The 72,089-nt window shown below is 32.2% G+C and overlaps 1 protein-coding gene across 1 annotated transcript; it reads right to left on the bottom strand.

Annotated features, from left to right (window-relative positions):
* Window positions 1-25,263: 25,263 nt before the first annotated feature.
* MGAT4C (MGAT4 family member C) lies at window positions 25,264-48,934 on the bottom strand. The gene is made up of 4 exons (XM_023504326.2): window positions 48,839-48,934; window positions 43,431-43,582; window positions 34,543-34,690; window positions 25,264-27,359 (listed from the first exon to the last, which is right to left on the bottom strand). Exons 2-4 carry the CDS (start codon window positions 43,527-43,529, stop codon window positions 26,203-26,205), a joined length of 1,404 nt encoding a protein of 467 aa, XP_023360094.1. The 5' UTR covers window positions 43,530-43,582; window positions 48,839-48,934; the 3' UTR covers window positions 25,264-26,202.
* Window positions 48,935-72,089: the final 23,155 nt, after the last annotated feature.

Genomic DNA, 72,089 nt, shown 5'->3' with positions numbered 1-72,089 from the left:
AAAAAAGAAGGTTGGAATCATACTGAGAAGAGTTTTAAGTGTCAGAGGAGTTGGTATTTTTTCCTAGGGACTATAGGGAAGCTTTCTTGAACCAGAGAGCAAAATATTCAGATCTGTTCTTTAGTATCCCTATTGTAGCTTTTCTTTCTTTTTGAGGGTTGGGTTACAACATAATGAAGGCAGAGAATAAATTATAAAACTATTGGGAAAATTCACTGACAGATGATTAAGGACTGAACTAAGTGAAGGATGTTTTGGATGTAAGGGATGAGACTTGGTAACTGATTAGTTATGGAGAATGGGAGAGTAAAAAGTCATGTTTGATTCTGATGTAATGAACCTGAATGAATGGGGAAAAAATGGTGGGAGGTTGAACAGAAATAGTTGCGTTAGGAAAAGGAGTTGGCTCAAGTGAAAATAAAATAAGTTTCATTTTGGACATAAAGCATTTTATGCTGATGAGATACCCAGTGGTGATATCAAAGAGTCCTCTAGGAAAGCTCAGGAGAGAAATAAAGCCATACATCTATGTATATATTTGGCATCTGCAAAGAAATGATGATTAAATTTTTTGGAGCAAGGATATTATCAGGAGAGATAATGGAGAGAAGCAAGGAGAGAAAAACCTTGAGATACATCCATGCAAGGGGCAGTGAAATTTGAATGATGAACTAGCAAAGAAGATTGAAAAGGACCAATTATTTAGGTCAGAGGGATAAATGTGTCACAGAAATAGTAACCAGTTCCTGGTCAAGAAGGTAATGGAGTGCAAAGAAGTCAAGAGGGAAAAGTACTGAGAAAAGGTAATTGTATTTGAAAAAATTGGTTTATATGAATGAAGGGGTCAGATGTCAAAAAGATGTGGAAAAAGAGGTTTTTTTCCCCTCTTTTGGTCTGATTTTTCTTGCACAACATGACAAATATGGAAATATGTTTTAAAGAATTCTCCATATTTAACCTATATCAGGTTTTTTGCTATATCAGAGATGGGGGAGACAAGGAAGGGGGGAACAAAAATTTGGAACACAAAATCTTACAAAAGTGAATGTTGAAAACTATTTTTTCATGTATTTAGAAAATAAAATACTATTGAAATTTTAAAAAGATATAGAGACAAATCTGTTAATAAATAAGAAATATATAGTTCTCAGTATAAAAATAAAATAATATAGAAAACCTTCCCACTTTGGCCACAAAAGAAAGAGATAGGATAGACAGCATCATAAGTTAAATTGATGAAAAGATCAAATTAAGGGTTATTAAGAATGGAGGAAACGTAGATATGCTTTTAAGCAGCAAGGGAAGAAGTCAACCAAAGCAACCTTCTAAAGGAAAACTGGAGATTAGCAATGATCAGAGACAAATTCTCAGAGGAAGTGGAAATACTTATGGAGGACACAAATAGAGGGATTGCCTATGGCAAAGAGAGGGACCAGTATTTTTCCTTTGAGAGTCATAAATTGAAAAGAAATGGGAATGAAGGAGAGGCTGATGGTGTGGGGATCTAAAGAATAGAATTAGGGAAAGAGGAAAACTCAAGTCAGATCACTTCCATTTTCTCATGAAAATGTGAGACCTATGTAATATGCCAGGAGAGTTACCATGGGAGGTAGCAAATCTTAGTTAAGGTCATGGAGCAATGGATGAATGACCACTTGTCAAGGATGGTGTAGAGTATATTATTATTTAAATATCATTTGAATTAGATATCCTCTGAAGTTCCTTCTAATTTTGTAGTATTTCCCACTGTGGGAAACTAAAATTATCCCATCTACAATGAGAGACTCAGAGCCAATGGCACTTATTAAAGGGTCCATAGTAACCTCTAATAAAGTAGGCCTCAGCTTCCTTGTGATCTGAAATGCTTCCTCCTTACAGGGCTCTATTTTTATAGAGCTAGATGTCCAATCATTTTGGAACGACTATACCAAATACAGAATAATTCCATTGATTGATATTGGAATCTTTACAAATTGTTAAGTCATTAGAGTTGATAGAGACAATAATTATCTAATTTAGCATGGTTCAGTATGATTAATCTGATCATATGAGGAGATGTTATGGGCCAGAACTTGAAACAAGGTACTAAGTACAACTGATAGACAATAATGCTTGTGTTCACACCTTTAGAGAGCCCTAATAAGCAAGAAGTATTTAAGTACTCATTGGTGTTCACATGTTTGGGAGATTTCAGGGTTTAGTATAAGATAGCTGAATTCACACCTCCCTTGAAGCTCTTAGGGCCAGAGAGCACGCTGGGAGATATGCTACAATCCCACTCTCAGAGAAGCAGCATAAATAGAGCTTCAGTGAGCCACTTAAGAGTTTTTACTTGGGAACATTCCCAGGGGTTGGAAATTCAGCACTCTGGGAGATTGAGAACCAGAAGCCCTCTCTCGGAGGCAAGAGAGATTCATTGCATCTTCCACCTTGGTGTTGGCTGGAGGCTGAAGAAAGCAGAGGCAGAAGCCAAGGACAAAGCTGCAAGAGCTCTTGGAACCAAGCAGAGAGAGGCCTCTGAGCTAACCGGGCTATATTGAAGGACACAATAAAAGATCTGAACTTTTATCAGCTGGCTGCGATTTTAGGTGATTATTTACTTGTAACTGAAACTAAAGTTGCCTCCAGAAAATCTCCCCAAGAAACCCTCTCTCCCAGAGAGAACTCTTATATTTTAAAGAAAAAAAAAACACAACAGATTGATATGTGATACATAAGCAATACGTCATTAAGGTCCTAAGTTGGGTGAAAAAGGAATAATAAAAACAGGAAAAAGGACATGCTTTTCCTTAATTTGGGCAGAAGGAAATGGTATAATTTAGTGACCTAAGTGGTCATAAAATGGTAATCTGCTCCTATTGAACAAATGCTTGGTCCAGAGATAAAAAAATATTTTGAAGCACTTTCCATTTAGTTTTCACCTCTGCCAAGCAGGGTTTGGTCATCAAAACAAGGCAAAACAAGATTGAAAGATCTTTAACTAACTTCTTATAGTTAAGCAAGTAACTTTGAAATCTGTAGCTCATAAGTCTAGGGCCTTCAGAAACTGGAAACTGAGTAGATGCCTGTCAATTGGAGAATGGCTGAATAAATTGTGGTATATGACTATTATGGAATATTATTGTTCTGTAAGAAACGACCAGCAGGACGATTTCAGAAAAGCCTGGAGAGACTTAGATGAACTGATCTGACTGAAATGAGCAGGACCAGGAGATCATTATATACTTCAATAACAATACTATATGATGATCAATTCTGATGGACGTGGCCCTCTTCAACAATGAGATGAACCAAATCAGTTCCAATAGAGCAGTAATGAACTGAACCAGCTACATCCAGCGAAAGAACTCTGGGAGATAACTATGAACTACTACATAGAATTCCCAATCCCTCTATTTTTGTCCGCCTGCATTTTTCATTTTCTTCACAGACTAATTGTACACTATTTCAAAGTCCGACTCTTTTTATACAGCAAATTAACTGTTTGGACATGTATACATATATTGTATTTAACTTATACTTTAACATATTTAACATGTATTGGTCAACCTGCCATCTTGGGGAATGGGTGGGGAGAAGGAGGGAAAAAGTTGGAACAAAAGGATTTGCAACTGTCAATGCTGGAAAATTACCTATGCATACATATATCTTGTAAATAAAAAGCTATAATAAAAAATAATGAATGAAAAAAATACAAAGTCAAAAAAAAAAGTCTGGGGCCTTATAAATAGAACTTTGATATGATTCTATGAAATTGATTAATAATGACTAGAGTAGAGTAAGGGTCCAAATAAATTATTTCTCTCACCACCTTAACTTAAGCTATTTTTCTTTCTCTTGTAATCTTAACATGCAAGTAACTAGAATTTTGCAGGTTTTTTTCCCTTCATGGACATATCTTGGCTTGGGGTTAAATGATTTTTCAGCTTGAAATGACCTTCAAGATTATCATTTTATCCTCATTTTACAGAGGAAGAAACTCAAGAAGAAGGAGATGGAATGGGGTGTTCAAAGTTCATAGTCAAGTAAAAAAGATGATATCTGAACCCAAATGTTGTCGTTTCATAGCAGTTCTCTTTGTGCTCCTTTTGCTGATCATTTCATGTTTTTAGTTGAAGGATTTTGTTCAAGATCTCATCCTTAGTGTTTCTTAAAGTGAAGGAATTGATAATCATTTATGCCTATGTCTATTAAGTCTTCCACTAAAAAGTAGAATTATTTTCTTAGTTCCTTGTAGATTTTACTTCAGCAAATTTATTTCACTATGTTAATAGGCAGCAAAACACAGTGATTGTAAAGCCAGCTTCAAATCCCTGAAGAGCTGAAATCAAAATCTGTTTCCAATAAATGCTGACTATGTGATCTTATTAGGCAAAACACTTTAACTCGTAGTGCTTCTGGGAACTCTAGTACTGTGCACGTGCACACACACACACACACGTGTGTGTGTGTATATTATATACGTTAGGTTATATACGTTGTGTTAGGAAAAGGAGTTGGCTCAAGTGAAAATAAAATAAGTTTCATTTTGGACATATATAAATACGTATATAACGTTATATAACGTATATAACAACGTATATAACCTCTTTGTGATCTCCTTTGGGGTTTTCCTGGCAAAGATATTGGAGTGGTTTGCCCTTTCCTTCTCCAGCTTATTTTACAAATGAATTTTACATATATATATATATATATGGCCAATATGTATATACATACAGCTATATATAATCCATACACATAATACATTCATATATACACAATCTATACATATATACACATGTTATACATATATACACATATAGGTATATGTACCTGTAGTATACATATACATACACACATAATCCATATATAACCCCCATATCTATACATATATATGTGTAAATAATGGGTATAAAAACATACACCCATTATTTACACATATATACAATCTATATATACATATACATATGTGCATATTATACATTCACTTTACATATACATATATACACATATATTTACATATATACACAAATATATGTATATATGTATAGTTTACAAACACATACAAACTTATATCTATATATAAACTGTATATATATGTAAATATATCTGTACATACATACATACACAGTACATCTCTATATAATCTATATACAAACATATCTATTGTATATGTATATATGTGTATAATTCTATATTCATCTCTATAATATGTAATATGATATAGCATAATATAACATAATTGTATAATGTAATATAAATACTCTCTAATTTGAGCCTTATACCAACTCTGTGAGGAGAGATAGGTGCTACTGTTGTCTCCATTTTCCAGATGAAAAAACTGAGGTAACCTGAGGTTAATTGTCTTGCCCAAGGCCATACAGCTTGTAAGTTTCTGAGGCCAAATATGAATTCAGGTCTTTCTAATTCTAGGTCCAATGTTTTGTCCACTGAAACAATTATGTTCCCCAATAAGAAAATTTCATATCCTCCTAATTGAATTTAAGGTTCTTGAGTGCAGGGCTTACTTCACTTTTGTATTTGTACCCATATAATTTGGAAAAATTTATTTAGTTGGAGATAGAGGTAGTAATGTTATTTCTTTTCATAATGTATTAGTACATCAAGAGTGTGATTGCTTAGATTTGGGAAATCTGTGATGGGACCCCTTCCAATAATGCTAATACCACTTTTTCTATAATTCTAATAGAGACATAGCAATTAAGTCCTTTGCTCAGGAGATAGTTAATAGATTTGAAAATGGTGTTTGACCTCCAAGTTTCATTGGCTTAAAATTCAGCACTTTATTCACTAGGTCAGACTACCTTAAGAAATCAATATATATATATATATATCAATAATAATTAATATTATAATTAATATTTTAAGTAGCATGAAGTTTTATTTTTAGTTATCAGAAATCTCCTTGATTATATCCACAAATATATGAGAAAACAAATTCAAACTGAAATTGTGTAAGTAAAATGTATAAATTCAAAGTTAATCCATTTCCATAACATATCAATTTTCCAAAGAAAACTAATCTTGTTTTGCCTAAAGCTACCATGTTTCAATATATTTTCTTTTGAATGGGCTAACTGTCCAAAGAAGGAACAATATATTTTGAAGGATTTTTTACAAAGATAGTTTAATTATTTTTGACTGGATGATTTGATTTTTTTTTTAATGGAGTTGTTTTTTCTCTTTAGTTTGTAATTATTGAAACTATGATTGACTGCATACTAGGGACTTCTGCTTGGAAACACTTTGCTTTTACTTTTGCAGTTTATTTTATTTATTGTGTTGACTTTTTTCTCCTCAAATCTCAGCATCCTTAAGGAGCCTTTTACTTTAGAGCTACTTCCATTCCTTTTATGGAATATATAAATTCTATTTTAAATAGCCTTCCCTTGGTTCTCCAAGTGTGTGGATGTATTCTTTGCCCCTTAGCTCTTTTGAAACTGGAACACTTGACAAATAAAGAATGCCCAATTCCTGAAGAAAATTGAAGTGATTTGGGGATAGTTTAGGGATTGAGAAGCATTCATAGAAAGAAGGATATCATATGTTGACTCCTATAAGAAAATTGTTTTAGGATAGAAAATGGGAGAGAACATAGGGAAATCCATCTTTGAAAGCTTGATGAAAATTTCAAATCTAAAATAATATTTTTGCCTTGGAAAAAGTCAATTTTGCTTTCACACAAAAGGCTTATTTGACTGGGTGGAAGATAATATATTTATAAACTGCTTAGCAGAACATTAAAGTACTAAATAACTGTGGCTAGCTATTTTAGAAGCAAGTTACCAATATCAGTCTGAAGCATACTATTTCCACTTTAATTTTTTTTTAATTTAGTTGTGTACAAAAAATGTCTAATACAAAAAATTTTGCATATGGATAAACTGTATCTGATTGCTTACCTTCTTAGGAAGGGGGAATTTGTGATTCAAAACTAAAAACTATTTTTAACATGTAATTGGGGAAAAATAAAGTATATATTTAAAAAGAAGCAAGTTGCTAACAGACATCATCAATGGATATGAAATGAAGTGGATTTATTTTTGTTTTTGTTTTTGTTTTTACCTTACAGAAGTTTAATTGAATTTGGTCCCTTTACCGTATTACAGAAACATAAGTTTTACCTATTCAAAAGAAGACTTATGTACATTGATGAGTGTTCATAAATGTGTTCAGATTCATATATAGAAATATGACTTCTTGTAAATGAGCCTCTAAAATTGTTTCTTTTTCTTTTTCTTTTCTTTTGTTTAGGCAGGCGAAGGAAACTCCAAAGGTCCTTTCATGATGAATCCCTTCTTTAAACTTAAAGGAATAATTTGCTACCTCTATTTCTCATGTTCATGAATAATTGATCATGGCATTAATCTGACCCAACCTCTTCATTTTACAGATAGGGAAGTTGAGACCCAGACATTAAGTATTTTTCCAAAGTCATGCAGAAATAGCAGAAATAGGATTTAAATTTATATCCATGATACTAAATTTGATTAAGAGCCATTATTCATAAGACAATTAAGAGAAAGTGTGACCAGGCAAATTCACTGGAATATTCTGATTTCATTCAAAATTACATTTTGTAGCCACAGTTTGGGTTAAAGGGTTGTTTTTTGAGAAAACTCTATTTCCTTCTATTCCTTTGCAAACATATCTTTTCTACTCTCCATTTGTTGTTGTGGTTGCTCAGTTGTGTCTTTCTCTTTGTGATCTCCTTTGGGGTTTTCCTGGCAAAGATATTGGAGTGGTTTGCCCTTTCCTTCTCCAGCTTATTTTACAAATGAAGAAATAGAAGTAAACAGGGGTATGTCCTTGGATAAGATCACAACTGATAAGTGTTTGAGGATGGATTTGAACTGAGGAATTTCTGACTCCAGACCCAGAACTCTTATTCACTCCACTATCTAGCTGCCCCATTTACTTTGCATAAATTTTGTTATGTGGATTAGATAAATATATGATTAATGAAAAATGAAGAAATTAGAAAAATATAGTACTTTGTTTTCTTGTATTGTTATTATGGTTGCTGGTGGGGGTAGTGGTAGTAGGGTATTGTGTGTGTGTGTGTGTGTGTGTGTGTGTGTGTGTGTGTATGAGTGTATGTATTTAAGCAATTCTACTTTCAGGTCTCTTATGTTTCATTGAACCATAATATTGTTTTGGTCTTCTTGATGGCCATGTAGGATATGTTTCAAAAATAATTTTACTAAGGTAGAGAAGCTTGAACTATATATCTGGCATTGGATTATGTTTCTGTCATCGAACAAGCAGATTCAATAAATTGAGGAAGATGGGGATGAGTAGAAAGCAGGCCATCAGCTAATCATTTCTTTGGGCTATACAAATTCTTGGAGACAGAGGTTTTTGTTTTTTCTTTTTTCCAAGTTCTACCCATTGAGACAATTGAGTGCAGTGGAGAGTACTGGATATGGAGACAGAGGATCTCTATTTGAATCTCCATTCTGAAGCTTATTAACTGCGTGATCTTGGGTAAATATTTTTTTTTCTGTATCTCAATTTTCTCATTTATAAAATTAGAGTGTGGAGATAGGTGAGCTTCAATAGGTTTCTGAACCTGGAGTCAAATCCTAGCTCTAATACTTAGTCTCTGAGTGAACCTGGACAAGTCATCCATCTGCCCTGTGTCCCAGATTCTTCATCCACACAATGATGGAGTTTGTTTAAATTATCTGTAATGTCACTTCCATCTCAAAATCTAAGATCATATGAGTTTGTACATTGGGGAAATCATAATTCTTATGAAGGATGAAAGTAAGTATTGAGAGATTTTCATGTGAAGGAGGAATTACACTTATTCTGTTTGACATCAAAGGCAGAACCAGTAGTAATGAGTATAAATTGTAAAGAAGTTAATGAATTTTGATGTCAGGAAAAGTCTTCCTAACAATCTTGAGTTTTCCCAAAATGGAATGTGTTGCTTTGATATTTGTAGATTCTTTCTTTCTAGACATCATTTACAAGAGATTAGACATCATGTTTTTTTGTCATATTTTCTATGGAATTACCTTTGGAAAGGATTATTCATGTCCCTTTCAACTTTTCAAATCCTACATTTCAGTGAAGCATTTTTTTTTTATTATTATATCAAAATACCATTTGAGCAGGAAAAAAAAAATCAAGAAATTACACGATGCTAAATAACTAGTTTGACTGATTTGGGGAATGGAGCAGTTGTTGTAGAGTTACATAGAAGTTGTTTATGATTTTTAACATCTTATAAGCCTATCTTGAAGAGTAGAAAGATGCTCTAAAATCTCCTACCCAAGATATCAGACTTAATCTATGTGAATAACATAAATTACAAAATCTTAAATAATATCTAGATGTTTCAAGGAGAAAAAAATGTTACTAATTGGAATGATCAATTCTTAATTCTTCAATTTCTATAGACATACCTTGAAATATAATATTCCTTAAAATACTCATTATTTAAAAATAATCACACATATCATATGGAGAAGTGGGAATATCTTGATGCTATGATAGGGAAATGACAGGTTATGTGAGAATATTAGTAATATCATCTTAAGTCAAAGACACTGAACATAAAAATAAATATGTATCTCACTCAATATATATTTAACAAAAGGCTAAAGTAAGTACCACAGAATATGTGTAAATGATTGTTCCTTTTGCAAAATATAAACTTTATGACTTTATTTTGAGAAATAAAATTATATTTCTATATTGATAACTATACTATATCTGTACTGAAGTAGCTTACTTTATGTGTAGCAAGAGTTGGATTGGAACACATGTCACTTTTTGCCTGAATAGCCTTAAGTAAGTCACTTCAAATTCATTTGGGTCTCACTTTCCTCATATATAAAATGAAGTATTTGGTTTCACAGTCTATGAGTTTTCTTCTAAATAGATAGTCCCATGATCACTTCCTGATATATCTATTGATAATTTCAGGGTTTTGTTCTTTGGGATTTTCCAAAAGCATGGGGATCCCTCTGATTTGTTGGAGAGTGGAAAGAGAAGCAGAAAAACTATTCCATGAGCCACGTGGAAGAAGAAAACAAACAAATAAAACTAATCATAACTACAGTTTTACTGATTGAGGGTATATTAAAACGAATGAAAATGACTATGCTATAATCTAGAAGTTTATATTAATACAACCTATGGTAGCTACTATTAAGTCCACATGTGCAAAGCAACCTGACAATTGTGTCTTGTCTTTACGGCCAGTTGAATTCTGGAATTCTGGTTTCTCTAGGGTAAATGATGTCTTCTTTTTGAGATCCCTCCTCTCCCAAAAGAAATCTGATTATTTAAAGTCAGAGAGTTGCCTGGAGAAGTGAGCATCCAAATGAGTCACATGTATGAGAAGTAGGACTTTGATCCAGATGATTATGTTATCTTTGCCAAGTCACTTATCCACTCTGAACTTTTTTTTTTTTGTCATCTTAAAAGGAAGGGATTATATTCAATTTCTTTTATTTCTCTTCCATCTTTGAACTTATGAATGTCTTCACTGTCTGAAAAAATTACTATATCAGGTCATTTAAATTTTTTTTTTTTTTTTTGCTACATGGGAGGATTTAGCAGCAATGATTGGTCTCAAGGACATCTGGAAATGTCTGTGATATAAAGGCATAAGGCATCAATAAAAATTATTAAATATATATTTCAGCATGATATAAAACTGTGTATTTAACTCAACCAGTTGAGTCACAGTGCAACCCACCATTATCACATTATGCTATGGTAAATATTTTCATTGGATTCTCCCTATTTAATTTTATATAACATAATAAATTTAAAGTAATATGGGCAGATTAATTAAATTTTAAGTTTAAAAATTTTTATTTTTAAAATCTAACAGAATGAACAATTTGTATATATGTATGCGTGTGTATACACACACACATATATGTATATACACAGAGAGAGCACATTTTTAAATATTGAAAGAAACTTCACATATATTTTATAACATTTTCTCACCAAACTAAATATACACTACACTAGTTTTTAACAGAAGAAGTTGACATATGGTAAAAATCCAAATGATTCACTGTTTTGTTTTGTTTTTTAATGAGATTAGGTAGGTATGTGTAATTACTGTTGTCATCAATAGAACTTTCATGTAGTTTTCACATGGTTGCGTGCCAAATTCTGCAATGTGCCATTTTACATTAATTCTAGCAACAATCCGTGTCACTGTTTTATCTTATTTGTATCTTGTAACTCATTTGATTAAATTTGTTTGTGTGATCCTTGCATGATTCAGGTCTCTTAGAAGCATTCACTGTTTGAAGACTGGTAAAACATTTTTGAATGAAAATCAGCCAGACCTAGGAGTATATTTGTTACAGTGAAATCACTTTCCTAATTGTTCAATAGGAAGTAGCATGAGTAACATGTAATTAGTTTGATTTAAAGATGCTTTAAAACCCTCCATTGGGTTCTAAAGCAAGATGTTTCTGGTTACTGTAGAAGCTTTGTCAGGCCACAATAACATTAAAAAGGAATGCATTTAGTAAACTCCTTACTGAATTTTCTTCATATAATCTTTGTGGTTGAGTTGTTTCAGTCACGTTCAGCTCTTTGTGATCCCATTTGGGGTTTTCTTGGCAAAGATAATGGAGTAGTTTGCCATTTCCTTCTACTCATTTTACAGATGAAAAAACTGAGACAAAGGTCACAAGATTAAGTGACTTGCCTAGGGTCACCCAGTAAGTGTCTGAGGGCGGATTTAAATTCAGAAAAATTTTTCTGATTGAAATCCAGGAAGAGTTTTCCTGACTTTAGGCTTGGTTCTTGCACCACTGCACTACCTAGCTGCATATATTCTACATATAGTATTAGAAAAATAAATGAATATGATATTCAAATCTCTTTACAATTTGATTCTCACCCATTTCTCCAGCCTTATTTCATACATCATAGGCACTCTCAAATCAGAGAAATGACTCATTTCCCTAATCTCTAATCTATCTTCTAATTTTTGATTTCTGTAAATAAACTGTTAATTTGTTCTCCATTTCTAGAATTCCTTCTTCATAGGTTGTTTCTGGTAACACCCTTCAAAAATCAGCTCATGTGCCACTTCCAACAAAAACTCTTTTGGTCTCCAGGATTGAAAGTCATCTTTTCTGTAATGTTAAAGGTCACTTTTAATGGGGTGACCAGTTCCTCCATTTGTCCTATTTCATATTCTGCCTTAAGGTTATGACCATCCCCTCTTAATGGTTGAGATAAAGGTGTTATAGGCATTGCTTAATGTCATTAGAATATCAGTAACCTCCATCTATGAGGCTATCCCCACCTAGGTATCTGCATTATGTCATTGTTAATGTTATTCCATAAAAGGCTTGCTGTCCCGATACTCGGGGCTAGACCCTTTGAGATGATAGTCTTGACTAGCCCTGGGATCCATTGGTCCCAGTATTTCTCTACATTTAATAAACTATTGAATTGGTCTCTAATCTCTGTCTTGCTCAGTTTCTTTTAACATTACATTTCTACTCATGACAAAAAATTCTATCTACTTCCAGAGAAAGATTTATGAAGTCTGAATGCAGAATAAAACATCCAATTTTTGCTTTTTTTTCTTTCTCATGGTTTTTTCCCTTTTGTTCTAATTCTTTCACAACATAACGAATGTGAAAATAGGTTTAATGTGATTATATAACATATATCAGACTGTTTGCTGTCTTGGGGCAAGAGGAGGGAGGAAATAAGGGAGAAAAATGGAAATCAAAATCTTGTCAAAGTAAATGTTGCAAACTGCTTACATGTAATTAGAAAAAAATAAAATATTAAGTGGGGAGGAAAAAAAACACAAGAAAAGATAGTTATCTTTTCTCTCTATTTTATATCTTATTACTTTACACTTCTTTCATGCATTTATCAGAGAATCTAGGTTTAAAGCTAGAAGAGTTCAGAAATTACCTACTCTAATTCTTTTATTTTAGAGATGATGCTAATGTTCAGCTAATGCCCAGGAATGACAAATAAATTTTCTGCTGTAATATATTGGTAGCTGGGGTCATAAGGAGTTTTATAATTTGAATTACTATTATTATTTATGTATGTTTCAAAACTCCTGCTAGACTATGAATACATTGAATGTGAGTTTTTTGAGAGAATGGAACACTTAATTTTTTTTTTTTTAATTTTGCCTTTTTCTGTATCCCTAGTGATTAGCATAGTGCCTGCTATGTCATAGGCACTTAATACAAGTTGAATGACTGACTGACCATGTTTTATTTAACCTTGTAATTCTCTCTGGATGAGCACAGGAAAAATTAAATGCTTGTTTGCTGAATGAAGAAGAAATCAATGACAATATACAGTAGTCAATTACTCCCACCATGACTTATAGAAAACAATAATTATCTGATGGCAGTCTAAGTTGGTTCTCCTCTCCCTAGGCATTCTCTAGTAAAAGTGGTATATTCTTAGGGAGAAAACCTTAAATGTTATCCTTCTATAAATAATTCAGCTGTTTTCACTGCCATAGCCCATCAACTGAGGATGTCTCTACAGCAAAAGCAAAATGTTCATTCATTTTGTTTCTCAATGTAGAACAAAAAAATCAAGCTGATTTTTGATCTAAGTATTTTGAGTGAATTTACCAGAAAGTTCATTTGGTCTAGTACTATAGTGAAACTATCCATATTTTTTAAATCAGTTAAAATTATTATGTATTATTGCAAAAGCCAATAAACTATTTTACTTATTTTTTCACCTTTTAACTATTTTCTAAGTTTTAGGGAATCATAAGCCATTTTTCAAAGACAATAATACTTTTGATAGTTATAGAATTAAAATTATTTGAATGATTGGGTTAATAATGTGTTTTTTTTCCAATTACTTAAGCCAGTATAAAAGAATTTGATTCATTAAATGGTATGCTGCAGCTTTTCATTGAATTGGTTTTGGAGGACTCATATCTCTACAGAAAAAAAAAGTATACATACATATGTTTCTCTGTATATATATATATATATATATATATACATATATATATATATATATATATATGTGCATGCACACAAACAAACATACTTACATAGAAAGAGAGAGAGACAGAGAGTCAGAGACAAACGAGTAGTGATACCTTGGATAGAGGGCTTTGTCTGGAGTCAGGAAAATTTGAGTTCAAATTTTGACCTCTGATATTAGCTGTATGACTCTGGGCAATCCATTTAACTTCAATAGGGATAATAATGACACTTACTTCTCAAGGGTTTTGTGAAGATTAAATGAAAAAAAAAATACTTGTAAAGCATTTATCACTGAGCCTGGCACAAATTAGGTGTTTTGTAAATGCTTGTTCCCTTCTTTCCTCCCATATTAGCATAAAAAAGAATCCTTACAAATTTATATGGGGTAGCTAGGGGGTGCAGTGAATAGAGCACTGTGCTCAAAATTATGAAGACTCCTCTTCCTGAGTTCAAATCTAACCTCAGATGTTTACTATCTGTGTGACTCTGGGCAAGTAATTTAACCCTGTCTACCTCAGTTTCCTCATCTGCAAAATGAAATGAAAAATGAAATAACAAACCACTCCAGTGTCTTTGTCAAGAAAATTTCAAACAGGGTTACAAAGAGTGAAACAAATGAACAAAATAGTAACAGATCTCTACTATGACTCAGCTTAAATTATATTTTTATAAATGAATGTGGATTCAAATCCATATCTTATAATGCTTGATTGAAGGAACCAAGTATGTTTGTCCTAGAATGATTTAATTTTTGCCATTTTGTCTCAGAAGACTGACTCAGAAAAAAGATTTAGAGTCCATTTTGGCTCAGAATTTAGGAGAGATTATAAGTAAAACTTCAAGTTATTATAAATAAAGGGATAGAAGAGGTCATTTTTAAAAACACTCTTAAACTAATGATTGCATTTAGATAGTTTTTTTTAATAGAGTGAACACCAACTTCATTTTATCCTAGTCCACTTGATGAGGACAATACAGCCTCGCCCTGGAGAGCATCTGCATTAAAATGTTCCTTTCAGATGCTCACCTTTTTGGATGCAAACCCAGCCCAAGTATGTCCCTTTCAGATGTAAAACCTATGCACCTTTTGGATGCAAACCCATCCCAAGTACGTTCCTTTTGAATGCAAAAATCCAAATTGTTTTGTTTCTGTATATAAGTAAGCTGGAGAAAATGTCTCCTTGCAATTCTTGTCTTTCTCTCTTTAATAAAGTGCCTTTTCTTATCATAGCCTTTTGTGTAGCGTTTCTCGCTGCGAACCCGCCATAACTTGGTGTTTTGGAGAACTAGGAGACCAACCCATATTCCTGCCACGATCCATACCTCATCACACTCAGTTATGTACAATCTAATTTCATCTGAAACATTGTGCTGTAATGGAAATTGTACTAAAGCTGAAGTGGGTATATAGGGCTTTGGTTTCCTACTTTGCTACTTACTAGATGAGTAAACTTGAACAAGTTCAATCTAAAACTCATTTGGTCAGTAGTTATTATATGCAAATTACTGTGTTAGGTTTTGGAGATAAAAGAATAAAACAAATGCTTCAATCTTAAATTTCTTCACTCATCTAATAGACATAATAACACATATAACACATATTTCATTGTGTTCTATGAGGATCAAATGAGATAAAATCTACTAAGTATTATAAAAAATTCAGCTATTTTCAGGGGGGAGGGGCCTACATTTAGACTGGAAATGACTTCAAAGGTTTTCTAGTCAATCCTTCATTATTTTACAGATGAGGAAACCCAGAGCTTATGACTCATACTAAGAGATTCAGGTTACAGATAGCAAGATTTGAAGCCAGAGCCTCTGACTCCTGAGGCAGAAGCAGAACTCTTTCGAATATTTTCTACTATTAGATAAAAAGAAATGTTCCTTATATTACAGACTTAAAAGTCTCATGAAATTAACAAAAACTAAAGTTTTTTTTTTTTAAATTTTGGGGAGCACATGTAATGATTGACTATATTAAAGAGTAAGGGAGATTTTTGCTCCTCTTTTACAGATGAAGAAACTGAGGCTAAGAGAGATTAAATGTTTTGCCCATGGGTATATAGCTAGTAAGCACCGGAATAAGACTGGGACTCACACCCAGTTCTCCTTGACTCACATCTGCCACAGTATCATAGTAAAACCCAGATGCTGCTGGATGATGAAAGAGAAATAACATTTGTTTGCAAATAGCATTTAGAACTGATTGCCTTCTCTTCCAAGGCTTTATTTCAGTTGGAAAGTTCCTGTGTTAGTCCATTTATTGCAACTGTGTACATCTGCTGAGGTTAGAGTTCTGCAAAAGCCAAAGCAGCATTTCAATTTAGCAAACTTTATGATCCTGCAAAAACTACCAGTTTATTTCTTTTGCAGTTCTGGGAACAGTTTGCCCTTTTGAAACCAACTGTGTCAGATGCCTTGAATACACCATCAGTTGAGATTTAGAGAGTTCAAGGCTTCTTCCCCCTTTCTCCTGTGTGCATTAGGCAATCAATTTCATTATTAGTAAAATATTCACAAGAGGATTTCAATTTTGCTGCAGTCATGCAGGACTAACTTGCTGGGGTAAAATGCTTTCTAAGAGCTAATCCAAGTAAGATGTGAAAAGAGGGAAGAATAAGTTTTCCTGATTTCTAAATTTCATTCAGTGTTAAGTAAAGGACAAAAATTAACCATTCAAATTTTGTTTTGTTTTTTCTCCCTAGTAGTGACATTTTGCTTTAAACCATCATATTATTGTATCTCAACATTACAAAGTTTGTTAGATTAGGGATGCAGATTAGTTATTAGTTTTAATCATAGTGACCTGCCAAAGGCTTATTTATATATCTTATCCAATAGATTCCTGAAAAACATTTCTCTAATTCCTGTGGTTTTTTAAAGAGTTTTCCCCTCAATCTTTTTCGATTTATTTTGGATATAGCCCAAATTTTTTACTTATTAATTAATTATCAAATAATAATGCCCATGATATGCCAGGTCTAATGACATGTGGATTGTAAGGGGAAGGGGGAAGGCAAAAGCAATCTTGGATCACGGGTCTCCTCCAGACCTCATCTGTTGCTCTTCCTCCAATAGAAATACTTCTTCAGGGCACAAGTTATTTTGTTTTTCTCTTTGAATCCCCAGTACTTAGCACATCTCCTGGAACATAGTAGATGCTTAAATAAAGGATTTTGATGGGAAAGTTCAGAACACAGAGAGAGATTCTAGGGAAAAATCATCCTTCACCAAAACAAATAATAAAAGTAAAGAGTTCCCAAATGGAGAAAACTCAAGAATAATATTAATCCTGATGCTTCCAAACTCTTTGGTTCTATAAATCCTAGGATTTCAGCAACTTTATTCAGTGACTTTGCATTTAACTCTTTAGTAGTCAGCCAGAATAAAGTAGGCTCTTCCCATTCTGGGCATCCATACCCCACTAGATCTAGTTTTTCAAAAAGTGAAGGTGAACTTAATACAGCACAGGTTGAAACAGGTAAGCAGTTGAGAGATGAACTACAGGTAGAGAAGAGAATCAAAGCAAAACTTTTGAAGATTCTCCAAGGGAACTATAACCCTCAGGAACAGTCCATTGGGACCAGACTAAAGATAGGTAAAAAAGTTATTTACAAAAAAAGATAGTGAGGGTTAGAAGAATAATACTTACAAAGTTTGATACTTGTTTGAGAGACAAAATCTTTCTTGACTAAAGGTCTCTCACTCCTTTAACTCAAATTTTATGTAATCCTTCTAGTTTAATAGAATAGAGACTGGGCAGCCAGAATTAGGAGTAGGTGCACATTAACATCATGTTTTCATAAAGGAAAGGAATAAGGACAGAAAACAATTATATCACCAAGTCTCACTAGAGACTAGAGAATTTAGATCAAGACATGTTTGAAAACAACAGATTTGGAATTTTGGATATGTCTCAAATTTTTACTTGTCATTTATTTATCAATTAATAATGCCCATGGTATCCCAGAACTGCAAATAGAAATAAAAATGATGGGACTGTTTTTTAGACCATTCTTTAAAAATATTAAAAGAACTCTACAAAATTAGAATACTGACTGAAGAAATAGAACTTTGAAAAATCACCCCCCCAAAAAAAACCAATATAAAAGAAGACAATATTATGAAATGACATGGAAAATATGCTCATAGATAGTTTAGAGCAAGAAAATTCACAAAAATCCATATAAAAGGAAATTTTAAGTTTAAGTGAACAAGTGAGCAAGACACATTGCAGTAAAATTTTAGAATGACATCAAAGAACAAATGTTTCAGGGACCTAAAGAAGGAAACTCTTCAAACAAGAGCAAATTTTTAAAAAGCAGAGGATTCTCACATGGTTACAAGAAATCAAAAGAAAAAATGGAATACTATAGTCCAAAGGACAAGGAATTTTTTAATGGCCCAAAACAATTTATTTGGCTAAAGTAATGCTGAAAATCAAGGAAAGGAATTGGGATAGAAACCAAAGAATTAAAAATCCCTCTTGGAAAAGAAACCAGAGCTAAGTAGGATATTCATATACAAATAAATGAAAAGTTGGAAAGTAAAATACTTTGGGAGAGTTCTGAAAGGCAAGCAAAACAAATAATCATTTTTCTATGGCAAGCTCAGGGTATGAATTTGGATGTTGCATAAGGAGTCTTTCTATTATTTGAATTTCTTAAACTTATGAATTGTCTGAGAGTGAGAAGTCAAATAAAAGACTGTTAAATTGAGTTGAATTAGAATTAAACCCATAAATCCAACAGTATCAGAAAGGAATGACATTAAGAGTAGACAAAAATTACTAATTGCCAATTAAAGAGAAAACACGAAAATCAATTCAATCAGTAGTAATTAATTTTAATTATTATCCTTTCTTCTTTCTGAGAACTATATTAACATAATTCTATTTAACTATATCTTATGATTTTTATTTTTATTTCCTTAAACATTTCCCTTGTTTATTTAATATAATTTTTTTGCTTTGGTCCATTAACCATAGGTAAACTTTTAACAAGTTTGGAAATCTTTGTTTTGAGCTAGAATGATGGAAGTGGGGATTGTTGGATGTCTCTTCCAGTGTTTTGCAATAATAAATGATTCTATGAAATGTTGTTTTACTTTTTTGCTATTAGTTAATAAATATCCATTGTCCAAGGATGATTTGATAGGTGAGAGTGTTTATCAATTAAATAAAGCTGAGAATTTAGCTTTCTTCAATTTGGTTTTTTTTTTTGGAGGAATATTTAACTTTTTCTTAAAACATTATGGACAGATAAATCCGGAGAGGGGACTTATTTGTCTAGGCAATTTCTATCTAAGGAAATTAATTACTCAGGGCCACACCTTGTTAGAGATAAAACTTGAAAGTAGATTTTTGTGTCCAGATCTCTATGAAACATTGTCTCTTAACTACTGAGTATATATGTGTGTGTGTGTGTGTGTGCGTGTGTGTGTGTGTGTGTATATATATATATATATATATATATATATATATATTCATGGGGATGCAATTTGTATGAGTATATAAATTACTTAGCACTTTTTCATTCAATTATTTTCTCAAAAATAGGTATTTGGAATTAATATGTGATTATAAGTCACGAAAAACTTTTTGATTTGCATTGATAGGAACATCCTTTCCAGCAAGCTTCTAATATGATGAATCATACCTGAAACTAATTACCCAAAAAGATCTGAAACAGGTGGAGATTGCACCATTCTGTTATATATTAGAAAGTATTAGGTTCAATCAAAATTTGAAGGAGATGTTGATTTAAGTGGAGTGTGGTCAGTGGAGAGGAATTAGGGTAATAAAGGGTTTGGAAGGTTCTATCATAGAGAAGAGGGAAGAAAGGAAGGCAGTGTGTTGAATAGAGTTTTATATTTATATAAATCTGTACATTTATTTATATGTACTTATACTTGCATAAATATGTAAAATTATATGTCTATAAATTTGAATAGTTATATTTATAATTATACACATTTACATTCATGAACATATAAAGTACATATATATATATTCATATATAAACACTGTATGGCACACTATTTAGTCAAATTGTCTATTTATAAATCCTAGTTAGCTACTTATCAATCATATGACATTAAGCAAGTTTTTTTGCACAACACATGTATACCCCCATTCATTTGAGCTCTCTAGCCCTTAGTTTTCTCACTTATAAAATGAGCTGGTTGTACTAGTTAGTTTCTAAAGTTGCTTCCAATTCTATTATCTCATGAAGTCTTAGAGAGTCATGATAAGTCTCCAAATATCTTATAGTTCTAGAGAACCAAGTACTCTAAAAGTAAGAACCAATGGAAGGAAACCTGATTTTTGCTCAATACAAGAAAGCATTTTCTATCAGTGGATTGTCCTAAAACAGAATGACATGATTCTGACATGATAAGATGGATGTCTGTCCTGAAAGTATTTAAGACAAGAGTAGATAGCTACCAATTTTTTTAGACACATCTTAAAATAACGTTTTCTCCATTTTAATATTTTTGCCCTTGACATTTTTTCTTAAAATTCAACTATGGATTTCCCAAGAAAGTCTGTCACGATCGTATTTCCCTAGCATTGTAGGTGTAGTTACATGGTGAAAATAGCTCTAAATGAAGCATTTTCTTCAATGTTATATTGTTACCACCCCCTCAAATCTATAGCAGAAATTGAATTACTCTCTGTGAAAATTCAGAAGTGCTTGCATTGACATGGGTTAGGGGAGGGAGTTACAATATCTGAAGCTATTATTATGGCTAAAAATGTTTTCCTATTGTATTGTACTTGTAAGAAATGTATTTATTGGGATGTCCAAAAATGATGGGACACTTACATTCTTAAACATATTAAGCATAAATATTTTTAAATTTTAAATTGCTATTAAATGCTAAAAATTATAGTATCCACCATGTTCTGAAATCGCAACCTGCCATCATTATATTTTCCTAGCATTTAAATTAAAAATGCCAATAGCAATTATATTTTTTCTATTATTTTCATTTCCAAAATACTTTCCACATAAATACCTAATGATAGAATAAAATTGTATATAAGAAAATAATTTATTTTAACATATCTAATTGATATCATAAGGAAAGTTGAGTCAAATTTCTTCTGTTTCCTACTTTCCCCTTTTATTGCGGACGAAAGCAGGAAATCATCTGCTTTTATAAACAAACCTGTAGTCTAATTTTCATTTCTAGTTCTTTTGGGCTTTATTGTCCTCATCTGTAAAATTAGAGAGTTCAGTTGAATGATCTCTAGGGTCTCTTCTACTGCTAATATTCTATGGGATCCAAATATAGTTTTATGATCTCATCCCTATAAAGAAGAACATTCCATAACATAAAATTGTGGCATCTCCCTCTTAGCTTCAAATGGAGATGTTTCCATTTTACCACTACTTCAAAAATCTATTTCAATAATGGGGCTATCAAATTTAAGAAGAAATATGATCTTTATGGAAACTGGGGCATTAACTATAGTTTATATCCACTGTCAAACATCCAATTCACATAGTGAATTCATTATTCAAAGTCCTTGAGGCAGTACATGCTACCATGTACTTCTGTTTTCTGCAAATCTACACATAAGAAGACATGCAAAAGATTAATCCTGGAGAATTCCATGGAGTTTTCATAATGCTATATAATGACAAAAAGCCTTTAAAAGATAGATTTTGTACCAAATACCACCAATAAACCTTATTATAAAGGTGATTGCCTTCATCCATCATTCATCAGGACCTGTACCCAAATTCTTCCATATAAGTTATAGCTTATTCTAAAAGTCATCAATAAAAAGGGAGGAAATCAAGGATGGGCACAAAACAATATTACTCTTCAGACCAAACTAAATTATTGGAAGTAGCAGATTTTTAAAAAATATCTGTGAGTCTCAAAAATAACACAAATGCTACATTTAGCTCCTAGAAGAATTGAATCATGTATCTATATTTAACACTGCAAAAAAATAATTATAAATGACATTTTAGAATACAGTAAATCTGCTGTATAATTGATTGCTTATGTTGGTTTTGTTTTGACCAGATTTTTGATTTTGTAGTCATAAACATTTTCTGATGAGGAGCTTCCTCTAGCAGTGTAGGTTGCCATCTTCACTAAAAGGACTGCCTTTGGGCATTGAGAGGTTACTTACCCAGAATCACAAATACAGGATGTTGAACCCCCAAATACCTCACTCCAAGTGAGTATGTGCAAATTATCCAAGCAACTTCTGTGGAATTTATTTTATAATCAAAATCAGGTAAAAAGAATAATCAGGAACCAATATGGTAAAATATTAATGAACAATGATAACATATAGTTAGTTTATAATGTTGGAAAATAGTCACATTCAAGTAAAATAGCCTATATTAAAACTTGTACAAAGAGATTTCTGGGAGAAAGACAACATGTAAATCATTGAGAGGATGGATGGATGGAGAGGGAGACACATGGCTTGTTATGACAACTCTCAGATATAAAGAGAGGAAGAATTTCTAGAGTTCAATTATTTTACTCAGGGACTTCTTTGCTAGCCTTTAAAAAAACAAAATAGAATATGAAAAGGATTTTTGCCTTATAAGTTCAGTGAGGATGAGCACATTCTAGTGGAAAAAAGAAAACAAAACAAAAAATAAAACATTAGAACTGGAGACATGAGATGCAGGATTAAATCCCATCTCTAATACTTATTTCTTATGTGATAATTTAGTTTTGGGATTCTGAGAAAATTTCTTAACTGAGTTTTTTTTATATTCTGTAAAATACAGATAATGATATAATGATGAAAAAAGCCTACTGCAGCATATAGGTGCTATATAAATACCAACCTTTAGTATCAGATTCTTGATGGATTAGTGATCTTGTCATTCAGGCACTCCCTTCAATGGTGCAGATCACAACCCATTTTTGGTCTTTCATTATTGTAAACAAAATGGGTGAATATCTTCAGGGTGAGTCGTACTTAGGTATAAATATGGTATTTTAGCACTTGGTGAATACCCCTTATAATCACATACTTTGTGAGCTGAAGAGCAGGGTTTGGTTAGCTACTCCTTAGAGCCAAATTCTGTCCACTTTTTTTTTTTTTTCATATACAAGTTAATAATTTTTAATTCTTTTTCGAATTTCTAAATACAATAACTTTATTTAAAAGTAAAAACCATTGATAACTTGGGATACATTTTAAAATAAAGTTTTATCATATTTAAAAATAAAAAAAAATATTCTTAGCTCACAGTTCTGCATAAAAACAGACTTTAAGCTAGATTTAGCCTACAGGCCCTAGTATACCAATACCTGCTATAGATCATCATAGTTTCTGTAACTTTTGCAATAGAATCATAAATTAACTCTAGAGCTTGAACAGAATTTAGCAGTCCTACTATTATAGAGGAGAAAACTGATTCCCACTGTGGGTAAGTGACTTGATGAAGTCAAATATTGCTCAGCTATTAATTTTTTAGACATTGATATTGTGGCAAATGTAAAAAAAAACATTGACCTAGCCTAAAGAAAATATGGGTACAAGTCTTTATGTCATGTAGTATATGTTTGAAGTCACTTTTTGTCCCTAAACCTCTGTTTTTTTAAGTAAAATTTTAAAAATTGAGAATAATCCATTTTTTACTTATCTTCTAGAGTTATTATGAAAATTGAAGGAGATAACATTATATGAAAGGTCTTAGAAAATTGTAAATGTTTACCAATTTGATTGTTTAAATTTAGAAATTGATGGAATTGGCCCAATCATTCTAGAAAATAATATGGGATTATGATTTTAAAAAGTGACTACAATATCTATCTGTCTATCTCTCTTTTTTTGTCTTTGTGTCTCAATGTCTCTCTTGCTGGCTCTTTCTCAGAGACCTCATTACTGAATGTATGCTTCAGATAGATAAAAGACACAAAAATCATTATGTACACCAAAATATTAACTTAATCACTTTTTGTAGTAGCCAAGATTTGAGGAAAAAGAGGTCTATCAATTGGGGAGGAATGTTTAAACAAATTGTGGTATCTAAATGTAATGAAATACTACTGTACATAAGAAATAATGAATATAAATTAAAGATTGACAACACTGATATGATTTTGTTTGGTTCAGTTTTGACCAGATTTTTCGTTTAATCACTTAATCATTTAATCAGTTTTCTGATTCTTCTTACAATGTAAGTATGTAGCTTCCCTACAACTTATAGTCTTAGAGAATTGATCAAAGGATTACAGACAAAGAGGCATATCAAAAATTGGCAAAAGCAAATTAAAACAAAACAGGACATCATGACTAACTGACGTCTTGACGGGAGAAGAGAGTGTTCTCATATCTTGTTTTTTAAAAGTATGTGGCAGCTTGGTGGCAGTGGTTAGGGTGTCAGGTCTAAAGTCAGGAAGACTCATCTTCTTGAGTTCAAATCAGACACTTATTAGCTATGTGATCCTGAGTAAGTCACTTAACCCTATTGGTCTCAGTTTGCTCAACTGTAAAATGAATAGAAGAAAGAAATGGCAAACCACTCCAATGGTTTTTGCCAAGAAAATCACAAAGAGTTGGATATGACTAAAACAATTGAACAACAACAATAACAACACCATGAAGATGCTACTGAAATTATTTTCTGTTAGCAATTTTAGGGAGGCTTCTTAAACTATTCATATTGAGCTAGTATTGGTGGTATAATTAGAACAGTAATACTTTAACTGGCCCTTAATAGTCAAGGAAGAATTCATAGGCTTTGCTTGTATAAGCTGGACATTAGGAAAATGAAATCCAGTCAAGAAGTGTTGGGACTGGGTTGGAGGAAGAGAAGAAAGAGCATTGTATTACTATAGAAAAAGTACTAGAATGAAACTCAGGGGATCTGATTTCTAGTTCTGACACTTTCTAGTTTTGACATCACTATAATTGGTTGAGTTGTTCTGGGTGATATGTTCAATATCTTTGGCCCTCAGTTTTCTTCTTTATAAAATAAGAAGATGCATTATAAGAATTTCTAAGTTTCATCCCATCTCTAAAACCTATTCTTGTTGATAATCAACTAGTATATAATAATAATACTATTAATAATAATAATGACAACCAGCACTTACATAGCACTTTATGTATTACAAAACATTTTACAGATATTAAATTATTTGATCCAAACAACAACTCTGTGAGGTAGGTGCTACTATTTTCCTATTTTATGGAGGAGAAAACTGAGGCATAGAGAATTAAATAATTTTCTAGAGATCACACAGTTAATAAGTTTCTGGAGCAGAATATGAATTCAATTCTTCCTGACTCCAAGTCCTGAGCTCTTTTATTGGCACTATTTAGAGGCTTATTATGTGTCAATATCATTTTTTTTTAAAAAGAGTGTCATGAAAATTATTTTTTCCATTAATACAAGTCATTGGGAAGGGTTTTTCCAAACCCCATTGGAACTCGTCTATAAATACTTGCTTCTTAGTGACATTGTTCATTTCAGATATGATTGATGAGGGATAGATATATTTGAGACACTTAGGAACTTAAGTTCCCCAGGGAAATCAAATTATCATTCAAACTACCTCCAACATTCTTCTTGACACAAATGCTTAACATATACCATTTGGTGAACAAACTGGACCCAGGTTCTAATACAGAATCAAACACACTGTCAACCATTATTTTTCAATAATCATTGTCCAACTAAATTAGCATATCAGTCTTCACATTTCAAATATATCATATTAATCCATATCATTTCTTTTGGCATTCAAATACAACTGGCAATACACTAATAAGATTACATTATTAAAACTGTATTTAAAATGAAAGCAACATTAACCATGGCATAAAAGTATCAACTTTCATCAACTTTAATACACAGATATAATGAAGTCAAATTATTTTGACAATGTTTAATCAAAGCTACCAATTTGGATGAGGATTTTTCTTATCAAGCATTGTCTTCTCTTGAAAATCCAAGGATAACAATAAAGAGGGATTTGAGAGATTCAAAGACATGGATGAAAACTTTTTTTTTTACTATAAAATTCAAAACATACCAACAAACTAATGTTTATATATTGCCTGGCTGAACTAGTAAAAAATAAATTGCTTTTGTTTGTTTTTCAATGTCCCAGATTTTCATTTTTAATAAAATTAAGTCATCTGTTGGGGAATAGTACCTGGTGCTACCCAATTGACAGTAGCACTCCCCTATTAAAAAAGAAGACCTGGTTCAGGAACATAGAGTCATTGATTTACTGGCTGAAAAGTCCAAATACTAACACTCCTGATGATCAGCCATTCTTTTTGTGTTCTGGTGGCAAGTATTCTTATACAGTGAATATCAAATGGAATTTTGTGCTTCACATCTGCCATTTCAAAGTTTCCATTTTGGAATTCCCCTAGTCTCAAGTAAGTGGCACATTGTTTTCCCTTTTTGCTCCATCCTATGTTTTCCCCAACTTCCAGAGCTCCATGATGCAAAATGTCATTCTGTCGGTCTTCTGTTCCAGTACTCACTTTAATTTTGCTAATATTAATGGGTTTCTCAAATACAATTACAAAATAATCTCCTACTGCAGGTGCTTTGGACCAAAAGTACTCATCAACACTGCTATATGCTTTGCTTGCATCATAATTTTCAAATACATTCATATTTGTATATAGTTCTGCAGGTGGATTGTCAGGGATGTCAAATGAATCCTCTTCAAAGTCATCATCTTTTAATTTGTTCTCTGCTCCTTTGTATGAGGAATAATAGCCTATATGTTGGAACAGAGAAGGTTTAAAGCGCATAACATCCTTTTGAGCCAAGAGACTCCGAAAATGAATTAGTAGCCAATCACAAGGCATTTCCTGGTAAAACATTAACAAAAAATGTGCCAATCGTGGGAGATCATGAGAGTGGTAGAGTTTTCCTATGTAGCCCAGCTTGGAAAATTCCAGAGTCACCCAGTAAGAGCCTTCTCGCGATGTAATCACTTTCTTAATGGCAGACAAGAAATTTTTTGAACATCGAACATCATCTTCTAACATTACATAATAATCTGAAATATTGGCACAAAAATTAAGAAGGAAAGCATAATCCACATTCTGTTTGGATCGAAACTTAACTCGGTCATTTGGATCATTATAATTTCTTTTAAGGCCATCCAGGATTGGGTAATATTCCTCAGGAGCATGTATGACCATTAAACGTCCAGCAATAATGTGGTGAGCAAATTTCTGTGTAATATCTCGTACCATACTGTCACACCAAGGTAAGTCAAAATCTGCTAGGTGAACCACTACTGCAATTTCTTTCAGTTCTTCATAACTGGATTGTTCAAATATAGACTTGATTGTTTCAAGCAAATAGTTTCCTTTTTTTCTTTTGACTGATGAAAGTCCAACTGTCAGGTACTCTGGGCAAAAGAATTCAGAAGGAAGATGAATTAGATGCTTTGAAAACCACATAACAATCAAGGTTGGCCCTCAGGGCTGCTACTATTACAAGTAAACTTAGTAAATGAAGAAATATAGGACATTTTGTGATTAAATTATTAAGTCACATATAAAAAAGCTATTATGATTTATGTGTAATTGATTCTTTTTTCTGGGAAAAATATATTACAAGCATACTAATAAGTATGCTGTTATTTTAAACATTTGTTTATAAAATATAATAGGGTGTAAATGTTCTAAAGCTTAATATTCCTATATAAGCCTATTAGAAAATAGATAGCTATTTAGATAATTTAAAAGTATTAAAAATGGAAAAGAGAGTCATTCAAAGTTATGGCTAACAAACTATCCTCAATTTATGCAAATGGAAATTAAAGAAGAATCATTTAAAAATTATTTTGTGATTGAATGATTATTTTAAAGTTTTTTTGTTTAAAAAATTGTTCTTAGAACACTTACATGACATTTTTCATTTGTGTTAAATTTTTTTCAATACTTCCTGCTAATATAAAATTCTGCTTGATTTTCATGCAAAATAAATTCAGTTTCTTTTATTCAAAGAGTCAAAAACTCTTTGAAGTACATTGTATTGTTGAAAATTTTCACTCCTACGAAAATGTTTAGCATGTGGTTCCATGATATTGACATTATTGTGCCTTCTATTGTGCAACAGTTATATTCTATTTTCCTGCAATGAAACATTTTTTTTTTAAATTTCAGACACAATCTAGAACATGGACACTTAATCCAGAGCAGTCTTGGGATAGATTTTGGGGAGTTAGGGGGAGCCTATTAAATTGGATGGAAAACAAGGCAAACAACATATATACATCTTTATTTTTTACTACCTTCTACTTGAAATTTAAGTATTTCCTTCAATTGTAATTAAAAAAAGAAACTTTATTCTAAAAACCAGATTGACCAAGGGTTCTATGATGCAAACAAGAAATTAAAAACTCTTGATGTAGAGTTGAAAACATGAATATATTTAATAATGACAACTAGGAAATAATATAATCTTACTCGAACATAATAATGCAGAGAAGGTGATAATCCTCAGGTTGGATGGAAGATAAGGAAGTTGATGGTAGAGATAATACAAAAAAAGGGGAAGCAGTGAGGAAGTCCAGAATTCTCCAGGAAAAACAAAAGAAAACAAAATAAAACATACTAAGAATAATGGCTACTATTTTTACTAGGAAGGGTCTTCTAATTAGTGATCTCTCAGTGAAAAACTATGAAATTGTTTGGAACAAAGTTCTTATAGCCAACTCTAAAAGATCAGGTTGGCAAGTTATCTGGGACAGAAGCCCATCATGCATGGCAGAACACATTTATTGGCAAATAGTGGTTTTATGTGGGTTTTTTTTTTTGGGTCAGGAATAGGCTATTAAATTGAAATCCATGGGAAAGTAGAAGTTCCAGGAGATACCAAGGGGAGTTAAAAACAGTTTATCAGATTCAGAAAATAAGAAAAGTAAAGGCCCAGTTATTTTGCTTTCTTTCAGGGAACTTGCTATTTATATTTCTTTCCAAGAAGTCAGCTACTATGTGTATGCTCAATATGAATTAGTAACATTGATAGAAGATAAAAATGAGATTGGAAGAATATTTTAATTCTCTAGACATTATCAGAATATATGAAGTATCCCTTAATAGGATGGAAAACATAGTCCAAGAAGAAGGTCAAAGGGGGAAAAAGTTATGTTAAAGAATCCAGTTGAAAAACAAAACCAATACTGCAGAAATAGTTGTGCAAAGATAAAACACTAAGAAAAGGAAGAATAATTATTTAATGACCAAAGCAATATAATTGATATAAGGCTTGTTACAGACTTAAATTGAATTAAACTCTACTCAAACTAGCTGTTTGAGATTAAACAATAAGTTATTCTTTCATATTCTAGTGTAAGCCTGAATATTTTATACATATAGTTATAATGTAAATTAAATATTAAAAAATACAAAAAAAGCTGTCTCATGAAGGTGAATTATTCTCTGATGGATCAATTCTAGTGGGAGAGATTGAAGATGAATGGTGATAAAATGATATCTAAACAGGGACTTAAAGGGAAAGAAGCATTTCAAATAATTGAACTTGTGGAAAACCTCCATACTAGTCATGGAGATATACAATGGCAGAAATGGGCAAGGCATGATTGCTGAATGGTTAGCATTTCAATTTGAGTGGACCATGAGATTGCATGAAGAATATTATGAAGTATGGCTAGAAAGATGTCTGTATTTAATGACTGGCTTGTATTTTATATGTGAGATAGTGTGAAGTCATTAATCTCTTATGAACAGAAGAATGATAGGATTAAACATGTATAATAGAAATATATTGGTGATAAGATGAAAGATCATTCAGAGAAGGAAAATACTGAAAATAATAGGTACTAGTTAGGAAGCTATAGGGAACAAAGGCAGCAGAAGAATGATGTGTGACTGAACTGAGTTATGGAAGTGAAATTGGTAAGAAAATCTGTTTAGTGAGTCAAAAGAAAAGAATCAAAACAATATATTTTAGCAACTAAATGTATGTGGAAGATAAGAGAGATCAAGAAAACAAAGATTACTGCTTGTAGGGAAAAAGAAATAGATAGTAATTTATTAATAATCTACTAAGGTTTTATCAACTCCCTCTTTTAGGATGGGGAATGGATTCTCCTAGACATGGACAGTGAGAAGCAAGGCTTTCTTCTTGGTGCAGGTATCTAAAACATAACAGAAAGCTTGCCTTTTTTCTTTCAAAGTTGAGGATTATTATCTACTTTTAAAGATTTATATTGAGGAAAAATGATGAAAAATGTATGTATGAATGTGTGGAATAGGACCTGGAAAAAAATCTCTTAAGGATTGAGTTCTGAAAAAGCTAAACCAATTATTGCCAGAGTGGCAGTTTTCTATTACTTTTAATTTGCTATTGATGATATCAGTTTAAGCATTCCTTCAGATACTCTCTTCTCTCTGGATTTATGAGACAATATCTTCTCCTGCTACTTGGTGATTATTCTTTCTTGATTTCCTGTGCTAGAATATCATCTGTGTGCCACAAACCCCACCCCTTTATGGGTGAGTCCTCTTATCAAAGAATTCTCTTATTTTCTCTTTTTTTATGGTCTTCCTGCTACTATGGGTTGAGGTAAATTATGATTTCTGTGGAGATGACTATATATTCCTTTATAGATCTCTCTTAAACTCCGGTTCTGATCTAACAACTATAGGTCCCCACCAAGATATTCTCTAGAAACATTAGATTTAATATGTCCCAAATGGAATTCATTCTATACCCTTTAAGGTCAAAGATTCTTCCTAATTTCCCCATTTCCCTTGAGGATACTACTATCCATGTAGTTAACAATACTTATACTTAACTCTTCCCTCCTAATCCTCATATCCAATTAGCTGCCAGTGCTTTCAAATTCTATATCCAAAATTTGTTTTATATCTACTAAATCCTTCTGACCACTTCTGATTTCTTTCTCTTTGATCTTCATTATTTATTTATTTATTTTTTTGGCCTAGACTATCACAATAGCTTCATAAATTTTCTTCTCACCTCCACTCTTCCCAGTCTTCATTTATGGGCAAGTATAGGTCTGATTATGTCCTTCAAAAATTCTTGAAGCTTCACTGACTCCCTATTTCTATTAGGACAGTATGTAAAATTCTCTGTTTTGGTATTTAAATCTTTTCACAATGTAGCATCACTTTGTTTTTCTGGTTGAATTTGCCTTTATTCTCTTATCAATTCTACATTCTAGTCAAATGGATTTCCTTGACACACAAGAATTTATGTCTGATCTCCCTGTTTTCATGCCAATTATTCTTTATTCCTGAAAAGCTCTTTTACCTTGCCTCAATTTCTTGAGATCTCTGATATATTTTAAGGCTCATTTCAATATATTTTCTAATTCATAGTTATAAGTATTATTTTTTCATCCTATAGACCCCTGGGACAAATTCCTTTGAATGTTTTTGGTATTTCTTTTTCTTTATATATACCATGAGAATGTAATCTCCTTGAGGGTTGGTACCCTCAGAAATCAGCACATATTTTGAAAATATTAGGAGCTTAATTGATGATTACTGAACTGAACTGAGTCGGCATGGTATGGTAGATTTAGTGATAGAGCATCTGGGTTTGATGCTATCACAATCCTAGTTGTTTGCCCCAGGTCAATGAGTAATTCAATATTCAATATGCTTTAGTTCCAGTTTCTCACTGTGAAATGAGGATGATTATATATATAATCCCCCTCTCAGAGTTATTGTGAGGATCAAATGAAATGATGTATGGAAAGTGCTTTGTAATTCAAGTTTTAGAAAAATGTCAATTAGTATTAAAAGTAGTAGATATGAGGGGAAAAGAATAATGCAAATGACTAAGAAGATGTTGTTAAAGAACAAGACTTGTTCTGGGATATTGACTTTTTGGTTGGGAATCAAAGCTGAAAAGGAACAGTAAGAAAATGTTCACTCTAATACTTGATCACATTCAGAAGTCTTTAAATTGAAAATGGAATGAGAGAGAAAAATTCTCAATCAGATGTCATGTAGAATTGACATTGCACAGAAAGAATAGAAAATAAAGTCTCCAATATTTTGTAAGGAAGAGAAAATATATCCATGGTTTCAAGTATCTATGTACCAATAAGCATAATGTATGTCAAAAATAAAACAAGATCAGATTTTAAGACAAGGGGATGAATATAATTTCAGAGGTAACATTGAATCTTGGTCAAATGGGATACCTGCGACAGCAATGGAAGTATAAATTTAGTTCAAAATGAGTAAAATAGAAGGAACAGGAAAATAGCATTATACAAAAATGTAGACATTACTAAACCTGAGGGATAAAACATATTAGCAATAATAATAATAATGGCTAATATGTGCTTAATACTGTATAATGCATTTAGATCATTTTTCTCCTAAATGTGTATTAGATAGTATAAGTATTATTGCTATAGATATTTTACAGATGAAGCTCAAGCGTAGCTAACATGAATAGATAATAGAACTTAAATTCAAATCCGAGTTTTCTGATTCCTTTCATGTAACTACACTGCCTCTAACTTTGATGGGAAAATTTTGTGTACAGCTTGAAGTAAGGAAAAACTGAAATTACATTATTGTGGGAGTAGACTGCATCCCACTCTGGACAGAGTGATGAATTTGATTGATGAATTACTAACTGATTGAAAAACTGCCACAGACATTTGATAGAGTTGTCAGAGCCGAGTTGTGAGACTGCTTTTAGTTACTAAAATTTTAAATTAATCTAAAAGAAGGTTTCTAATGAAGTATTTTATGATTCTCATCTTGACCAAATTCTGTACAATATGTCAATCCAAAGAAGAATTTAATTAGATTAGATGTAAAGACATTTTATATTTACACACTTATCTATCTAAATATAAGAAGAATTTATTGTATCTAAAACATTTAAAGGTATGCAAAGTGTTTCCTACAATCTTGTGAAATGAGTGCATTTTAGGACTGAAAAAATTGAAGTAGAGAGGTGTCCAAGGTCATACAAGTAAGTTAGAGTCTGAACAAGGATTCAAACAGGTTTTTCCTAACTCCAAAACTAGTGATCTAGCCACTATGTCACTTAGTTGTCTACAAGTGGATACAAAATTCAAACAGGTCTATTTTAAACTATTTGACCACAATGTACAAAACTAAGCCCAAATGCTTAGAAGTCACAAGTCTTATTATGGAATGGAATTAGGGGATTTTGTAGCACTCACAGCTTTTTCCAAAAATGTGTTGGATTGCCTCATGAAATAGTGAATATCCTGATATTGAAGGTTTCAAGAATAGACTAGTTGATCATTTGTTGGGATGTTGTCATTACAGGGCCTGTAATGATTATGATAAATGACTTCTGAGATTACTTCCATTTTAAAAGATTCTATATTTTATTGATTCTAATTGAGATCATGTGAAAATCTGTAATATATGAGTCTCAAGAAACATATATATGAAAATGAAAAGTTGAAGATTTCAGATCTTTTCTACCTCTAATATCTGATTATTACATTAAAGTGAATTCTCACTTTAAAAAGAATCAGATTTTCATAGTCAAATGAGCAAAACTTTTTAACTTTAGTGAAACAATGAACAAATAAAGATGGTACCAATGTTCACTGAGCAAGAGTTTTGGCTTTTATAAGTAAAGGTTGACTTGGCAGGCACTTATATGTTGAATTGTTAAAATTTCCTTTCTACAAATATCTCCTTTGGTACCTTATTTCAGTTCTTAAAATTCTCATTAAGATACCAAGTCCTTTGGAAAGTAAAACACGTTTCTTGAAAAGCCTAGCACATCTGAACCATTCTTTCATTAATACTTCAAAACAAATTTATTTATCAGATTAGCAGACCAAGGCCCTGAGGGAAGAGTCTGTACGAAATAAATATTTTAGGAGAGAGAAAGTGAAAATGAAAGTCTAAGTTGGGTATTGAGGAAGAATGACCTAAATGGAGCAAGAATATGGGGGAATTTTGAAGGTTCTCATTATGGAGAGCAAGGAGGGAATCAAAAAGATAGGGATTATGAGTAGAAAGGGATCGGGTTAAGAAACTCAACTAAAATGATATGGTTTAACCTTTGGGCTTATGCTAGTAATTTTAACTTCATAGATTATCACAGAATCTGAGAAAGAAACAAAAATGCATGAAGGCCAATACAGTTGGTGAGAAGCCTTTATGATCATGCTTCTGAAAAAAGGCTTTATATTTTGGCTATAACATAGTGACAAAATGGATAGTAGAGACAAAATCCATTTCTCGTGATTTAGGTGCATTCATTGACACAGCAAAAAATATAAATATGTAACACATTTTTCAAGGTTTTTTTAAAATTTTCTATTCACGCTGTTTATCTGATACCTCAACATTAAGTTAAAAGTGGAAAAGGAAACCAAACAGTTATTTTATCTACAATGTTAAATTTTATTTGATTAAAAAAACTGAACTGAGTAGGTTTGTCAATAATTTTGGCACATAGAAAAAGTTTTAAGATTTTTTTTTACTATATTGAACATAATTAAGTAACAATACCTTAGATCTGTAAAACACTAAACTTTTTACAAAGCACTTTCACACACTTATTAATGTAAGGATACTTACTTTTTCTTGGTAATGGAGTGCCAGCTAGATAGCGATAGGTGACATTTATGGCTCCTGAGAAATTAGATAAATCTTTAAAAGTATGCACATAACGTTCTGAATTCAGTTGATGTGTGGATGTTTCTCTAATGAGCTGTTTGTCTCCCTTCTAAATGGCAAGAAAGAGGTAGAGAGAAAGAGTAAAAGGTGCACATGGATGAAAATCTCTCTTAAGCAATGAATAAGGAAATGTTGGACCATAGGGTGTCATATACATTAACATTTTATCTTGGCCCATATTAGGTGCTCAAAACATTTTAATTGCATGAATTATAGTCCATGTCTGTATATCCCTCTATCCTTCCAACATCTAAACATTGTGGTAGATAGCACATGCAATAGATACATAGAGATTGGATTTTTTCCTCTATCTTATCTATAGCTGACTGTTCCTTTCACTTTTATTATGGTTTATAGCTGTCTCTCAAACCATAGATTTTCCTTTATGCTTATACTGACATTGCTCAAATAAGTAAAACATATTCATCATTATCCTTCTATTCTACTGTGTGGAACAGTTTGGAAATATTTCTTATAACTATATGTATGACATTAAGAATATGTTGGATAGATCAATATTGTGTTTCTGATCTAATTATGGTTTTGCAAAGTTGATTTTAATATGTTTTATAACTATTCAAAAAAAAACCCCTCATAGGTTCATTAGACCATATGGATCATTAGTCCAAACATAGATTGATAGTTGAAAGGAATCTTAAGACTTCTCTTAATTTGATCTAGATCTTATTAAGACTTTAACATATCTATATCTTGGTCAACTCAAAATGCTAGATCCTATTACCACAGACTCCAAAATATTTTGTTGGATGAAATTGTTCTGAAATATTCCTTTAGAATACAGACGACTTGGCATAGTGGGAAAAACACTTACCTCAAAACTATGAAGAGCTAGTTTTGCCTCTGAAACATATTGGTTATAAAATCTTGGGTAAGTATTTTAATCTCTCAAGATGATAGTCAGTTCTCTAATACTATTTTGTAGGGAAGATGGCAACTTGAATTTGTAAAGGCAGTTTCCTGGCCTGGGAGTTAACCTATATAAAGAAAATCACAGGTCTAATCCCGCTACGTATCCTTAAAGTAGGGGGCCATTGGTAGGGAATTGATGATAATTTCAGCTATATAAAATTTCTTGTTTCTTATATTTGTTGTAATAAGATTTAATCTAAAATTGTTTTTGATGGAAAACTCTGTTTATGAACATATACACACTCTTGGGTATTGCACTTTCCAATAAAAAACTTTTCCTTATAGTTTTACAATATAAATAGTTGTCAATAATTTAAAAGTAATGCAATCAGTATATTCCATTTGAATTGTATAAGTTTTCACTTAGTGATGTTAATTGAATTTACAATGATACTCAATTTATACTTAAGGGCACCCAAAGTCTATCCTGTATGATGTCTCTCAGTCTCAGTCTCTGTCTCTCTCTGTCTAAGCTTTTACATAACTATTCTAGGGTCAATTCAAAATGCTAGATTCTATTACCACAGATTCCAAATTCTTTGAATGCATACACACACATACATACACATACATGTATATGTAGGGGGGGGTGTTTGTGTGTGTGTGCGTGGGGTTGCATCTCCATACACATAAAATGCCATGTATACATTTGAAAATTTGAATTAAGATTTTTTAAAATTAGTAAATCGGGACACTGTTTATTCAAATCATTCTCAGCATCAAATTCCTTGTTCTAATGCAATATTCTTCACCACCTGTAAATTCCCAGCATCATCAGATTAATAATCCTTACCTCAGTGACAATGCTAATCTTAAGGTTTATATGATTTTTTATGTGTATTATACTAAAAAGGAAAAACAAGCTTTGGAGTATAAATTCAAACAAATTTGTAAAAGCTTAGAGTTTTTTTCCCCCTGCATAGAATACCACTACACAAAATTAAAAAATGAAAGACATGACAAGACACAAAATAAAACACATAAAAATACTTTATTAAATTTTCTAACATTGTTTTCTTTACATATTTTTATGATAAGCAAATAAAGAAAGTAGACAACTGAGTTATTTTATTTGGCTGCTTTCCAGAATCTATCTGGACTCTTCTTACATATTCTACAAATTATTACATATTACATATTCTACAAATATTTTGTGGGGGGGGAGTGGGGGAGAGCGTACATTAAGATAAAGAACCAGTTAAACTATAAATATAGGAAAAGGTAAGGAAAAAATTTACAAAACTGCTACTATGTGTCAAATGCTTTTTGCAAATATCTCACTTGATTCTCAAAACAATCCTATGAGGTAGGTATTGTTGTTATTTTTACAGTAGGTGAACTTAACCTTTTTTATATGGTCTGGTAGAGGATTCAGATCCCTTCTTAGAATATATTTAAAAGTATAAAATATATTGATGTATAAAAATCAAATATATTGAAATACAGTTATTAAATATATACATATATAAATGTAATAAAGTTAATGGATCCTAGGTTAAGAATCTCAGAGATTAGAAGCTAAGTAAAGCTTAAATGTTAATTCACAGATCATATCAATATGTCTATTAATTCACATTGCTAACTCAAGCTGATAAATATAGTATTAAACTTGTAGAGATAGCCACCAAATGGCAAATAAAGTGAACTGGGCTTTGCCAGAGTGATCTAAGATTTTATCTAGAGTTAATCTTTGAGGCTCATAATTCCTTTTTTACAGAAAGAATCTAGTTATCAAAATAAGCCCTTGATAATTTTGTTGCCTTTTATATAAAATTCATGCCTAAGGAGCATTGTTTTAATCTCTTATTTTTTTTTCTCTTTTAATCTGATTTCTTTTCCATTCCTGGCAACCAGTTATCATCCTAATTGAAGGTTTCATTACAATAGTGCAGTTCAGAGTTGTTAAACTCATTGCCTAGCTGGCAATTTCCTAGTGAAGCCAGAACCAGATTAAAATGTCATTGGGAAATATTTAACATAAGAAAAAAAATATGATAAGAGTACAGATAATGTTAATATATTGTTTTTAATACAATATACTTTTTTTTGGAAATATTTATCCATGGTTTAGTGGTTCCTGTTTATAAAGTTAGATAGCACTGGTATTTTTGTCACTTAACTTGTCTTCTGAGGTCTATTAATTCCTTTTTATATTGGTTCTTGAGTTAGAATATCTGGTGACATAATAGTTCTGCCTACCAACTTTGGGCAGATCAATTGATTTTGATTTCTTGCCCTATGAAATGATAATAATATTAAATATAGAGATTAGAATTGCATTGGGTCTATGATTTCACTGGTATAGTGATCTCAGAGATGGAGATTGAATACCTTCTCTGTACCCTATATAGTCTTAGAGAGTTATCCAGAAAAGAGAATTCAAGTGGCTTGCTCAGAGATAAATAGCCATTGTGTTTCAGAGGTAAGACTTGAATTCAGATCCTTCTGGCATTAAAGTTGGTTTTCTTGTTATTCTGTCAAGCTGAGAGCTGACTTTCTCTTCATTCTTCCAAACTAAAGATGATGCAATGGTAATTATGGAAGTGATAATGTCATGAACAATAATATCTGCATTATCATTTACATGGATTAGTTTGGAGGAAAGGGTTATGCAAAATGAGAAGCAGTATCTAAATGAACTGGGAAACCAGGTGGAGTAGTGGATAGATAGAATGCTGTCCTGAAGTTAGGAAGATTCATGTTGCTGAGTTCAAATCCAGCTCCTGACTTTACTAGCTTGGTAACCCTTTGAAACCCTGCTTAACTTCTGTTTCCTCATCTGTAAAATGAGTTGAAGAAGGAAATGGCAAACCACTTGAAGTATCTTTGCCAGGAAAACTCCAAAAAGAGTCAAAATTTACAAAAACAATATTACTAAAACATTTCACTCTTAGTCACAATATATTTTGATAAACTATTTAAAAATAAAAACATAATAGCCTTGCCTACAAAGCTGATCTTAGCCTTGCTGTCCAGCTTTATATGATACTTCTCTCTTTGCATGGACCTGATGCTCTGTATTGTACACTCATAGAGTACCTTTCCATGTCTATGACTATTTTTTTCTGCTTTACTCCTTCTGTTTTTAAAATTATTCTTTGCTTTTTCCAATTCTTATCTTTGCCTGTTGAAATCTTACCAGTCCTTTAAGAGCCAGGTAAAACACTTTCTTTTCCTTGAAGCCTACTCTGATCTTCCAACTGGAAGTGAGATCTTTGAAATCTTTTAGAATGTTTTCTAATGCATTATATCTTCCTTCTCATACACTTAAGAGCATTCTAATGTGCATTTGTCATAAAGTTTTAAATGTATTTGCATACATAACATTATGGCATTAAAGAAGAGACATTGGATCTTTCTATGTTTCTAGTGTACAGGTGTTAATGCCTCTTCTTTAATGCCATACATTGATAAAATCATATCAGTTTCTGATATTTAACCATGCAAGAGTGCCAAGGCTTTGGGTCTTTAGTAATTGGGGCTATGGTACCTTCAGGATCATTTGCCTGGAATTTACATTGGTTAACTTTCCTGGATGATAGCCAAGGACACTGAATTAGAAGCATTTCCCAAAGCTTTTAGCCTTAAAATACTGGACTTTTTCCTTTGGTTTGTGAGGAGAAATGATGGTCAAGATGGTGTTTTGATCAGTCAGGTACATGCTATCTTCAGTGTCTCCCTCAGGATACCTTGTTGCTTTAGTTAGTCTGTCTTGCTGGCTTTGTGTGTGGCAATTGAGTGGTAGCTAATGGGAATGGTTGGTCATTTCATCATGGGAGTTACTTCCTCAGATGATGACTGTGATGGTGGGATTGGAAGCAGGACCTGAAGGTAGGAGTTGGAGGAGTGCAACCCCTCCACTTCTCTGACACTTCTCAGGCTCCTGTGCTGATCTGGCAGTTGAGGCTTATAATGATAAGGGAAAAAAAACAAAATTCCACAATGATTGTTATTGCTACCCTCAATCATGGTCACAGAAGTTCGATTGGAAAAAGGTCTGGTACCTAACTCAGCTTTATTTCATTCCAGAGCCAATCTAATTTTGTCCATGCTATTATTGATTCTGTAAACATATGCATACATAATTATTTTCATATCAATTCCCTTTCTAGACTATGGAGTTTTTGAGAACAGGGATTAACTTTTTAAATAATTTTTGTATCTTTAACACTTGTCATTATTGTTCAGGTAATATTCTATGATACATTTATTGATTTGTGATGTCATCACTGTGAATACTTGGATTTTGGTACAATGTGAGTTTCTTAAGAATAGGAATAAAGTTGTGGTCCATTTATTTAAATTTCCACCCTAACATTTGGATGATTAAAAGACCTTAATAAAGGCTTACAGGAAGTCTTGAGGGCTTCTTTGGAGCAATTGTGAGAACACATGATTAAGAATTTTAGAAGATGAGACTAGGAAAATGAAGATGGATTGTGGTGGACACATGGAAGATGGTCCCCATGATTATGAGATTACTAGCAAATGGAAGTATTGAATTTAACCTAGTTCTGAGCACAAAACTAGAATTCAACTAACAAGGCAGAGTAGAACAACAGAAATATTTTTTTTTAATTTGAAATCATAAAATCTGGGTTCAAAATTTCTTCTATCAGTACTGATATAACATTGGTTAAATCATTTAACCTTACTGGGCCAGTTTTTCTTTTCTAAAATGAAAATATTGGACTAAGTGAGCTCAAACTATAATCTTACAGCACTAAGATCTCTTCTAGCTCTAAATTTATCATCTAATGTTTATGAGAAAGTTTGCTAAATTCTTTTCTAAAATTCAGGTGTACCATTTCTGTGGAATTTCTTTGGTTTGTTGACATTTTGTTGTTCTTTTCCTTGGGATTTTTTTTTTTTTTGTACTTTGGAAATTAGCTCATTCTATCATGTATCACCATGGACAAGTCATTTACCTCTGTTTCCCTCAGTTTCCTCATCTGAAAAATAAGCTGGAGAAGGAAATGGTATAACACTCCAATAATTTCTCCAAAAAACTCCAAATGGGATCACAAAGTGTCAGTCATGACTGAAGACTACTGAACAAAAGGTTTTTCTGACTCTTATTTGTGTTCATTCCTGATATATCTAAGCTTCATGAGGTCAGGGATCCTGATATTTATTTTATATCTCTTTCAGTATGTAGCCCAATGCCTAACTCAGTAAGTATACATTTTTAAAGACATGAACATAAAACTCAGAAATAAATACTGAGATTATACCAGCTTTTTAAATGATCTTTTATTCACAAGGTTTACAATGACTTCAAAGGGGGCTCTCTTCAGGAGAACTTTATACAAAGGTATCTATAAATAGTGATCTTCTGACCATTAAGTACAATAAAGTACTGAAATTCCACTTGAAAGCTCCTGACAAGCAGAGAAGATGTTCATTGAAGAAAACAAAGAATGAATATTTACCTGTACTTTACATTACTGGTCTAATTTATAAGGGACCAGAGTGTCACTTCCTTCTCTAGACACAGTTAAAGAAAAAAAATGATTTTCAAGCAAGAAGCAGTCATTTTTTTTTCTCTCTTTGCTCTAATAGCTTTTTACCATATTGCATATGGTACTCACTTTAACTTCAGATAGAACTGGGTTCAAGACTTGTGACTCTTGATGCTAGGCAAACCATGTAAACTCCTGATGTCCCTGGGTGGCTTTCTAAGTTAATGAATGGTTGCTGATCTGTTTAATAATAGCTAGCGTTTACATAGCACTTTTAGGTTTATAAAAGGATTTTTGATATGTTATGTCATTTGATTTTTATGACAATCCTAGGAGGTTCAGGTTCTATTAAAATCCCCATTTTACATGTTATGAAAATATATATCAGAGGTGGATCCTTGAGCTCATTTCCTCCTGATTTCAAGGCTTCTTTTCAGTACTAGTACCTTTTATGTAGGTTTTAGATTTTTCCCTTCTCAGATTAATGCTTTTGTGAAGGCAAACTAGGCCACCTTTTGTCTCAATTATTACCTAATTTTTAATTACTGAATGACAGTTGCCTCAGACAAATTGAGAACCCTGGGAAGACCTTAGTGTAGAAAGGCCAAATTCTCCCACTGAATCCAGAACCATCTCCAGCTGTTCTGAGCTATGTCTTGCCACTGGACTCTGATGACTGGAGAATAGAGGGAGGCTCATGACTTTGCACAGGTCTGCCACATTTAATTCCAAATTCACTTGCAAGTCAAGGCAATACCCAACAACAATAAGACTTGGAATTTATGATGGGATTTCTTTACTATTCAATGATGAAAGAGATATATTATTGTTGAATTTTACAGATAAGGAAACTGAGATTTGAGGAGGCTAGTGAACTCCTTGCGTAGCATGGATAAGTCTCAGAATCATCAGTCAAATGAAGGTTTTTTGATTCAAATCTGTGTCCTGTCCTTACTAAACTGCTCACCCATAAACTCTATTGCCTTCCAGACTTAAAAACAACAACAATATACAGAAGGGAAGAGAATCATTTCTCAGTGACATTCATGACCAGACCCTTTAGTGTATTAGCATCTTAATTAAATCACTATTAAGCCAAGTGTCCCTCTGCCCTGCTTATCTCAATTACTATTCATTGGCTGAATTGGATTGTGGTGAACATGAAAGGTATCATCAAAGCTAAATCTAAATATTTGTTGAACATAGAATCTGCCCTGACTCTGATTCAGCATCCTGATATAAGAGATGATTCAATAGTAATGCCTTTCTGCTTGTCTCCCACTTCTCATCTAGATCCATTTATAAAGTGGCAGCAAAATTGCCTGTATAAACCAGAGTATCTCAGTGTTTTTGTCCCCTGAGGCATAATCAAGAAATATGGATATGTCTCTTGGCCCAATTTGGGCCATTTAGGGCCATTCAAAAATCAATTCAAATGTTAACACTATATAATGGAAGGGAAAATGTCATTTTTTTAAATAAACAAAACAATAATAATCATTAAAAGGTACTTGAAAAGCAAAAGGGCTTTGAGGAAGCATAACTAATTCTTAATGAAACAAGAATTGGTTTTCTTTCCATATTTCAAATAAGTGTCAATAATTTCAATGTATTAAGTGGCACTAATTGATTCTGCAAACATCGAATGGGCACATTCAAATTGGAGGTACTTATTTAGACCAAATATACAATAGTATCAGAGATAAATCTCTAAAGATCATAAGTAAATGAGATAATAGAGAGATCTCTAAGAAAATAGGAAAAAAAATTCTTTATTCTTTTATCAAGGGAATATGACCTGAACAGACAAAAAGGATCTTGATACTTCTTTAAAGTTTAGAGTATGTAAATGTTCAACTCAATAAGTATTCAATTCACAACAACAACAACAAATCTAAGAAAGAAAAAAAAATTAGATAAATACAGATACTGTTATTACATTGACCTTACTCATCTCTCTAACTGAATAGTTTTTGGTAACTATTTTCCAAACTAGGAATGTCTTGAGTTTGATTCCGAAGTGAGGATGTAACTTAGGATAATGGGTAATTTTATATGTGTGTGTGTGTGTGTGTGTGTGTGTGCACATGTGTGTATGTATATATATATATACACACACACACACACACACATATATATATATATATATATATATAATAAATGTAGTCTTCATCTAATTAAGCCCCTCATTTTATAGATAGCACTCAGAGATTATCACCTGCCCAAGGTAATACAGAAAGTAAGCTTCAGAGGTAGGATTTAAAATCTAGATCTCTAGATCTCTAAATCCCAGAAGAGTGATTTCTCCATTATGCCAATTTGCTTCTGATTGACTAAGCTGCAATTTAATCCTAAAGAGCTCTGGTCTATAAAATTTAATCTTTCTAAGAAACTTACCAAGACATACCCATCTTCAATGTACAAGTTCATGAATAGAAGGCAAATGACAAGAAGTCCTAAGAATGACACTGCTGAACGTTTCCGCAAGCATCTCATTTTATCCAGTGTTATAAAATAAGTCTCATTTGAAGAAATACTTATGTTGTCTCCTAAGGGAGAAAAGCATAGAAGTGCTCAGTTAATTTTGATTGTCACTATTTATTAGCCTCATATATTAAAAAATCTGAACTGTGGGGAATATATCATACTAACTTTAAATGAAATTAGTTTTCTAATTTTGCACAGAAAGATGATATAAATTAAAATGAGGCCTTTGCATTTTTTAGTCATTTAATCCCCAAATGTGCAGGAGGACCTGAGATGTACTGGTTTGGTGACCCTGGACAAGTCTAATTTCTTTCTACCTGAATTTCTTCAATATGAGTGCGTGCTACTCAGGATTGTTATAAGGGTCAAACCACATCCATCAGCACAATGCCTGGAAAATAGTAGCACTTAATAATGTTTATTTTATTCCCTTCCTCCATTTATATTGTATTAGGTGACAAATATACCTAATGGTCCCTACCATATACCTAACTACAAACACCTGCATATACTAATGACCCCTGCTTTCATTCAGTTCCATCACCATTCCTCTACAAGTCGTGACTGCTGCTGCTTTTAGAAAACACTATGGGAAAAAATAATGGAATTTTAATAACACTATATAAGTTCACAAATTGAAGCAGAGATGCATCTCTGCATATCAAGAATCTTTAGAGGAATTGACAAAGGGGCAGATAATTTTCTTCTTACACCTGGAGTTAATGTGTCCCAAAATATCTTGCATTTTATTATAGAATTTTAGAAATAGAAGGGACCCTAGATATTATCAAAACCTAATCTTCATTCTCCTCTTATTACAGTCATTTGCCCTAGTTCTCTTTGTGAGTATTGGAAATTCTGTCATTCAGCATTCATTTCAATTAACAAACATGCACTTAAAAAGCAAATGCCACAAAAAGGGTAAAGTGATTTAAGTCATTCATGTCTTGATTTTATTTTTATCTATTTTATGTATCTATCTCATTTATCTAATCTATTTTATCTATCTATCTACCTACTCATCAACTCATTTATCTACTTACTTACCAATCTATTTATTGTGAATTAATTCAATAGATTATTCCCTAAGTACCCAAATCTCCCTGGAATGGGAACTGGGATTTTGACTGAGGTTAAAGAAAGAAATAAAATGGAGCATGCAATGATTTTCGGTATATGGTATCTGAACTTTAGGATCACATGAGATTATTTTAATACTTAAAGGAAAAATCACTAGAAAGTAAAAAATATATACAGAAAGGAAGGAAGGATATATCAAAGAAACAAAAATTTTGCTTAAACATGTTCTTTAATCTAGGAAATGAATGGGAAAAAAAAAAAAAAACTTTCTAATTAGAGTTGAAAAGGATTTCACTGATGATCTAGTATGAGTCCCTGATTTTGCAATTGAAAAACTGAAACTCAGAGATATTATTTGACTTGCCAAGAATCATCCAACCCAGTGTTTTGCTTCTAGGCTTCAGTTCATGATAATGCATTGATTTACACATAGATTCATGATCTTATCAGCATTTATTCCATTGCTGAAGTTTACAACCTATCCCACAGCTTCTTAGTCCATGCAATATTTTTTTCTTATCCTTCTATAGAATAACTATTCAATATGTTAGAAGTCTTCCTCTACCTTTTGAAATATTTTTTTTGTGGTATAGAACTGAAATGATCAGACTGCCCATGTGTTATTCTTATTTTTTCTAGATCAGGACTTCTTAAACTTTTTTCCACTTGCAATATCTTTTTGCCTTAAAAAATTCTATATAACCCCGAGGCATATAGGTATATAAAATAGGCATACAAATCAAACATTTTCTGATAATAAATTAGAATTGTGACCATCTACATTCAGTTCCAAAAACCCATACTGACTTGCAAACCACAGTTTAAAAATCTGTGTTTTAGACAACTTCCTCACTTCCTCTTTCAATAATACAATGACTTCTTGACCAAGACTTTGGGCATAAAATTCTTTGGTAATATGTTGTTTGTTATTTATATGTCCACTATTCATGTTTGTATTTTTTTGTCACTTGAAATTCTGATTCTTCTGAAATTATTGTATTTTGTGATTCATTATCATTTAATATTATCATTAAAATCTTTGTGGGGTTTTTTTTAATAACCTTTTCTAGCAGAGAAAAACTTGACATGGAAAGAATGTTTCAGTTTCTAGCTCAATCTTTTTTTTTTTCAATTCTCAACTCATTATTATTCATTGCAATGTTTATCATAGATATATGTAATAAAGAACTGATTAAATGGACTGCCCTATGTATGTTGTAACCTGGCCAATGTACAGTTTTCAATGATCCATTCTACACTCCATGGATGTCTAAGCATATCTTTTCTGAATAATTAAGGATCTCATGATGGGATTTTTCAAATGTCTTATATCTTAAAAATCACAATCATCTAAAACAGGAAAATATGATGGACACAAAAATATCAGAGTCAATAAAATGTAAGTTACTTAGGAACAAGGATTATCCCATTTTAACTTTGTATAATTGATGGGAAGCACAATGTATTGTGCATAGTATCTGCCTACATACTTATTGAATTGAATTCAATGTTTAGAGAACCCTTCTTCAATCTTGACCATACTAACGTAAAACTCTATTTAGTGGAACCAAGACACTAATTGATAGTATATACATTCTTTGAAAGCAGAGACTCTTCCATTTTTTATATTTTTGTAATACCACCAGAGCCTACCACAGTGATTTGTGCATAGTAGTCACTTAAATGCTTAATCATTGATTTAATATTTGGATGAACAGATGTCTCCCTGATTTGTTATTACTAGATAGTGACATTCAAAAGACAATTAATCAAATTATGTTGGTGGTTGGGTCTATTAAACATTATGAACAATTTTAACATACATGAGAGAGATCCTGCTTGAAGATAGCCTCTTGGGCTATTTTTAGAATGCAAAATCATTTTTAATAGAAAAAGAAGTAATTAAAAATCAGAGTATTCTCTATCATTCTCAGTCATTTATGCATTCATGAACATGTGGTCTTCACTAGAAGACCATCTGTGATAATCTGTTTATTTTTATTTTTCTTTCTTATATTCCCATTATATTTTCAATATGTGCTCTTGGGGGAAAAAAAGAGATGAGAAAATAAATACATGTACTAGTTGTTTCTGCTATCTTTCATGTCAAATTTTCCTGTCCTTTATGATGAAACTGAATTCTCACTTCCTATAAGTAGCCTTTTCTCCCTTCAATTTTCAATACCTTTCTACTGTCCTCCCCTCCTTAACAATATTTTATTCATCTGTTTCATAATATATTAGTAAGTTAAATCTTTTTTATTTGTTTTCCATATATTCATTTTTTATCTTTGCCAATAGAATGCAAAATCTTTAATAATAAGGATCACTTCATTTTTCATGAGTATATCTTTTGAACTTAGCAGTGTCTGCCATCTAGTAGTTGTTTAATAAATGTTTGCTCATTATTATTGGTTTATAATAACAGTACTCACAATTTTTCTTCCTTGTTCTCTTGGAGTATTCTTTCCTTTGCTTTACCATGAAAAATCAACACATTGGAGCTAGTAAAATTGTATGCACTATCACATGGATTTCTACTACTTGTAGCTGCTCAATCCAGTTATTCTTTCTTCATCCTTTTAATAGTTATTCCTATTTCAATTGGACAGTATTGTTATAATTGACCATCTACAGAAATGCTAGCAAATATCTTTCACTTACAGTGTATTTGTTATCGTTCAGACTCATCTCTGTGTTTTGGGAAAATCTGACAATCAAGTTTTTTGTAGGTTTACTTTCTCTTCCATTGCTTTTCACAATTTTGTTCAAAATATTTTGTTTCATATTATTTTGAAAATGAACTTATGCTGTTTTTATTGTTGTTCTGATTTTCACTTGACAATGACCATTACAAGAAGATTTTTGGTTTTGTTTTGGGTGCATTTGGTAGATCTTTGTTTAACTTTTCCACTTCTTAATCCTCTGCAGCAGATATTGGTACATAAACTGCAATTGTTTTCATGGTTGTCTATTTATATATTTATTCTGAATATTGCAAGGTGAGATCAGCAGATAGTCTGGGAAGTGATGTGTTTTACTCTCCTTGGATTCATGATGAAACCAAAAATAACAATCCTCGTATATATCTCTTGGAAAAGACTCTCTGTGAAATCTTTCATTTAGTTATATACTTTTTATCTTCTGGTTTCATTTATAAAGTGATTGCTAACATAGAAATAATTCAATTCATTTAGCAGAATAAAAACATATTAGTAATTAGGTAGAGATTTCCCATTAAAAATACTAGCAGTTTTGGGCATTTAGATGGGCCAGTGGATAGAGCACTAATAACCCTGAAGTCAGAGGACCCTAAATTCAAATCTCACCTCAAACACTTAATACTTACTATCCGTGTACTAGGCAAGATATTTAACCCAAATTGCCTCACAAAAATAAAGAAACGGGAAAAGAAAACTAGAAGTTCTTGAAATATATAAGAACTTTGATGAATTCAGTTAGCAATTATAATTATCCTCACTGTCCGAAAATGGTTTTTGGCCAGGGTGAATGTACTTCTTTGTTTTCCTAGGGATAGGATTGCCAAGGGAAAAAAAAATAGAAGGGAGTCATTGTAGAAATTTTTCCTTAAAATTCAAAGAAGAGAAAGAACTTCAGAAGGAATTAGAAGCAAAACAGCTTTAAAAGTAATATGTTAAATTTATTATCTATCAAATAATGCAAACTCCACATAATAGAAGTTCTTGGTTTTATAAATGCTGTTCTGTAAATAGGAACATGTTCTTTTTTCCTGTGTGTTCATCAAATTCAGAATAAAAAATAAGATAAAGAATATTAATAGTTGTCTATTGATAATCTAAAAAATGCATGTTTGTATACCTTCTGATCCTTTTCTGATGGTGTACTTTTTTTTTTTTTTAACCATAGAAGCATTAAAAAGGGCCCTCAAAGACTGAATGTGATTTTTGATTTAATTTCTTTCATTTGTCACTATGACCAAATATCCCATTTTCTAATAATGGTCAACCTTCTTCTGATGATCCTTAATCTCTCACTAAGACAACTCTTTATTTGTATAACTTTGATAAACCAGAGTCCCCCTCCACAGCACAGTAATGCATGAGGGATTCTATGAATATTAGATTGGGAATATAATCATCATCTAAAACATTGTTTTTGATGGCAAAAAGTTTCAAGTTCCAAATAATTAATTTCCAAATGCATTCTCAGACCACAGTTCACGTGTAATTGTATGCTACTAGTAGTGGTAAACCAACCTCTTTTATTTTATGAGGTTTTCATCTGGATCCTGATAATTAGGATGTAGAAACTGGATAAATCAATCATCTGGTAGAAAGTAAACTTAAATCTTCTTTACCTGGATAGAATTGCAGAAACATAATTAAGTTTTGCATACATATAACAAAGTATCTTCAATTTAGCTGAATAATAAAATATATAACATTTGATTGATCACTACCGGAAATACTTATAATTGAATTGTCTAGGACAGCCAGACTCAAATAGAAATGGGGAAATTAAAGCATCCATAAGTATACCTATGGACTAGAAAAGTCACATGTTAACATTATCTATGCTTTATTATATACTTATTTTGTTAAAAATTGTCAAATTACATTTTAATCTGGTTTACTGTCATTGAAGAATGTTGTGGATGACATGCTTGATACTGCCAAGTATAAACCAGGCACTCAGAATAATTATCAACTTATTTTTTCACCTTTTGAGTACAAATAGAGGTGAAAATGATTCTGGCAAGAAATGTGCCCATAGAAAGTCTCCTCTTTTAGCTAACACAGACCAAATAAAGAAAACTGATAAATTTCTAGTATGTGGCAAACAAGATTTCATACTCTTGACATGTGAATGATGGGGATTAGGATTACTTGAGTATCTATTGAAGGAATTGGTAAGGTTTAGTTTAGAGAAAAGGAGACTGAGGGAAATATAATAACTGTTTTCAATTTTCTGAAGTTCTGTCCTGGGCAAGCGAGATTAAGTTTAGTCTATTTGGTTCCAGAAAGCAAAGCTAGACACAATAAGAAGAAGTTAAAAAGAAGAAAATTTAAATTACTTATAAAGGGTGAAGAGAATTTCCTTATGTCTAAAAGTAACAAGTTTTTCACTGGTTGGTGGTATTCAAGTAAAGGATAATTAACAACTTGTCATGTGTGTTAGAGAGTATATTCTTTTAATGGCATGCTTGAGAGGAAATTCTTTTGAAGATAGAGGACTACCAAATCTTAAAATTCTGCATATACGAAGTAAGATGCTGTATTTAGATCAATGTTTATCTTCAAATCAAAACCAGCTATACCTTTGCTTTGTTTTTGGTAAGGGGACTAATTTTAACACTTTTCAAGTGTTTTTTTGGCTATTTTGCAATGGATTTAGGGAATCTTATAATTATCTTTAAAGAAGCCCCAAATCTTTGCTATTTTGTACTCCTTACTGATTCGCTTTTGCTGCATTTTCTCTGTCTTTGTCCTCAATTACTTTTGTAATTGAAAGTAAACTCTCCCCACAACCTACTCCTTGCACTTTAAAAGTTTTTCATATGATTTTGAGTGCATTTAATTTGTTTTGAGTGTATTTAAATGAATTAACTAAGCATACAATGAAAATATACATGTGAGACAAGTAAGGGAAATAGATGCCATTGTTTAGTCCCTGGCACATAGTGGGCATTTAATAAATGCTTTTTGATTTAAGGAAATACAAAGATGTTGAAGAGGCTTAAAGAGTTAGTATTGACCCTATATACATAAGTCCATTGACTTAAACCTAGTTCTTTCTTATTTTTTCCTATCTTAAATGACTGACCTCCTTCTGAGTTTTTTCATACTGATTAACTTCCTGACCCATAATTTTGGACTAAAAAAAATATTACATGATTATGGTCTTCAAGAGCCTGTTTTTCCAACTCTTGACAATTTACGACTCCCCTCTAGTCAAATTCATCTAGGTTGCAAACATGCAAGAAACTTAAATCTACTTTCCTTGTTCTAGATACTTCCACTGAAATAAACTAGCTATGGACAATCTGTTCAGATGAAGGAAAATCTCAGCTTCTTACCACAAAGAGCATACCTGCCTTTTTTTTTTCGCTGTTCCTTTGTATATACTCTGTTCATATTGACTACCTGAGAACTAATTTTTTTCTATCTTTTAAATCTTTTTCACCTGACACTTTTTCAACCAGATTCCTGTTCCTGGGACTGTCTAGTCCCCCTGTTTTCTTAGTAAAACAGATTTAGGATGGGTATAGCACCAGCCCTGAAGTCAGGAGGAGTTCAAATCTGGTCTCAGACACTTAACCCTTCCTGGCTGTGTGATTCTGGGCAAGTCACTTAACCCCAATTGCCTCCAAAAAACCCCAAAAAAACAAAAAACAGATTTAGGACACAATTTGAGGAAAATGAACACTGGATTCTTTCTTCCAACCCCACCAAGCTCCAGTTCATATATTTTTCTTCTTTTTGTATATTCTTTTTGGAGTTTGTTAATTCAAAATTCATGATGTTTTTGTGCAAACCATCCTCCATACAGTTAAATTTATAGTCCTCAAAGATCTAATCATGTTACTTTCTTCCACAGGAAGTTTTCTGTTATAACAAGGATTAAATAGCATTTTTCATCTAAAGTCTTTTACAGTCTAGTTCAAACTTCTTGTTTCTGGACGTTTTTTGTTTCTAAAAATTAATTAATTTTTTCAAGGCAATCAAGGGTAACTTATCTGGGATCATAGTTAATAAGTCTCAAGTGACTGAGGGTGGATTTGAACTCAGGTCCTTCTGACTCTAGGGCCAATGCTCTATCCACTGCACCACCTAGTTGCCCCCCATCCATTTAAAATTTTTTAAAAAATACTTTAAACATATTTTGTTTTAATGTCACTTTTATGTCTCAATCTATCCCTTTTCCCCCTCCCTGTACTCATAGATATCCTATAAGATTTTATTTTAAAGAAAAAGACTAAAAGATTGTTTAACAAATTTCCCTAATCAACTAAAACCTATACTGAATCCCCTACTTTCTTCTTTATTATTATTATTATTATTATAGCTTTTTATTTACAAAACATATACATGGGTAATTTTTCAACATTGACTCTTGTAAAATCTTCTGAATGTAGATGACTCTCTTCGTTACTGAACAATTGGAATTGGCCTGAATCATCTCATTGTTGAAGAGACTCATGTCTATCAGAATTGATCATCGTATAAACTTGTTGTTGCTGTGTATAATGATATCCTGGTTCTGTTCATTTCACTTAGCATCAATACATGTAAGTTTCTCCAGACCTCTCTGAAATCATCTTGCTGGTCATTTCTTACAGAACAATAATATTCCATAACATTCATATGCCATAACTTATTCAACCATTCTCCAATTGATGGGCAGCCATTCAGTTTCCAATTTCTAGTCACTACAAAAAGGATGTCACAAACATTTTTGCACAAACAGGTTCCTTTTTCTTCTTTACTGCTGGATCAAAGGGTATGCACAGTTTGATAACTTTTTGAGCATAGTTGTAAATTGCTCTCCAGAATGGTTGGATAATCCCCCACTTTTGCAGAAAAAGGGAAGGTATTTTTTCATGCTTCTTTTCAACCAGTGTTGAACACTAAAATCAGGCAGAGGTCAGGTTTATTGTCATTATAATTACTCTCTTCATTTATGATATGAAAGTCACTTTGTATAGTTTTCCTGATCATGCTGACATGATTTTGCAATGATTCATAGAAGCATTCCAATACTTTGATATGTTTTTCATACTTACCAATTATCAGTATAATTCATAAAAATTCATGTATCATGTACCATGTTCCACAGTCAATATACAAAGTGATAGTAGCAGCTTATTGAACAAAATTATATGTTATAACCAGATTGGATTTTTATGAAGGTTGGATTGAGGTAGATAAGAAACCATGTGAATAATAAAGTCAAAGATTTCGTGATTCTATCAGAAAAAAGTTCTTAGAAATCATGAAACCCACTTTTCTTAAATATGAAAAGTAGAGGAATAAACATTCCATAACATGCTATCTAGTATCTGTCTAAATCTAGGAGTTAATATTATCTATAATAGAAAAAATGCTAGGTGTTTTTCCAATAAAATAAGAAATGAAATTTGTGCCATAGTTGTTTTCCATATCTATAGAAATATCAACTTTAGTAAAAACAAACAAAAAATTGAGAAAAAAGTACTAAAAAAGAAGAAAGAGAATTATAGATTGTTCTTGTTTTGCACAATAAATGATTGTTACTCAGAGATACCTAAAATTCCAATTGAAATTTGAAACAATTTCAGTAGATTATCAAAATATAAAATAAACATATAATCATTAATCTATTATGTATTTAAAAGTCTGAAGAAATTGGAAAGAAAAATTCCATTCTAAATAATGGAATATACAAACAATTTGGAGTAAATTTACTGAGACACATTTAGAAATTATAGAAATACAGCTATTAAACACTCATTATGGGGAACAAAGGAAGACAAATGATTGTAAAGATAATGATTGTCCAGTTTTGGTTCATGTAAATATAATAAATAAGTAATATTGCAATTTGTCTAAATTAAGAATTCAGTGCCATATCAATCAGACTCTCATTTTATTGAACTAGATAGAGGAAATAATAACAAAAATCACGTACAGAAATAGTCAAAATTCTTAATTGAAATTGCAGGGAGGGAGGAGGAAATGAATCTGGTAATACCAGTTCTCAAGCTATACAATCTTATAATATTAAAATAAAAATATATTTAAGAGCACCTTTTGTTGTAGCAATGAAGTGTAAAGAAAATAAGTGCCCATCAACTTTGGTAATAACCAAATATCCAGTAACAAGTTTGGTAATAACAAAATAAATTATGGCATATGAATATACAGAACATTATTGTTCATAAGAAATAATAAAAGAAATAGATTCAGAGACAGTTAAGAGAACTTAGACCATATCAATTGGTTCAGAGAGAATTGAAAAACACCAAAAAAATGTTTAGACAATAACTAATATATTACATAGGAAAACAACTTTGAAAGTCTTAAAAATGTGGAATAATTACAATCATGACTCCAGAACACTGATGAGGAAACTTACTTGCTAGTTGTCTACAGAGTTGGGATGGATTATGAAAATAATTGGAATAATGTTAGGAGGAATGGTGGCATATGAAAAATTATATTCATACATCATCATATTTATCTATAAGTGACTATTGGTGTTATCATTGAATCATTAGAGAAATTGTTATATTTCAAAGAATGGAATGATAATGAAACATTTTATAGCAAAAATGTCTATATTTGACTGATTATTTGAATGCATTTCAGGATGCTACAGAATTACAGGGGGCAACATGATTTTCAATTTTCATCATACACAAATATTAGTTGTATGAGATTAGTGGGTGAATTTTGGATAGATAGAAGGTTACTGTATATCCAGGAGAGCATCATCTTCCTTACTATAATTATACTTAATTATACATACACAACCACACACAAGTTGTTTTATTTTTATTTTTCTTATTTTTTTCTTTTTATATTTTCCTTTTTTCTTGTGTTTTATTTTTCTTATGTTTTATTCTTCTCTCCCCAAAGCATGACTCTTATAGGTTTTATGATTAAAGTATATGAGTTGTACCTCAAGAAAACATTCCAGCCTGAGAACATAAAAGATTACTTTTTCCTCTATGAATCTTCAAGGTAACTACTCAACTAAACTGTTTCCAGAAGTGGTGAAGTGTTCGGGATTGTAAGAGGAGTCATTCAAGCTAGACAATTTCTGCAGATTGTTTGTTTTATATTTTAATGAAGGCAAATTTGATAGTATGAGCTAAACATACTAAGATCTAACAATTAAAATTAAAGGCCAAGAATTTCACTTGAAGTATCTGAATTACTGAGTAAAAATTAGGACCAAGATTGTCTGAATGATTTCCTTAATCCCCTTCCTTACCATTTTTACATTTCCACAGTGCAGTGAAAATTAGATAATCAATGATGGTAATAATGATTATTGTTCTGATATTCTTTTACAATGTCTATGATGTGAACTTGAGTTTTCCAAGGCTATGACAATAGGTCACAAACTTTGGGAGGCCTCAGAAAATTATAAAAGCTTATAGTATGAACCCAGGAATGGATACTTTGACTATCACTTAAGCACCAACCTTGCTAGACTCATCAGGTTGGCCAAAGCGTGTGATTTTATTTTCTTCCCTTCTACTAAGTGAAACGTTATGGTTTGCATTAATTAATGAAGTACCCATATTATTTTTCCTGATACTACTGCAATTGTGACAGCTACAAGTATAAATTATAGAGCAGGGGAGAAATTAATATGGGAAGAGGAAGTGTCTTCATTTAATTACTTCCCTATATCAATGAAATCACAAATCTAGCCCTTAGCTCTTTTATCTTCTTCTAACAATAATAATAATATTGATAAGAGGAAAAATTTGTAAAATTGATGAAAATGCACAATTTTATCTGTTATAAATACAGGGTATCCCCAAAATCTTATTAAAGTTTTAAACTATTATTAAAGCTCTGACTTGTACTCCTTCTCTCCCTTCCTCATTCTTTCTTCTCCTTTTCCTCTTCTCTCTCTTTCCTCCTCTATTCATTGATCATCCTTAAAAATTTATCTATATGTGTGTATATGAACATATATATATATATATATATACACAGACACATGCGTATATGTAAATTTATATGTATATGAATACAGTGTATATCTATCTATCTATCTATTTCTACACACTGTTCAGTCATGTCTGACTCTTTGTGACCCCATTTGCAGTTTCTTTTGCAAAGATACTAAAATGATTTCCCATTTCCTTCTCTAGCTCTTTTAACAGATGAGGAAACAGAAGCAAACAGTGTTAAGTGAGTTGCCTAGAGTCACATTGCTAATGTATGCACACACTCACACACACACACACACACACACACACACACATTTTTCCCCTAAGTATGACTTCAGTTCTTAATGGCTGCCTTTAATTATTAGCAATTCTCTTAATTATATTTTATACCAACATTTTAAAGTTATAAAGTAATATGAAATATCGTTAAGTCAAATAAATTTATGAAAGTGTCATTTAAATTCTAGGTGTTAAAATGTCACTGAAGGATTGATTTTTGTTACACGGTTGTCTAGACTGTTTCTTTTCAAGAAGTCCATTTCTGAAAATAATGTTTCTTATGCTTATGATAACAGCTTAAAGACATTCTAAAGTGTATTGTTTATACAAGAATGCTATGGTAATTTGTTTTTTTTAATGATTAATTGAAATGAAGTTGAATGATATGATTTGAAGCTGGAAAGGACTTTATAGAATCATTATCTTAGTGAAAACTTCACATTTTGCAGATAAGGAAACTGATTTTCAAAGAGATGAAGGAATTTGCCTGTGGTCACACAAATAGTGAGTGGTAGAATGATTATCTGAAGATTTTTTTTTGCCTACCTAAAAGTCTGTACTCTTTGTGTTACATTGAGCTGATTACATATGCAATTTTAAATTATAACATGTGGATATTAAATTCAGCAGGTTAGATAATACTATGCCGTACTAGGTGGTGTTGGCAGTCATTATCTTGAGATGATTCAAAAGGAAATATCAGAAGCTGGGTATTCCCACATTCTCCTTGGCACTTATATATCTCTAGCCTACTGGGTTGAAATACTTAGAAATTATTGAGCTCTCTATGCTTCTCAGACAATGGATGACTTTCTATCCCACTGTTCTGCCTTTCTCTGCAGGGCAGAGCTGACTCCTATCTTGAGAGGGTAATGGTGTGGATTTACCTAAAATGAAATTAGCTGGAGAGCCCTCACCCCTACAAACTATGACTTCTCTCAATATTCTATGTGTATGTGACCTTGACATAATCGACTTTCCTTGATAATGAACAAAGTTTCTTAACAGCATGCCATGCTTTTATTATCAGAACTTTTTTTGTTCCTTAAAACACATTTTTTTTTAACATTGTAGATAATTTCCAATTAGAAAATTCCCTATAATTAATATACATTAACAATTGTTCTGTAACTTTTATTCTTAAAGAGTTATCTTGGACATTGAGAAAAAATGTTTTAAACATTCCCCCTTGGAATAACTTGTGTTCCAAATTTTTTTTCCTCCCTTCCTTCCCTCCCCACCTTCTCCCCTTGACAACAAGTTATCCAATATATATGTTGAACATGTGTAATTCTATACATATTTCCACAATTATTATTCTGCACAAGAAAATCAGATGAAAAAGAAAAAAAAAAGAGAAAAAAAAGCAAAATGTTGTAATGCCAGAGAAACTAAGGCAAGATAGAGATTAGAGAGTTTTTAATATTTTATTTGGATTTCTGAGAGGGAGAGATTTTCTGGGACCAAATGATCCATTTTGGTCCCAGGGCTGATGTTTTAAAGCACTCAGCATCAGCATCAAATGTGAGATTGCAATGGATTCTATATGGCTCCAAGCGATCAGGGTAGACAAAGGCAAAGGGTAGAGTCCTAACACTGAGAAGGGAGGTGGGGTGGGGATTTCCAGGAATGGACCATCAATCAGGTTCTGATGGGGGGGGGGTGAAGAACATAAATTCTGATAACTTAGGAGGACTTGGGAGCCAGGATGTCTGAACTAGAAGATCTTCCCTTATATGATTATACATTTACAGTTTATGACTCTTTTAGAATGCCAGAGTAGCCAGAAATCCACAACCATAATTATCTTAGTCATAATGAATAGGAAAGGGGGGGTTGCAACCAGGGGGATTGAGGCAGAACAATTCAAGGAACTGAGGCAGAACAATTTAGGGAAACTGAGGCAGGACCATTTAGGGAAAGTGAGGCAGGACAATAAAAGGAAACTGGCACAACAATGTAAGCAATAATTTACAGAAGTCCTGCTGTTTTTAGTTATTTCTGGGTAGTAGGATTTTTAGGTGATTCTAAAGTAGTGATACAGAAAGAGGTATGATAACTGTTTTCTTACTCCCTGTTCCATTCCTACCAAAAACAGTCCTCTTTACCTTTGAACTGTGACCCAGAATTGGGTATGGTAAATGTAATTTCAAATAGTGAATGCTCTGTTCTGGACCCTGTACTAGTACAGGAATCTCTTGTAGATTTATTCTGACAAATTCAATAAGACCCTTACTGTCTCTGATTCAAGAGCTCCCAAGCCTGTTGCCAAGTCCTATAATTGATGTTTCTGCCATGTGGACTCCAAGATATTCTCTACCCCAGAGTCACAGAGCTCTTCTTCTGGCTTCCTAAGTTGTCTTGGGTTGGAAAAATGTCCTACCTTGGCCTTTTCTTTGGCTCTGTTACTCCAGAATTCAGTTTGAGGTGCTATCTTAAAGTTGTTTAGAGGGGAATGGTGACAGAGCTCAGCAATAATGCTTCCTTTCTTCTTCCAACTTCGTTCTACAGATCATTGGATCTTAAATTTGGAATGAATTTTAAATGTTATTTAGATTAAACTTCTATCTTAAATATTAATCCTCTTTATAATATTTAAAATTAGTGGTCCTCTGATCCTATTTAATTAGATCTGGGGAAAAGAACACCTTAAATCATGACTTCTTATTTTAATTGTGATATAGACCTAATATTCTACTTGAGGTATAGATCCCTTCTTAAAAATCAATTGCCCAAAAATAAAATACATAGGATTACAAAGGAAACTAATTATATTTGGATTTAGTTAATTAAAAAACAACAAGTTCATGACAAGAACCCAGATTAAAAAAAATCTATCCCTAAACTATGAAGAAGTTCATTCCATTTTGGAATATAGTTCAATTTGTTATTAATGTTTTCCTTATATTGAATCAAGATCTGCCTTTTTAAAACTCCCATCCATTGATATTATTGTTCAACTCTCTGAGAACAAATATGTATGATATAATTTTATGTGCCCTCTTGATCAGTCTTTTTTAGAAAAAAAAATCCAACCTGACAATGACATTTTTAAAACTTGACTTCTATAACTGAATTTGTTTGATTTAGTACAAACTACAATATGAAATTTATCTTCCTCATTATATCTGTCTCTGTACCATTGTACTGGCTGATTCCTTTTCCTCAAACCTGGAATGAATTTTCTTTTCACTTGTACCTCTTGAAATCCTGTTTTCCTTTATGATTCAATAGTTGTTGCCATATCTACATCTCCTCCCTGATTGCTAGTAACTTTCCCTCTTTGATACATTGTATTTACTTTGTATTTGGCATGTACACACATATACACAAATCTTTATATGTATATGTTTTTGTCCCCATTAGAATGTAAGTTCTTTAAAGATAGGATCTTATTTCACTTTTGTCTTGATAGCATAATTTTTGGCATCATGGTGGGTTTAATAAATGCTGGTTAATTAATTTTCTTTTCATGCTTATCACAATAGTATTAGAAGACAGAATAAGCACTGAAAAAAGACCTGGACTTGCCAGGACAGTGAATTGAAGATAACAATTGAAAATTTAACAAGTATCAAAAAAAAATCTTGTAGTTTGGAGTATGTGGGGCGGGGCAAAAACAAAACCTTAATAATAACAACAAAAAACAAAACAAAACAAAAAAGCAAAGGCAAGAAAACAAACAAACAAACAAAAAAATCACTAACTTTCAAATTAAAGTGTGGAGAGACAGTGTGGAGACCTAAAGATTTTTAGTGGACTTACACACTTAATATATCCACAATGTGATATAGCCAATAAGACTAATGTGATTTTAGGCTGAATTTTTAGAATTATAGTGTCCAGAAAAAAATCATCTATCTTTGTCAGACCGCAATTAGAATACCGTGTACAGCATTGAGTGTTTCTAAATGAGAAATTGTCAAGTCAGAGTGCATCTGGAGGAGGAACTTGAATGGCAAGGAAGCTGAAATCATGTCATAAGATAAATGGTTGAAGGATCTGAGAATGGTTGATGGAGCAATCAATTTTTGACATGTGATTCTATCTTTCTATAATCAAAAGTAGAGAAGGCTTAGGGGACACATGAAAGCTGTCTTCAAAAAGGTGAAGAGCTTTCATGTGGAAGAGACATTACCCTTGTTTGATTTATTTTTAATCTTATCAGTTTTCTAGTTTTGCCAATTCTACGACAACAATCTCTAATATGAATCTCATTTCTCTATTAAAATATCCTTTGTCCTATTTTGGACATATAATTTGGATTATTGTAATAGCCTTATAATAAATAAATCTTCCTGCACTTGGCCTCTTCTCCATTTTATTTCATCTTTGCCATAGCTGCCAAATTAATGTTCTTAAAAGATAAATCTGATCTGAAGTGCATTATCACATCCAGGATAAATTGCAAATTCCTATTTGGTATTTAAAACATTTCACAGTAAGTACTTTCCCTGTTCCCTTTCTCCCTCAATTCCAATTTAATTTCATTTTAACTTTCTTTTAACATTTTGTTTTTTGCTGTCAAACTAAATTCCTTGCTGCTCTCAATTTATAATATTCCATTTCCAACCTACATGCTTTTGTACAAATATGTGAAATTGTCTCCTCTCTCCCCTCCATTTCTTATGATCTGCCTTCTTCCAAGAGTGTTTCTTGATTGCTGAAATTGTTAATTCTCTCACTCTTGAAATTACTTTGTACATATTACATACTTACTTAAATGAATAATGTATCCCTTAGTGGAAATTAAGCTCCTAGAAGGCAGGATTGTGTCATATTTATTTTTGAATCTATTTTGCCCAACTTGTTTTAGATACTAGTAAATGTACATTGAATTGAATTGTGTGTTAGGGAAGTAGGAGAAGTTTCCAATTACCACTCCAAAATTATATGGAGAAGTAGAGTTCTCTATCATTGTAAATATTCAAACTGAGACCAAATTACCAACTCTTAGGTATTTCTTCCCACAACAGTTAAGAGACTCTACTTGCTTCTCTATTTGAAGGAATCTGAAAGTGGACAAAGGTACATAAAGACAAGAAAGGAATGCTTTCCTAAATTCATTTCTTTTGCTTTCAGCATTAACTGAGCTCTGGATGATGAAGTTTCCAACCCTGTTATTGAATACAGTCTTTATTATATAGACTATATTATGTAGAATAATATAGAAAAGATAATAGAGAAGACTGGATAAGTAATAGGAACTATATGAAAAGACAAAAACCATTTCATATGAATTATTTAAATTTGTACAAATATTTAAATATATTAATGTTGCAGACACCTGAAAGGTCCAAGAGTCCAGAAAAATTGTGATTTTTAATTGTATTATTCCTTAGAGATCATCTGTTCCATCCTTATTTGATAGATAAGGATAATCAAACCCAGAGAGGGTGAGCCCCATTTTTTTTTGAAGGCACATGTGATAACAAAATTGGTATTTCAGCTGAGATTATTTTATTCCAATTCTAACATCACCAATTGTTAATTAATAAACTTAGCTTGAAATCCTGGCTCAGCTAGTAATATGCATCAGCCCTTTGTGCAATTTATTTCATCTGTCTATAAATTGCTTTTCGCATCTACAAAATGGGATGTTTATAAGAGATAATAAGTCCTTTTTGGTTTAGACTATCACCTTTCTAACCTCTAAGACATCTTTATTAAGTGTTTACTTTATTCCAGGCATTATAAATTGCTGTAATCCTATAGTTTATGTAAACATTCTATGTGAACTGTCAGGAAAGATACTCATCACATGGTAGTAATAATTAGAAAGTCCAAATTAAGTTATCTTCCTAAACCCCAAACTGGTCACATTAAATTCATTTGGCCTATGAGCATCAATATTCATCTAAAAGGATCCTTACAGCCAACTGCTCAGTTGTCTGACATGTTTGCTGTACAACTCTTGTGCATCTGAATTGCTTGGCTTGCAATTCTTAATGCTTGTCCAATTTGTTTTTGTGCTTTGCTTTTTGGAAGGCTGAACATGATGCCCTGAGGGCAGTATTCAATACTTTCTGATGAATAGAAGGAAACATGCCGACATAGCAAAAGCTTCCAAAACCATTGAAATGAAAGGCCTTTAAAAAAATCATCAATGTTAAGTTTGTACAAGGGGCTCCAATATTGGTGGACCCAAGTGTCATACTGCTCCTATGTGAGAGAAAAAAAAAAATTCAGTCCACTTAAACTTATCCATTTGGACATCTAGCTGGTAGTGAGCTGGAAAATTACAGTGGATAGACTAGTCCACAAGATTCACATAGTATCCCCAAAAAGATTTACTTTGTGCTTCACTTCAGGCTTACAAATAGATAGAAAATGTGAAAATGGCATATCTATGTAGGTTTGTTTACACTGGGGAGGGAAAAAATATCATTGAATTTGAGGTGAAGTTAGGAAAGAGGCAATGCTTCCCACCCTCCATTTCCTTTCTAAACACTAGAAGCAATTGTAAACCAATGTGGTTTATTGGAGTGAAGGCTTGCCTTGGAATTGTCAAAATTTGGGTTCAAGTAGTGCTTCTGAAACATACTAATGTCCATGGTCAGATGCCCACAGTCAATTTTGTATAATTATAAGTTGTTGATCTCTATTAGTGGAATTAATCCCTAAATGTAGGTCTGTAAACAGAAAAATTACACATAAGGGTGATTTCTCCCTTATTGGTTTCTCCCAGCCCATCTCACATCCAAAAATAATATCATCAAGGTTATCTTCAGTCCTATGTAATTTTAAAGAATTTTTTAGGTGTAAACTATTCAAATACTCATAATCCCCCTCCCATATTGTTTTTAGAGGTAAATGAGATTAAGTGAATTGGCCAGTCATTCATAATCTTTCTAAATATTATCTTTTCCAGACTACACTAGACAAAAGTTGTCTGTATGACAGGTTACCAATGCTGTTTTGAACACATACACAAATGGCATAAAAGATTTAATCCAGACAAGGCATGACCCAAGAAGTCATGAGAGATGAGAGATGTGCTGACCCATTTGAATTCAATACTTACAATTAAAGAATTAGTAAAAACTATCTGGAGGACATTTGAATAGTCTTGCTATTACCACTGAGCCCCCAGGTGAAAGGGCTTCTTGGAAGATTATAAAATTAAAATCTTTCAGTCAATATATTATCTAGCATATTAAGCACATTAAGTACAGTAAGAGGCAAAAGTCAGTCTCTGTTTTCAAGGAGTTAATAGTCTAATATGTATATTACCTGATAGAATAATCCAGCTGAATACTGATTTAGTGTATAAGTGGAATTGCAGCAATCAAAGAATAAGCATTTATTAAACTCTTATTATGTGCAAGGAAATGTACTGAGAATCGGTAGAAGAAAGGCCAAAACAAAGTGACTCCTATCTTCAAGGAGCTAAAAGTCTAACTAATTTACATAATTGATATGAATATTCATTATACTATCAATTTTTGCTGTATAAGAAACTTTCAATTTTTTTTGCACATGTCAGCAAGACAATATGACTATCAAAATCACGATGTAAGTCATCCTAACTCTCTCCTTCTATATATGAGGAAATTAAAACACTTGCCCAAAAGTGAAGAGAGGTAAAGATAGAACCATTATTACATTCCAGTTTTGCCTGGTTCCATTTTTAGCATTTTTTACATTATATCATAATTTTTCTTTATAGTCTCTTTGGTCTTCAACAATATTAACAAAACTATTATGTATTGACATCTGTATATGCACACACACAAATATGGATGAATGAATGAAAAATATTAAGTACTTATACTATATCAAGAAATATGTTAATTTGGCACATGCAAATATATTTTTTGGTATTTAAATAATAGCAAATTATATTTTAAATTTATTTGGGTTTTTAATTTATATAAAGCTTCCTTTGAACATTTAAAGCAATACCTCTGTTAATAAAGAGGACATTGTAATAACATTCTTCATTTTCAGATGGAGAAATAACATCAGAATTATTAGTATGCTTTCTAGCATGCTAATTTGTCAACCAAAATTGCCCCTTCTCTTACTTTCCAGGTAAGAATAGCTAAGGCTTCTAGCTCAAAATAGTTTCCTTACAACAGACCAATAAAACAGTTATTATTATCCCCACAGTAAAGATGAAGAACTGGAGCTCTAAGCAGTTAACGTTTATTTTTTTTTTCTCTCTTATCTAGTAAAATTTAAGCTCTTTTTGTGAAGTGACTGTTTGTATTTGATTGGTATCCCTAGCATGTACTCTAATTCCTGATCACAGTAGATATTTAGTAAATGTTTCTTGAAAGAGTGAGTTGTCTAGGATCAAAAAATTGGTAAATATCCAAGGCAGAAATAAAATTCTCATTTCTTAACTCTTCACACAAATGCTCTATTGATGCCTTTACACTGATCTTCTTGGTGAGCTTTGAAGAAAAGTTTTCCTTATTCTTTTAAAGTTTGGCTAAGGATTTAATTGTAGGTGACAACAGCAAGAGTTAACATTTGTATATCATTTTAAGGTTTACAAACTACTTTACATATGTTAACTTATTTGATCTCACAACAATCCTGTGGGGCAATCTGTCAACACACATTTATTATATTGTTTTTTGGTCATTTTCATGTGTGTTTGATTCTTTGTGACACCATTTGGAGTTTTCTTGGCAAAAATATTGGAGGGGTTTGCTGTATCCTTTTTCTGCTCATTTTACAAATGAGAAAACTGAGGCAAACAAGACTAAGTGACTTGCCCAAGGTCACACAACTGGTAAATTTCTGAAGCCAGATTGGGACTAAGGTCATCCTGACTCCAGTCCCAGGGCTCTTGTCAGGCATTGGTATTATCATTTCCACTTTATAGAGGGAGAAACTGGGGCACAGAGAAATTAAATAACTTGACCAGAGTCATCCATCTAGTTAAGTGTATGAGACTGAATGTGATGTTAGGTTTTTCTGATCTCCTTCATTTTATCAACTGTGAACCTGGTTTACTGAACCCAGAACTTAAAAACTTCCATCATTTTGGCTCAATTACCTACCTAAAATAATCCTGTCCTTATGATAGTGGTACTTCTCCTTCCTATTTCATGTCTCCTACCACCAACTCAGTGTTCAGAAATCTCAGACTTCCCTCAATTTCCAAACCCAAGTAAACAAGATGAGATTTAATCATAAGGCTTTGTAAAGAGATATTCAGAGTTTGTTAGGGTTTTTTTTTGGTTTTGTTTTTTTTACAATGAATCTACATGAAAATAAGCTAATAGGTTTGTTTCATAGTGATGGGACACAGCCTGCAGGGTATTCCTAAAATATCATATTTCACAGATGATTAGATATGAGAGCATTTGTAAATAATTTCAAAAGATCATTTACCATCTTACAATATGTTAATCTGATTTTGACATGCAAAGTAGGCCTTTCTACGCTTAAAATAATGCTATTTTAATGAAGGGAATGCAATGAAAAAGTTTTTATTAATACTCTCTATGTTCCATAGACATGTAGAGACAAATAGAAAAGTGATGAAGTCCTTTCTCTTAGACTTCACATTTTTATTAGGAGGAAATAATACTTAGAGAAGGGTATACCTTTTAGGGTATATGGAAAAGCTAAGTGATGTATGGACTTGAAGTTATTAGCTTTGGCATCTTCAACAACTTCATTTTTCTTAGCCAAAATTTCCTTAAATGTAAAACACAGGTAATGATAGGACTTAACTTACGAGGATATTATGAGGATCAAATGAAATAATATATAAAGTATTTTGCAAATTTTGCTATATAAATATTAACTATTATTATTTATTATAGATTTTCCCAATGGAAAGCCAACAAATAGTTTTCCAGTTTCTGATTCTATTTGAAGCCATTCAGTGATGTTACTCCTTCAAAGAGCTCATTCCCAACTTTATTTTTTTCCTCTAGAAATGTAAAATCAGTCTTTCTCTAGGTCATAGTCCCCCTTTTTAGGATTAAGTAGAAAAATTCTAATTATAATTCTTTCTAAATTCTATTCTTCCTTTCAAATGAATCCCTTCAAATAGTAAAAGACTATTATCCACAAGTCCTTCCTGTAGACCTTGATACAATAATACTAGTACTAAATAACCAGAGCATGGTATATTAGACTTCCATAACATATTTTTTCATTGAAGAAGAATTAGAGGCAGTTAAATGGCCCAATGAATGAAATACTGGGACTGGAGTTAAGAAGACCTGAATTCAAATATGACCTCATAAGTTTGCAAGCCTAGGGAAATCACTTAGTTTTCAATTTCTTCAATAATACAATTGTTATAAAAGAGAATGTGTACCACAAGTTTGTTGTGAGGATCAAATACGCAATGCTTTGCATAATTTCTAGCACACAGTAGGGACGTAATAAATGCTTTCTTCCTTTCCTCTTTTATCCACTAAAGACACTATGCTTCTACTGACAGTCAAATTTTCATTTTTTTTATTCTCTTCTAATTTATCCTCTTTTTCCATATTAAGTTTGTAGTGATGTATCTTATATTTTCAAATTTATTTAGGATCCCATTTTCTTTATTTCCAAAGTGACCTTAGTATAACATTAAAAAAAATGATTCCTGGGTCTCTATATCTATAATGATTTACTTAAATATAACATATGATAAACTTTGCTGATTTGGCTCCTTCCTAAATGGGGATAGAGTCAAACCTTTTGATTTTCTTTCTGTGGTTGTAGATTCCTTAGAATAGTGTTAGCTGGTTTTCTAGAAAAGAATAAAGGAGCTTAAAAATAACCTAGATCCATTACCAGTTCCTGGTGTATAATTTTCTAAACTACCCTCCACCCCTCCTCTTTTTTTCTCTTTCCCATGGAATGAATCCTTTTATTGATTGGGAAGCTACGGCCTGAGTACTCAATGAGAAGCTTTAATGAAAAACTAATTTTAAAAAGAGATTAATAATATCACGAGTGAAAACCAATTTTCTCATGTTTAATCTCCTAATCTATTTTGCATTATTTCCCATGGGTACCCTACACTTCACGGATTCATGGCCCTATGAAGATAATCAATTAAAGTGAAAGAATAAAAAAAATTTTTTTTACATCAAAGCTCCAAGTTTTTAGATAAAATTATTTTCTCTCATTAACATACTCATGTAAATCATAGCAAACAGTTTAAAACAACAACAGCAAAACCTAACCATTTTTTTGGAAGTAAACTATATAAGATTTGGAAATAAACCTATTGCATTGAATAATAATCATACTACATTTTCTGTATAGGATCTAATAATAGCTAACATTCACAAAGTACTTTAAAGTTTACAAAATTCTCAAATGATGTTGAGAGGGGTTGTGTTTTAACAAAAGTTATGTAGGAAGTATGGATCTCAGGCAAGGGGGCAGCTAGATGGCACAGTGGATAACCACTGGCCCTGAAGTCAGGAGGAACTGAGTTCAAATTTGTCCTCAGACATTGGACAATAGATGCTTACTAGCTGTGTGTCCCTGGGCTAGGTAACTTAGTCCCAATTGCCTTGCTAAAAAAGAAGAAGAAGAAGAAGGAGGAGGAGGAGGAGGAGGAGGAGAATGAGGAGAAGGAGGAGGAGAAGGTAAAATTCAAATTCAGGTCTTTCTAATTCTTAGTCCAACACTCTATCCAGTTATTGAAGAAACTGAGGCTCCAGGTTTTGGAGTAATTTGCCTATTTTCTAATATTAAAACTTCCCTTTTGGAGGGAAAAGTGAGGTACTACATCTTACGAAGAAGCAAAGGAAACCTATTATATCTGAGGGAAAGAAGGGAGAGAGATGATCATAGTGTGAATCTTACTCTCATCAGAACTGGCTCAAAGAGAAAATATTAGACATATTTGGTTTACAGAGAAACTTCTCCTACCTCATTGAAAAGTGGGAGGGGAAAAGCAAAAAGGGAAGGGGGAATAAATAGAAGGGGATACAGAAATTGTAAGGGAAAGGTTGAAGTAAAGAGGAGGGACTTTGAGGAGGGGAGGGATCCTAAAGAGGGAAGGCTGTGTGAGTCAAGTGGTATTCATAAATTTAATACTGGGGAAGAGGGTAAGGGGAAAAGGAAAGAGAAAAGCATAATCTGGGGTTAACAAGATGGCAGGAAATACAGAATCAGTAATTTTAATCATAAATGTGAATGGGATAAACTCCCCCATGAGGTGGAGGCGGATAGCAGATTGGATTAAAAGCCAGAACCCTACAATATGTTGTTTAGGAAACACATTTAAAAAAGGGAGATAAATACAGAGTAAAGGTAAAAGGCTGGAGCAGAATATACTATGCTTCAGGTGAAGTCAAAAAAGCAGAGGTAGCCATCCTGATCGCAGATCAAGCAAAAGCAAAAATTGATCTAATTAAAAGGGATAAGGAAGGACACTATATCTTGCTAAAGGATAATATAGATAATGAAGCAATATCAATATTAAACATAAATGCACCAAATGATATATCATCTAAATTCCTAAAGAAGAAGTTAAGAGAACTGCAAGAAGAAATAAGACAGCAAAATTATAATAGTGGGAGATCTTAACCTTGCACTCTCAGAACTGGATAAATCAAACCATAAAATAAATAAGAAAGAAGTTAAAGAGGTAAATAGAACACTAGAAAAGTTAGGTATAATAGAAGGAGTACACTTTCTTCTTAGTAGTTCATGAAACCTATCAAAAATTGACCATATATTAGGACACACAGACCTCAAGTTCAAATGCAGAAAGGCAGAAATAGTAAATGCATCCTTTTCAGATCACAATGCAATAAAAATTGTATTCAATAAAAAGCCAGGGGAAAATAGACCAAAAAGTAATTGGAAACTAAATAATCTCATCCTAAAGAATGAATGAGTGAAACAGCAAACATAGACACAATTAATAATTTCACCCAAGGGAATGACAATAATGAGATGACATACCAAAATGTGTGGGATGCAGCCAAATTGGTAATAAGGGGAAATTTTATATCTCTAGAGACCTACTTGCATAAAATAGAGAAAGAGAAAATCAATAAAATTTCCTTTTGGTAATACATTTAATAAATCTAACATATATACATTAAAAGTCCTTTTGAATTCTGAGATTCTCTAACTGTTATATCACAAAATTGAAGAGCATCATGATATGAACACTAAAGAGAATCCCACATTGTAGAGAAAACCTGACCCTTTGTCTGTTTCTCACACATAGATGTTAATCACATATTTCAATGTCTTAACACTGGTCATTCAATATTCCTGAAATATTGGCCCTCCTTATTTTGTGCTCATAGAATATTTCACTTTCTTGTAGGCTCAGTTCAAGAATCATGTCCTGCTTAAAGATTTTTCTTCTCTTCCCAAATGCAAACAAATGAAAATGACCAAAAAGAAAGAATGATGACTCTGGAGTGAAGAGACTTGAGTTTGAATTCAGACTTCTTTCAGTTAGTTATAATGTCAACCTTGTAACTTCCATCATCTCTAGAAAATAAAGGGAAGGACTATATGGAATCAATCTTCCAGTTTTAAATCTTTAAGTTGTATGAATACATCTGACAATTCTCTGGCTAATAGCTCTTCTTATATTTGATTATATTAAATCCATGTTCCATCTTTTTTTAAAACATGATATTTTCCATGGGGGAAAAATTAAAAAGCAAATATATTAACTGAGGAGAAGAATCTCTTTTTAAAAGTTCTGAATTCTTTTGCATTTAATCTCTCCCAAGTCAATGAACTGATCATCATATAATCTTGTTGTTGCACAATGATCTCCTGGTTCTGCTCATTTTACTTAGCATGAGTTCATGTAAGTCTCTCTAGGTTTCTCTGAAATCATCTTCCTGATTGTTTCTTATACAACAATAATATTTCATAACATTCATATAACCATAACTTGTTCAGCCATCATCCAACTGATGGGGCATCCAGTCAGTTTCCAGTTTTTTTGGCACTACAAAAAGGGCTGCCACAAATACTTTTGCATATGTGGGTCCCTTTCCCTCCTTTAAAATCTCTTTGGGATACAACCCCAGTAGAAATACTGCTGGATAAAAAGGTACACAGATTTTGATAGCTTTTTGAGCATAGTTCCAAACTGCTCTCCAGAATGACTGGATCCATTTACAATTCTGCCAACAATGTATTAGTGTCCCAATTTTTCCACATCCCCTCCAAACATAATTAAATCATTATCTTTTCCTATCATCTTAGTCAGTCTGAGAGGTATGTAGTGGAATCTCACAGTAGTCTTAATTTGCATTTTTCTGATCAATAGTGATTTAAAGCACCTTTTCATATGACTAGAAATGCTTTTAATTTTTTCATCTGAAAATTATCTGTTCATATCCTTTGATTATTTATCAATTAAAGAATGGTTTGAATTCTTACAAATTTGAGTCAATTTTCTATATATTATAGAAATGAGGCCATTATCAGAACCCTTAAATGTAAAAATGTTTTGCCAATTTTCAAATTATTTTTCTTAATATTCTTCTTATTATTTTAATATAATTTGTTATAAAGTTGTTTTGAAGGAATTTTTTCTGCTTGTCTTTAGAGCAAAAAAAATTTCTACAGAAGGTTTCTATGGGTATCAGCATTTTCTTAGATAAAAAATCAGATATTTATTAAGTGCTTCCTATGTATCAGTAACTGGGGATATATATGCAATTGTTGTCCTTGCTGTGTACTACATATCTTTAATTAATTTTAAGTAGTTTTAGTCCCCAAGCCTTCAAAAAACAAAAACAAATAATCCTTTAATTCACCTTTCATTCTCTATATGTTCTAAAAAAAAGACTTGAAATTAGGAAAATAAATGTCAATTTCTTAAGTATCCTAGGTTGGGTAAAAATCACACCTCACTGATTTTAATACACCCATATTTTTATTGTATTCTTTGATCATCTCATTCTTGGTTCTATTTTTGTTTTTAAGCCTCTGATTTGTTTGCTTTACTCTTCTGCTCTGTTGGTTAACCTAACATCTAATCATTTTTGACTTAGCCTAAATCCCATATTACACACTTGTTCTGCAGTGAAAAAGAATGGATCCTTTAATTTCAGGCATGGATGAACAGAGTTGAGACAAGCACTTAGAAATGTATTATTGATGCTACCCAAATACTTCCCACCCCTCAAGACAGAAACTTACCTTGTAAAAAAGAGAAATAGATAAGTAAAACAAACTTAAACAATGACTGTGACTCACATTGTATCCTCCACATCCCACAACTTTTCTATTAAGAGAAGGGGAATAAATTTCACAATCAATATTCTAGTTATAGTAATAATAAGAGTTCAGATATCATTTAATTTTATTTTCCATTACACTATCATAATCATTCTGTTTGATGTGCTTTAGTTCGTATTTCTTTGTTCTGCATCAATTTATACAAGTCTTCCCAAGGTTTTCTGAATTTGCATATTCATTTTTTGTATGGCACAATATCATTTCATTGTATTCAGATACAGTGCAGAAATCATTTTCCACAAGTGCAAATCTCTTCAGATTAGTCTTCCAATCTATAAATTCATTGGTTCCATATTGCTTCTTGAGTTGAAAATATGAGCACTTCACTACCACTATAACAAAACTTCTCTTTGCTTTTAAAACCCTTTCCACAGTCTATAGTACAAATCAAATTGATATTTCTCTTACTCATAGATAAAAATCAATCTCAGATCTTCACGTCGTTACCTTCATCATATCCCTCATGCCTGACATACACTCCTTTTTGGTTTATTATCTTTCTTTTTTCAGGTCCTAGTTAAGCATTATTTTTGATAGGAAGACATTCTGCATTTCCCAAATATCAGTGCCTTTCATTCCTAACTGCTTAATTTGTTTTACACATATTTGTGTTTTTTAATCTATGCACATGTTCTCTTCTGCAATAATTAGCAATAATAACAATATGTAGCATTGATCTAGAAATTTAAGATTTGCAAAACATTTTATATGTGCTAATTTCATTTGTTCTTACAACAATACTTGAGAATAGATGTTATTGTTATCCCTATTTTACAGATGAGAAAACTGAATTAGAGTTGAAATAATTTGCTTTGAGTCACACAGATCAGAAGTGTCTGAAGCAAGATTCGAATTCAATTCTTTACTCCAGGCCTAGCTTTTGAACCATTAAGCCACCTATCTGCCTGCTAATAGTATATAATGTTCTTGAGAACTGTGACTAATTTTCTATTATATTTTTATTTTTCCCAAACCAGCAGAGTGCCTGGAACATATGAGATACACCATCTGCATAGCTGGCATTTCTATAGCACTTTAGGGTTGTGAAACATTTGTATATTTATTTTCTTATTTGATCCTCACAAAAACTCTCAGAGGTAAATACCATTGTTGACCCCATCTTATAATTAAAGAAAGTGAAGCATAAATTGATCTTAAGTCTTTCTAACTTAATCAGAAGTCACTTTTGCAGCTATATATGAATGCAATTCAACACTGTTGGTACATGATTGCTGATTCAAGCTTATGAAATTGATTGGTATTTCAGTTTATTTAGCTGCTTGAGAAAAATCCTAGTTTGTAAGTTAATGTTCCCATATATACATGAACATATATATATATGGATGAATGTATTT

This window comes from Sarcophilus harrisii, chromosome 5 (assembly GCF_902635505.1).
Source record: "Sarcophilus harrisii chromosome 5, mSarHar1.11, whole genome shotgun sequence".
Lineage (NCBI taxonomy): Eukaryota > Metazoa > Chordata > Mammalia > Dasyuromorphia > Dasyuridae > Sarcophilus > Sarcophilus harrisii.
The sequence above is the reverse complement of the archived record's forward strand: the minus strand, read 5'-3'. Positions and strand labels throughout refer to the sequence as shown.

Excerpts from the sequence above, each read along its gene's own strand:
- MGAT4C (XM_023504326.2), bottom strand. The coding sequence starts at position 43,529 with ATGAGATGCTTGCGGAAACGTTCAGCAGTGTCATTCTTAGGACTTCTT. Across the intron at positions 34,691-43,430 it reads TTGAAGATGGGTATGTCTTG|AAGGGAGACAAACAGCTCAT; the intron begins GTAAGTTTCTTA and ends CTTGCCATTTAG. Across the intron at positions 27,360-34,542 it reads CACTCCATTACCAAGAAAAA|AGTACCTGACAGTTGGACTT; the intron begins GTAAGTATCCTT and ends TCTTTTGCCCAG.